This window comes from Nicotiana tabacum, chromosome 10 (genome assembly GCF_000715075.1).
Source record: "Nicotiana tabacum cultivar K326 chromosome 10, ASM71507v2, whole genome shotgun sequence".
Taxonomy (NCBI): domain Eukaryota; kingdom Viridiplantae; phylum Streptophyta; class Magnoliopsida; order Solanales; family Solanaceae; genus Nicotiana; species Nicotiana tabacum.
In genome coordinates this window covers 5,271,146-5,343,234 of record NC_134089.1, presented here as the reverse complement: position 1 = coordinate 5,343,234, position 72,089 = coordinate 5,271,146, and the positions used below count along the sequence as shown (strand labels likewise).

Sequence of the window (72,089 nt, the reverse complement as noted above, 5' to 3'; positions counted from 1 at the left end):
TACACGAATATATGAAATAAGAGACTCGCGGGGCATATCCAAATAATGAGCAAAATATGATGACACATATGAAAAAGTGGAACCAGGATCAAATAATACAGAGGCATCCTTGTGGCAAACAATACATGTGATCATAGCATCTGAAGCAATAGCATCTGGCTTGGCTGGGAGTGCATAGAAACGGGCCTGACCATGTCACGACCCGGATTTTCCGCCCTCGGGAGTCGTGATGGCGCCTACTAATGTGAGCTAGGCAAGTCGACTGTTTGAACAAATTACCTTTTTTAACCATTTTATATTCTTTAACAATTATAAATCAATAATGTGTAGACAACGGAAATTACAATAAGCGGAAGAAATGTAGTAAACTATCTGAAATATGTATATAACACAATTATTTGAGCCTCGACCACCCAGAACTAGTGTCACAATTTCTCAGACGATCTGATAATACTACATATAAAGTCTGAAAGATAAAAGATAGATTGTTTCTGATTTAAGGAAATGAAACAGGAATAAAAGGGATAGAGGGAGATGTCAGGGCCTGCGGACGCCTGCAGGATTACCTTGGATCTTCGCGTGGACTGAAGACAGCCACCCAACTTACGGTCCAAAAATTGGTGCTCCGAGATCTGCACACAATGCAGAATGTAGTATCAGCACAACCGACCCCATGTGCTGGTAAGTGCCTAGCCTAACCTCGGCAAAGTAGTGACGATGCTAGGACCAGACTACCAAGTAAACCTGTGCAATTCAACTATATACAACGGAAAAGAAGAACAGTAATATACAGTCAAGTATGGGAGGGGTACATGCTGTGGGGGAGCTATCAATTAGAATAGAAAGACAATAGGTAATTGAAAGAAACAACATATCTCAGATATCAACAAAGAATCGGAAATCAATAAGTGCACGGCATCACCCTTCGTGCTTTTACCCTCGTCCTCACCAAAGCAATAAAGTAATGAAAATGCGCACGGTATCACCCTTCGTGCTTTTACTCTCGTCCTCACCATATAGTCAATATAATCGGCACGGAATGGTACATCGTGCAACACGGCATCACCTTTCGTGCTTTACACTCTTTCTTCACAAATTATGCACGGCCGCACCCTTCGTCCTTTAACACTCTCTCACCAAAATAGTACACGGCATCACCCTTCGTGCTTTAACACTCTTCCTCACCCAAATAACAATCACAAACAATAGGGCAAGGGAATAAATGAAATTATAATAAGAATCCCAGCAAGGGAACAACATCAAAATAAGCATCAACACCCCGACAAGGGAGATAACATCAAAAGCAACAATGTCCCGGCAAGGGAGATAAAATAATGATTCTCTTCTCTTTTTCACTTTTACTTCACAACTCACTTCACAACTTGTGCCAATGCTCTAAAGGTTCAATTACCACTTATACTTTCACATTTCATTATACAACTTGAGCCAACGCTCCTAAATGTTCAAATGTCCCAATTACTTCCACAAAGCTTTGCCTAACAATAGAAATCATCACCAAAGCATAAATAATACAACGAAGCCATAATAATCACAGTTTAAGACTCACGGACATGCTTAAAACCAATGTATAGATACTCGTCATCATGCCTATACGTCGTACTCAACAAATACCACATAGCAAAATAGGACTCGACTCTTAATCCCTCAAGCTAAGGTTAGACCAAACACTTACCTCGATGCCACAAACACAATTCAAGTCTTTACTATCGCTTTACCTCTTGATTCCACCACCAATTCGCTTATATCTAGCCACAAGTTACTTAATTACATTAATAAATGCTAAATGAATCAATTCTAATGCATAAAAATGAGTTTTCCAAAGTTTTACCCAAAAAGTCAAAAATTGCCCCCGGGCCCACATGGTCAAAACCTGAGGTTCGAACCAGAACTCGATTACCCATTCCCCCACGAACCCAAATATATAATTTATTTTGAAATTGGACCTCAAACCGAGGTCCAAATCCCTAATTTTTGAAAAACCTAGGTTCTACCCAAAACACCCAATTTCCCCATTGAAAATCATTGATTTTGAGTTGAAATCATGTGAAAAGATGTTAATGATTGAAGAAAACGAGTTAAAATTGACTTACAATCGATTTGGAAGAAGAGTTGTCTTTGAAAAATTGCCCAAGAGTGTTTTGGTTTTGAAAGAGTGTGAAAAATGAAAGATTTTCGGCTAAGTTATAAAATTGCAGGTTTCAGATGTCGCAATTGCGACTAGGGTTCGCAATTGCGAACCTAGACTTCTACTAAGTTCGCATTTGCAAAGTGACCCTTACATTTGCGAGGCCGAAATTGTGAAACAACGATCGCATTTGCGATAACAAGCCCAAAAGGGGTGTATCGTATTTGCGAAGGAAAATCTCGCATTTGCGAGGGAGGGCTGGCCTGGGCTGTTTCGCATTTGCGACTCAGCCTTCGCATTTGCGAACTCGCATTTGCAAATGCAAAGCCTGCAGGCCTGTAATGAAACAGCTGAAGCCTGCAATTTCCCAAGTCCAAAATCCACCTCGTGGTCTATCCAAAACTCACTCGAGCCCTCGGGGCTCCAAACCAAACATGCACACCAACCTAAAAATGTCATACGGACTCTCTCGTGCATTCAAATCACTAAAATAACATCAACAACTATGAATTTAGCATCAAAATCATGAAATCTCTTAAGAACTTCAAAGAAAAAATTTCAATTTTCTCAAATACGATCCGATTCACGTCATTTCAAGTTTGTTTCTTACCAAATTTCATAGACTTATCTTAAATCACATATATGACCTGTACTGGGCTCAGGAACCAAAATATGGGTCTGATACCATCAAGTTTTAAACACATTTCATTTTCAAAAACTCATAAGTATTCCAGAAAATAATTTTCTTTAAAAATTCATTTCTCGGGCTTGGGACCTTGGAATTCGATTCCGAGTATATGCCCAAGTCCCATATTTTCTTACGGACCCTCTGGGACCATCAAATCATGGGTCCGGGTCCAGATCTGTTTACCCAAAATGTTGGCCGAAGTCAACTTAATTCATTTTAAAGTCAAAATTCACCATCTTTCACAGATTTTCACATATTGGCTTTCCGGTTATGTACCCGAACTGTACACGCAAATCGAGGTGAGATAGAAAGAGGTTTTTAAGGCATCAGAACGCAGAATTTATTTTTAAAACAAGTTCGTCCTCGACCACCTCTAAAACAACCGTTCGTCCTCGAACGGACAGAATAAGGAAGTACCTGAGTCAGGGAAAAGATGGGGATAACAGCTTCGCATATCGGACTCGAACTCCCAGGTCGATGCCTCAGCGGGCTGACCTCTCTACTAAACACGAACAGAAGGAAAACTCTTCGATCTCTACTGACGAACCTGCCAGTCTAGAATAGCTACCGGCTCCTCCTCATAAGACAAGTCCTTGTCCAACTGGACAGTGCTGAAATCTAACATGTGGGATGGATCACCGTGATATTTTCGAAGTACGGACACATGAAACACTGGATGCACAACTAATAAGCTTGGCGGCGATGCAAGTCTGTAAGCCACCTCTCCCACTCGATCAAGAATCCCAAACGGGCCAATGAACCTAGGGCTAAGCTTGCCCTTCTTCCCAAATCTCATCACGCCCTTCATAGGCAACACTCAAAGCAATACCCGTTCATTGACCATGAATGCCAAATCACGAACCTTGTGGTCAACATAACTCTTTTGCCTAGACTGAGCTATACGAAGCCTATCCTGAATAATCCTTACCTTGTCCAAGGCATCCTGTACTAGATCCGTACCCAACAACCTAGCCTCTCCCGGCTTAAACCATCCAACCGGCGACCGACACCACCTACCATACAAAGCCTCATAAGGAGCCATCTGGATACTCGACTGGTAGATGTTGTTGTAGGCAAACTCTGCTAAAGGAAAAAACTGATCCCATGAGCCTCCGAAGTCAATAACACAAGCTCGGAGCATATCCTCCAAAATCTGAATGGTCCGCTCGGACTGCCCATCCATCTGAGGATGAAATGTTGTGCTCAACTCAACCCGTGTGCCCAACTCTCACTGAACTGCTCTTTAGAAACGGGAGGTAAACTGCGTACCTCGGTCCGAAATAATAGACACGGGCACACCATGAAGACGAACTATCTCCCGGATATAGATCTCGGCTAACCTCTCAGAAGAATATGATACCGCCACATGAATGAAATGTGCTGACTTGATCAGCCTATGAACAATAACCCACACTGCATCGAACTTCCTCTAAGTCCGTGGGAGTCCAACAACGAAGTCCATAGTGATGCGCTCCCACTTCCACTCAGGAATCTCAATCTTCTGGAACAAGACACTGGGCCTCTGATGCTCGTACTTAACCTGCTGACAGTTCAAACACCGAGCCACATATGCAACGATATCCTTCTTCATTCTTCTCTACCAATAATGCTGCCACAAATCCTGATACATCTTAGCGGCGCTCGGATGAATAGAGTACCGGGAACTATGGGCCTCCTCTAAAATCAACTCTCGAAGCTCATCCACATTAGGCACACAAACTCGACCCTGCAACCTCAAAACTCCATCATCTCCTAAGGTGACCTACTTGGCACCTCTGTGCTGCACCGTGTCTCTGAGGACACACAAATGAGGATCATCATACTACCGATCTCGGATACGCTCCAATAAAGAAGAACGAGCGATTGTGCAAGCTAACACACGTCTAGGCTCAGAAACATCCAACCTCACGAACTGATTTGCCAATGCCTGAACATCTAAAGCAAGTGATCTCTCACCGACCGGAATATAAGCAAGACTGCCCATACTTATTGACTTCCTACTCAATGCATTAGCCACCACATTGACCTTTCCCGGATGGTACAAAATAGTGATATCATAATCTTTCAGAAACTCCAACCATCTCATCTGCCTCAAATTTAGCTCCTTTTGCTTGAACAAATACTGCAAACTCTTGTGATCCGTGAACACCTCACATGCCACGCCATACAGATAATGCCTCCAAATCTTCAACGCGTGAACAATGGCTGCCAACTCCAAATCATGAACTGGATAGTTCTTCTCATGAATCTTCAACTGCCGTGAAGCATAGGCAATGACCTTGCCATCCTGCATCAACACCGCACCAAGTCCAATAAGAGATGCATCACAATAAACTGTATAAGGCCCTGAACCTGTAGGCAAAACCAATACCGGTACCGTAGTTAGAGCTGTCTTGAGCTTCTGAAAGCTCGTATCACACTTGTCCGACCATCTGAACTGGGCACCCTTCTGGGTCAACCTGGGCATCGATACTGCGATAGATGAAAACCCCTCCACGAACCAACGATAATAGCCTGCCAATCCCATGAAACTCTAGATCTCTGTAGTTGATGCTGGTCTAGGCCAGTTCTTGACCGCCTCAATCTTCTTCGGATCAAACTGAATACCCTTTGCTGATACAACATGACCCAAGAATGCAACTGAACTCAACCAGAACTCACATTTCAAAAACTTAGCATACAACTGACTATCCCTCAAAGTCTGAAGAACCACTCTAAGATGTTGCTCGTGCTCCTCCTGGCTGTGGGAGTAGATCAAAATATCCTCAATGAAGACTATCACAAACGAATCCAAGTAAGGCCTGAACACTCGGTTCATCAAATCCATAAAAGCTACCGGGGCATTTGTCAACCCGAATGACATCACCAAGAACTCATAATGCCCGTAACGAGTGCGGAAAGCTATCTTAGGGACATCGGATTCCCTAATCCTCAACTGATGGTAGCCAGATATCAAGTCAATATTCGAAAATACCTTGGCACCCTGAAGCTGATCAAACAAATCATCAATCCTCGGCAATGGATACTTATTCTTAATTGTAACCTTATTCAACTGCCGGTAATCAATACACATTCTCATCGATCTTTCCTTCTTCTTAACAAACAACACCGGCACACCCCAAGGCGGAACACTAGGTCTAATGAAACCTTTTTCAAGAAAGTTTTACAATTGCTCCTTCAACTCTTTCAACTCAGGCGAGGCCATACGATACGGCGAGATAGAAATGGGCTGAGTGCCCGAAGCCAAATCAATGCAAAAGTCAATATGCTTGTCGGGTGGTATACCCAACAGGTCTAAAGGGAATACCTCAGGAAACTCACGAACAACAGGCATAGAATCAATAGAAGGAATCTCAGCACTAGAATCACGAACATAAGCCAAATAGGCCAAACACCCCTTCTCGACCATACGTCGAGCCTTCATATAAGAGATAACACTACAGGTAGAATGATCAAGAGTCCCTCTCCACTCTAAACGAGGTAAACCCGGCAAGGCTAAGGTCACAGTCTTGGCATGACAGTCCAAGATAGCATGGTAAGGTGATAACCAGTCTATCCCCAATATGACATCGAAATCAACCATGTCCAGAAGAAGCACATCTACATGAGTCCCAAGACCCCCAATCACAACTATACATGAACGATGGACTCGATCTACCACATAGAATCACCCACCAATGTAGACACATAAACAGGAGAACTCAAAGAACCACTAGGCATGACTAGTACGGTGCAAAATAAGATGACACATAGGAGTATGTAGACCCTGGATCAAATAGCACTGAAGCATCTCTACTACAAACCAGAACTATACCTGTGATAACTGCATCGGAAGCCTCAGCCTAGGGCCTGGCTGGAAGAGCATAACATCGGGGATGGGCCCCACCACCCTGAACTACCTCTCTGGGACGACCTGCTGCCGGCTGGCCTCCACCTCTAGTGGTCTGAGCTCCACCTCTAATACCTTTACCTCCACCTTTAGCACCTCTAACCCCACCTCTAGCTGGATGGGCGGGCTGTTGAACACTCGGTGCCTGAACTATGGCACGGGAACCCTGATGTTGAGAGCTGCTTGGTGCTTGAGGGCAAAACCTAGCAATGTGACCCATATCACAACAAGTATAACAAGCCCTCGGCTGCTAAGACTGCTGACCCTAACGACCTGAATGACCACCCCGAAAACTCTGAAGTGGCGGTGTACTAATAGGAGCTGGTGGTGCACTATAGATTTGCTGATTAGAATACTGCATCTGAGGACCACGACCACCTGAAGCACCGTAAGAAACCTGAAGTTCTGACTGAAAAGGCCTAGGATGATGGCCTTTACCATACGAATCCCTGCCTCCAGATGAGGTACCGTTGAATCTGCCTGAATGACAAGGCCTCTTGTCATACCCCTGACCATCTCCCTGCGATAGAACCATCTCAACTCTCTTGGCCACATTGGCCACCTCCTGGAAAGAAATCTCACTCCCTGTCTCCTTGGCCATCTGAAGTCGAATCAGTTGAATACGTCCCTCAATGAACCTCCTCACCCTTTCTCTCTCGGTGGGAAGTATGATAAAATCATGACGAGCCAAGTCGATGAATCTGGTCTCATACTGAGTAACAATCATAGAACCCTATTTGAGACGCTCAAACTGCCTCCGATAGGCCTCTCTCTGAGTGATGGGGAGAAACTTCTCCAGAAATAGCTGAGTAAACTGCTCACAAGTCAAAGCTGGTGATCCGGCTGGTCTAGCCAAGTAATAATCTCTCCACCAAGTCTTGGCAGATCCAGACATACAAAAAGTGGCCAAATCGACCCCATTGATCTCCACTATCCCCATGTTCCTGAGAACCTCATGACAATTGTCTAGATAATCCTGGGGATCCTCAGAAGATGCACCGTTGAAAGTAGTAGTGAAGAGCTTGGTGAACCTGTCCAACCTCCAAAAAGCATCGGCAGACATAGATGCTCCATCACCAGTCTGAGCTACAACACCCGGCTGAATTGCTCTAACTGGCTGAACTGCTGGAGTCTGAAACTAGGGAGCTACCTGCTCCAGAGTGCGAGTAGCAGGATTCTGAGCTCCTCCTCCAACTTGAGAGACGGCAGGGCTACGGGAAGCAAGCCTTCCCGGGTGACGCTCTCCATAAGGCCTACTAGGCGGACCAGAGCATCCTGGAGTACTAGGGTAGCAATGAACCCCTCTGGGACCTGAGTTGGGCCCACCGGAACTGCCGGGGCCGGAACCTCATCATCAAAGTCAACCTGAGGCTCCGCCGCTAGTGCTGCTGCTCTGGGCTGAGCTTTGCCCCTACCTCGGCCTCTAGCACGACCTCGGCCTCTAACACGGCCTCGGCCTCGGCCTCGCCCTCTGCCCCTCGTGGGAGCTACTGCTAGGGGCTTGGGCTACTGGTCAGTGAATGAGGAAGTGTGTGTTCTCGCCATCTGTGAAAGAATATAGTAGAAATTCAATTAGCATTGAGAAACCAAACCGCACGACAGGAAGAAAGAAATGTGAAGTTTTTCCAAACTCTGTAGCCTCTAGGGGATAAATACAGATGTCTCCGTATCGATCCCTCATACTCTACTAATCTTATCTGTGAACTGTGAGACCCATGTAACCTAAACCACTGATACCAACTTGTCACGACCTGGATTTTCCGCCCTCGGGAGTCGTGATGGCGCCTACTAATGTGAGCTAGGCAAGCCGACTGTTTGAACAAATTACCTTTTTTACCCATTTTATATCCTTAAAAATTATAAAGCAATAACATGTAGATAGTGGAAATTACAATAAGCGGAAGAAATACAGTAAACTATCTGAAATATGTATCTAATACAACTGTTTGAGCCTCGACCACCCAGAACTGGTGTCACAGTTTCACAGACGATCTAAGAATACTACATACAAAGTCTGAAAGATAAAAGATACACTGTTCTGATTTAAGGAAATGAAACAGGAATAAAAAGGGATAGAGGGAGACGCTAGGGCCTGCAGATGCCAGCAGGACTACCTTGGATCTCCGCGTGGACTGAAGGCAACCACCCAATATACGGTCCAAAAACTACTGCTCCGGGATCTGCACACAGTACAGAGTGTAGTATCAGCACAACTGACCCTATATGCTGGTAAGTGCCTAGCCTAACCTCGGCGAAGTAGTGACGAGGCTAGGACCAGACTACCAAGTAAACTTGTGCAATTCAACTATATACAGCGAAAAAGAAGAACAGTAATGTACAGTCAAGTATGGGAGGGGTACATGCTGCGGGGGAGATATCAATTAGAATAGAAATACAACAGGTAATTGAAAGAAACAACATATCTCAGATATCAACAAAGAATCATAAATCAATAAGTGCACGACATCACCTTCGAGCTTTTACTCTCGTCCTTACCAAAGCAATCAAGCAATGAAAATGTGCACGACATCATCCTTCGTGCTTTTACTCTCGTCCTCACCATATAGTCAATATAATCAGCACGGAATGGTACATCGTGCGGCATGGCATCACCCTTCGTTCTTTACACTCTTTCTTCACAAATCATACACGGCCTCACCCTTCGTCCTTTAACACTCTCTCACCAAAATAGTATACGGCATCACCCTTCGTGCTTTAACACTCTTCCTGACCTAAACAACAATCACAAACAATAGGGCAATGGAATAAATGAAATTATGATAAGAATACCGGCAAGGGAACAACATCAAAAGAAGCATCAACACCCCGACAAGGGAGATAACATCAAAAGCAACAATGTCCCGGCAAGGGAGATAAAATAATGATTCTCTTCTCTTTTCCACTTTTACTTCACAACTCACTTCACAACTTGAGCCAATGCTCTAAAGGTTCAATTACCACCTATACTTTCACAATTCATTATACAACTTGAGCCAACGCTCCTAAATGTTCAAATGTACCAATTACTTTCACAAAGTTGTGCCCAATAATAGAAATCATCACCAAAGCATGAATAATACAACAAAGCCATAATAATCACAATGTAAGACTCACGGGCATGTTTGACACCAACATATAGATACTCATCACCATGCCTATACGTCGTACTCAACAAATACCACATAGCAAATAGGACTCGACTCCTAATCCCTCAAGCTAAGGTTAGACCAAACAGTTACCTCGATGCCACGAACACAATTCAAGTCTTTGCTATCGCTTTACCTCTTGATTCCACCACCAATTAGCTCGTATCTAGCCACAAGTTACTTAATTACATTAATAAATGCTAAATGAATCAACTCTAAGGCATGAAAATGAGTTTTCCAAAGTTTTACCCAAAAAATCAAAAATCGCCCCCGGGCCCACATGGTCAAAACCTGAGGTTCGAACCAAAACCCGATTACCCATTCCCCTACGAACCCAACTATATAATTTGTTTTGAAATCGGACCTCAAATCGAGGTCCAAATCCCCAATATTTGAAAAACCTAGGTTCTACCCAAAACACTTAATTTCCCCCATGAAAATCATTGATTTTGAGTTGAAATCATGTGAAAAGATGTTAATGATTGAAGAAAACGAGTTAAAATTGACTTACAATCGATTTGGAAGAAGAGTTGTCTTTGAAAAATCGCCCAAGAGTGTTTTGGTTTTGAAAGAGTGTGAAAAATGAAAGATTTTCGGCTAAGTTATAAAATTGCAGATTGCAGATGTCGCAATTGCGACCAGGGTTCACAATTGCGAACCTAAACTTCTGCTAAGTTCGCATTTGCAAAGTGACCCTCGCATTTGCGAGGCCGGAATTGCGAACCAACGATCGCATTTGCGATAACAGGCCCAAAAAGGGTGTATCACATTTGCGAAGGAAAATCTCGCATTTCTTGAGTCCAAAATGCGAAGCCTGCAGGCCTGCAATGAAAAAGTTGAAGCCTGCAATTTCTCGAGTCCAAAATCCACCCCGTGGTCTATCCAAAACTCACCCGAGCCCTCGGGGCTCCAAACCAAACATGCACACTAACCTAAAATCATTATACAGACTCGCTCGTGCATTCAAATCACTAAAATAACATCAACAACTATGAATTTAGCATCAAAATCATGAAATTTTCTAAGAACTTCAAATAAAAATTCCAATTTGCTCAAATACGATCTGATTCATGTCATTTCAAGTCCGTTTCTTACCAAATTTCACAGACTTATCTTAATCATATAAGACCTGTACCAGGCTCCGAACCCAAAATACGGGCCTGATACCATCAAGTTTTAAACATATTTCATTTTCAAAAACTCATAAGTATTCCACAAAATAATTTTCTTCAAAAATTCATTTCTCGGGCTTGGGACCTCGGAATTCGATTACGGGAATACGCCCAAGTCTTATATTTTTCTACGGACCCTCCGGAACCGTCAAATCACGGGTCCGGATCCGTTTACCCAAAATATTGACCGAAGTCAACTTAATTCATTTTAAAGTCAAAATTCACCATTTTTCACAGATTTTCACATTGGCTTTCCGGCTACGCGCCCAGACTGCGCACGTAAATCGAGGTAAGACAGAAAGAGGTTTTTAAGGCCTCAGAACGTAGAATTTATTTTTAAAATAAGTGATGACCTAAGGCGACTAACCTCCACCCCTAGCTGACTGGGTGGGTGGCGAAGTAACTGGTGGTAAAGTCGATGGCTGACTCCTCTAGTGAGGTGGACCCCCATGACGATGAGAACACTGCCTCCATATATGCCCTAACTCCCCACACTCATAACAACCCCCTGGGCTAGTGACGGGGACTGAAGGGAACTCCTAGCATCGGGATGACTAGTAGAAGAACCTGCCATAGAGGAGTCCTAAACTGATGGAGCACAAGACGAACTCTGAGTTGGGAGGGCATTAAGTGATGAATGGCCCTGATGAGAACTGTGAGAACCATGGCCCGATGATGCACTACGGTGAACTGGGCGAGTTGACTAAGCATGTCTGAATGGACGGCCTCTACCGTGCTAAAACTGACCCCCATGAGGAGCACCCCTAAAACTGCCGAATCTACGAGGCCTCTTGGCCTCCCTCTCTACTCGCTCTTGACAGTGAATCGACTCTATGTCTCGTGCAATGTCAACAACCTCCTCAAAAGAAGCACCAGACATCCTCTCTCCAATCATAAGAATTCATAACTGATATGAGAGGCCATCAACGAACCTCCTGATCCTGTCCCTGTTTGTGGGAACCAACTAGATAGCATGACGAGCTAACTCAAAGAACCTCATCTCATACTGCATCACAGTCATATCATCCTGATGCAACTGCTCGAACTGCCTGCGTAGCTCCTCTCTACGGGACTGCGGCACATACTTTTTCCAAAAAGAGATCGGAGAACTGCTTCCAGGTAAGGGGCGTTGCACCAATAGGCCAACGCCTCTTATAAGCCTCCCACCAAGTAAAGGCATCTCCCGAGAATTGAAAGGTAGTGAACGAGACTCCACTGGTCTCCAGAATACCCGTTGTACGAAGAATCCTCTAACACTTGTCCAAGAAACCTTGGGTATCATCGCCCTCAGCACCACTAAAAGTCGGAGGCTGGAGTCTACCAAACCTCTCCAATCTATGCTGCTCGTCCTCAGGTATGACTGGTACCACATAGTCCTGAGTAGGTGCAACCAGCTGAGCGGGTGGTTCCTCTGGTGTCTGTAGTTCCTGAACAACCTGCTCGGGTGTACGAGCGGTAGGAGTCTGAGTGCCTCCCCCGGCCTGGGAAGTAGCTATTGTAGTAAAAACATCGACCACATGAGCAAGACTAGTGCACACAGTCAGAATCTGAGCTAAGGTCTCCTGAAGACCTGGAATAACAATAGGCACAACCGGTGCCTGGACTGGTCCCACTGAAATATCTACAACTGGGACTTGATCATGAATTGGGGCGGCTGGTGGATCTGTAGGTGCTTCCCTAGCTGTTGTGCGGGCTATACCCCTGCCCCTACCACAGCCTCGACCGCGACCTCGGCTTTTCGCGGCCCCAACGGGTGGTACTGGAAGTCGTGCGTCCTGACCGGTAGCACGTGTCCTCACCATCTGTGAGAAAATAGAATAACAGAAGTTTAGTTACCAGAATTAACAAATTCGCACGATAAGAATTCAAGAATGTGACGCTTTCCTAAAGGTTTCTACAGCCTCTCGAAGATAAGTACAGACGTCTCCGTACCGATCCATAAGACTCTACTAAACCCGCTCATGAAACGTGAGACCTATGTAACCTAGGCTCTGATACCAACTTGTCACGACCCAAAACTATCCTTGTCATGATGGCGCATATCGTGACACTAGGCAAGCCGATTTTTTACCAAAAACAACGCGATATTCCATTTTCAAAGATAAATTCATGCTAATTACTAATAAAACTTCATAAAGAACATATGAATAACAAAAGTGCAGAAAGAAAAACCCGACATCGGGGTGTCACTAATCATGAGCATCTACTAAAAATTGTCCGATAATACTAAGACTAATACAGTCTGGAAAACAACTACAAAAAAAAACATCTATATGAGGATGGGAGGGAGAAGAGCAAGGATGCGATCACCATGCAACTACCTTGATAACTCCAATAGATTCGCGACAGATGAAATCAACACTTGCTAGCACGTCCAGTAACCCATGGATCTGCTCGAATGTATGTATCTTATATAAAAGTGTATAATAATATATAAAAATGTATAACACGTCACTAGCTATGGAAACGAACTTTTTCTACGATTTTAGTTACAATTCTTGTTCCAAATCAATATAATTAAATCTCCATCGGATAACTTTCAAAAATTGTACATGAACTCCTTAGATTATTTTTATTAAGTCAAAATAATGCTAATTCCAAAAGTTTCACTAATATCATATTTGAAATTTAAATCCATTTCTTCAAGCTTGCTCAATAATGGTGAATTACCTTTCAAATATAATTTTCACTACCCAAATCTTTTAAAACTAGTTCTTTAACCACGATTTAGCTCCATCCACGGTAACAAAATTGAGCTTCTCATATGACAAATAAGAGGCGATTGTGTTGAAGAAGATAAATAGGGAGAAATGGCCTAGTTTTTAAATCATATAGGCCAATGGGGAAATTTTCTATTTAGTGCCTTACACAAATGACATTAGTTGTATGAGACATCTTTTTATCTTACAAAATTGTGGATCTGTATCTTACACTTTTGGGTACACAAAATTCGATAAAGGCCAAAAAACACGCTCATTTTTATTAAACTGCGCCAAGTAGACAGTAAAAATATTTTCGACATTGTAAAAATATATACCCGAGAAACAAATAAAATTACAAAAATAACTTAATTTTAAACTGATAATTTCTAAATGATAATAGATTCATGGTAAGAACCTAAAGGTTGAACTTGTCAAATATCAATTTTAGATCGACCACTACGTAATAGCGCACCTATTCTCTTGAAGTTCCGGATCCTTGCTTAATTGGAACAACAACAATGACAACATACCCAATGTAATCTCACAAGTGGGGCTATAGAAATGATAGCGTATACACAACTGTACCCTACCTTGTATGAGGCAAAGAGATTGTTTCTGATAAACCTTCGACCCAAGAAAAACATTTTCGAAACATATTTAAAAATGCAAGAGTAAAAAGTTATGATTAAAATAGTAAAGAAAAGAAAAGTATTGACCACAAAAATAATAAAGATATCTAAAGTAAAAGAAACAACAATAATAATAAAATTAAAGAATAAGATAATAATAGACTAGCAATAATAATACAAATGATAAAGATCATTGCTTAATTGTGAAAGAAGCTATTGTTTAGTTGATTTATTCTATAAAAAATGATTAAATAGTCTGCACTTATACTATTTTTCCCAGACTCCATGAAATTTTACTGGATCGTCGTTATTGTTCTAAAAGATCCCCGCTATAATCCATGTGATTATCTCATCAACTCATTAAAGTGGCACTTAAAATCAATATTAATGGTATTTTTTTCAATTAGCATATGATGTATAAAGCATAAAAATAAGCAAAAAGAATATCCCATAAAAATACTCTTTTAACAAAATGTACACTCCTAACTTTTAGAAGACACATGGAATAATGCCACTAAAAAGATCACAAGTGAAACCCCACAAGATTGAAAAAGACAGCTAATCACTTGTACATGAAATACATTAGTAGCCTTTCGTTCCTCATCTTTTCGAAGATTCATATAGTACTCCTTTTTTTTTATAGCCCCGCACGTGGGCCCTTTGGCTCAAGATCGAGTACACACCTCTTTTTTGGAAAATATCAAAACATTGAAAATTAAAATAATTAAAAAAAAATCTTTTTTGATCTTTTATCCGGTGTCTATATTTGTATTGAAAAGGAGAGTATTGGAGTAAAGGTAAAATTATGTCTACGCGACTTATAAGTCACAAGTTCCAGCTCTGAAACCAACCACTAATACTTGCATTAGGTTAAGTTACACGCATAGCATCCTTCCGATGCTTCCCTTCCTCGGCCCCTACGTAAATCCGAAATTTTGTATGCACCAAATTACCTTGCCCGTCTGTCTTTGTAGCGGGCCAGCCCGATAAAATTCAAATTCGTACTGGAAAAATCATATATTATGAAATAATATGCTCCGTAATAAAAGAAATTTTATATTCAGATTACGAATTCAAGAACTTTAGTTAAGAATTAAAAAAGTGTAATAATCAAAATAAATTGAATTCAGGTCGGCGTTGAATTGACGATGGAGAGTGTCTTGTGTGGAGCCCTTCACTCAATCCCCATGCAACTTATCTCAATACACTTGTGCACTTATATTTGGACGTTTTCCCAAATGGGTCTATGCAACTCATTATCTAAAAGAAAATATTACTGCTGTTGTGGCAATACTTAATTCGATGTTTTCACAAAACTAATGAGCACATAATAGGTGATTTTTTCAATAAATTGTAATCTGATATAAATAATGAGTGAGAGTAGATTTTTCTGTGAGTTTTTTTCACCTCACATAAAAAGTTATAGTGCTTAAAAGGTCATAAATAATATTGATAAATTTTAAGGACAAAGACCATTTTTAGTCCGCGGACAAAATTTTTATACCCGATAACTATAAAAGTGTATAAAATTTATATAATATATATTCGAGTACGAGTTAAATATAAAAATTAGAGTCCCATTTAGAAGACGTATAAAATCTGGTTTCACTAAAATATAAAACCTCCGCCACTCAACTCAGTAGCTGTTTCTCTCTCTGTAATCACGCTTCTCTTGGCGCCTTGAACTCAGCACAGTTTTGACAGTTAGTTATTATCAGATCTGTAGTATTGCACCTCATGAAATAAAGATAGTACTTCGTAGATTCGCAAAACCCTAAGGAAAACAATGGTGTACACAATCTCTGGTGTTCGTTTTCCTACTGTTCCATCGCTTCACAAATCCCCTGCTTTCACTTCCAATGCTGATCGGCGGAATCCTAGCGTTTCTGTCTTCTCGAAAAAGCACTATGTTTCACGTACTACCTTCCTCTGTGTCTGTGTGTATGTGTGTATTTGTGTTTCCTCTCTGTGTGTATGTGTGTTTGTGTTTGTGTTTCTTTGGTTTGTTGTAATTGGTGAATTTTTCGTGGTTGACATTACCGAAGGTAGTAACTTTTTGAAGTTTGGGTCAGTTATAATTGACTCTGGCTTGGGTTTAAAAGGACCTCCTATTTTTTTATTGTGAGATCTTTTCTGCTCCTACATATAAGCTGTAAGAATCAATGCTTAGGTTTTCCTTCTCTTCTCTGTGTGCGTGTGTGTTTTTTCTTTGGTTTATTGTAATTGGGTATTCTCTAAAGTTTTAAAGTATATACTCTCAAAAAGTAAAAAATATTTATGAATTTTCATGGTTGACATTACTGAAGGTAGTAACTTTTTGAAGTTTGGGTCAGTTATAACTGACTTTGGCTTGGGTGTAAAAAGACCTTCTATTTCTATATGGCGAGATCTTTTTTTGTTCCTAAATATAAGTTGTAAAAATCAATGCTTAGATTTTCCTTTTCTCTTCAATTGGATGATCAGTTTCTTTTTTATTTTTCCTTACGTGATTTGTTGATTGAGTGGTGAAAGCTGAGGTTTTTGTCTGAAGAAATGGGGCTGTTGTACCTTTCTAGACAATTTTGCTGGTGAAAAAGTTTAGTTAATATTGATTCTTTCTTTTGTTTCTCTAATTGGGTGTTCTTGAAGTCTGTTAAGTATTTTCTCTAAGAAAACAAATTAATGAATTCATGAAAAATTTTGATTTGACATTTTTAAAGGTAATACTAAATCTTTTGAAGTGTCGGTTTTGGGTTTAAAAGGACCTTCTGTATGTTGCTTTTCTGGAGGGATCTTTATTCCTCCAAAAAGTAAGTTGTAAGAATGATCAGTGGTTATACTTCTTTTCCCCTTTTTGTGTGATCAGATATTTTTTAATTTTGTTTTTTAGTTGATTTGTTGATTGAATAGTGAAAGTTGAGGTTTTGTCTGGAAAATAGGGCTTCTAAGCTACTTAGCGATGTCATTGCTGTTCTACTTTTTGTAGACTCTACTATAGAAGTTTCTTGATTTACCATGAGAATATTGTCACACTGAAGAATGAGATCCTTTTAACATTAGTTTAAGCTAGATGGGCCTGTTTGATTCCGAGACTAAACGTGTAGTTGAAATAGTTTGGTAAAATTGTGCTTGGAGAAAAAAACGTTTTTTATTGCTTCTGCAGCATCACTTCTAATCACACAAATCTTTGCTCTCTTCAACCTTGATTAATTGACATTTAAGTAGCATAGTGGAGATATAACACTAATCTGATATATGTATGTAGGGAAGATCTTTGCTGAAAAGTCTTCTTACGAGCCCGAATCCCGATCTTCTACAGTTGCAGCATCAGGGAAAGTCCTTGTTCCTGGCAGCCAGAGTGGTAGCTCCTCATCCTCAACTGAACAATTGGAGGTTGCTGATACAGTTCCAGAAAATTCCCTGGTATGCTACATTAATCTCCAACCGCATGAAAGGAGAGTTTTTATCTTTTTTTTTTGTGGGGGGGGGGGGGGGGGGGGGTGGAGGTGGCAGATTTTCTTGCGGAAAACACTTCTAAATAGATATCGTCCTGAGTCTGCTTAAATGAAATTGTTATTGCATTTTGTTCCCATGAGAACAGTGTCGTAAAAAAGTGTTACCAGTCTTCTCTATATTTCCGCATTCTAGATGCCAGATGCATGGCTTCTAGCTACAGTTGATGCATCGTTGCTAACTCATGCGACAAATTTGTGTGCACTCTTAGTTCAGAGGGAGGCATGATTATGCTTTGGTGCCCTTAGGTTCTCCCAATAAATAATAGTAGAAAGTTATCTACCCCTATTACCTGCAAATTTGAGGTTTTAGGCATCATATAAGCAAAGAGTGCCTCTAGAACCATGGTTAATAATATCACTTTTGTGGAGTAAAAAAAATGATATATAGCAGCTCAGCCTACCACTCTTAAAGCCCGTTGTACAATCAGTTTGGGATTTTGGTAGAGAGATCCTTTCCATAATATTGGAATGACTAAGGCTTCTTGAACAGTCTTGTTTAGATAATTGCAAGAGACACATGCTTATCTCAGGTTACGGAAAAATATTTTTGGGTTCCAAATCTTTATTCCAATAGGTGACCTATTTTGTCTCACGCAAGTATCAATTGAGGGAGCAAACTTTGAACAAGATAAAGACACAAAAGGAGAGACTGTTTCCTTTGTCAAATCCAACTGAAGGTATAAAAGTCTGTATCACAACAGTATGTGAGGAATGTGGTTACTTTGACAGTATCATGTTGAGAGTGTCTCTAAAGAGGGTATTTCTTTTGAGTGTGATAATCTTGAAGACTTGTGATAAAAGAGTAGTAAGTGTATGTTATTCTCTATGATATTGATATTATTTTTTCTCTGAGAATCGGAAGTTTCAATGTCTACCATTATTTTCCCCCTTTTTTTTTTTACTGTGGGTGTCTTTTGTTCAACAAATGGCATCAAAACACTCTGTTGTGTTATCCCTATCGGTATATTGCATGTCCCTACAAGTGGTACTAGGACTAGGGAATAGTTTGGTTCCGTGTAAGCATGGGCAGCATTCACAGGAATAATACAAATTATCCTCATAATACTATTCATACATACAAGTTTTATATGTAGAGGCATTGTTCACATTCCATACATGAGCTGATGAGCGCTATCCACAGTAAATGTCCTAAAATTGATAGAAGGTAATTAGACCCGTCATACTTGTACAACCAGTATAGATGTCTTTTGGACAAGGGAGCACTATTCGACGAATACTAGTGCAGGGCGTGCGTAGCCGCACTGCATCTTCAGAGGAGGATGTGAAACTAGTTTTGCCGCGGGAATTACCATTTGGTAACAGGAGAAATGCATTTTACTATAAAGTGGGGACTAAGGCATCGTGTAGCAGATACCAGAGGATACAGAATATTTGAATATAGAGCACCATTAATGGGAAGCTCAAGTAAAATGGAGAGGCACGGTTTTAAAGTGCCAAGGCACAACTTTTGAGGAGGTTTGTTTGTGGAGGAGCGACTTCCAGAAGACAATAGGGAATGCCACCAGAGCTTGCCTAGAAACACAGCCCTAGAGAAGCTTGGGTGGGAATGTCCGACTTGTTTAACGCAATTGCAGAGAAATTTGTCGATGGAAAAAATCTTGCTTGCATCCTCTCTGTAACTACATAGGATGAGATCTCATTGCTTTTTTTGATCATTAAAGCTCTGAGGCGGGAATGTTCGACTTGTAATCTCACTGCTAGTTGCTAGATAAACATAGAAAATGTGGCGGTCTGGCCTTTCTGTCACAGACTTTTAATTCTACTCTTTACTAGTGATTCCTCAACTTAACCGTCATGTAAGACCTACAACAGCACTAACCTTCATGTAAGACCTTTATAGAACTCGTCCCAAATCTTTCAGACAATTCTGCGTTTTATAGAAATTAAAGCAATAGTCTAACAGGATAAAAAGAAAAATATTTTGGGGCTATGAATTAACTCTCTCTCCGAATAGCCTAACATGCATCCAAATATTTCCGAATGTTTCCCACACCTTTCAGTGAATTCAGAAGTTCAGTGTCATCTCTCATCTGTATCTAGTGCCTCAACAATATCATCATGTTATTTACTTATTAAAACAAAATCATGTTATTAAGCACCCCCCCCCCCAAAAGAAAATTCATTTTTTAAATTCTGAAGAGAGTCATTTTCTCTTTTCATTACTGGAACACTGTTTTGATCTATTAATTGTTTTGATGGTGGGCCTTTATCTCTATATAATTCTCATACATAAAGCAATTTGGAATCTCCTTTTCAAATCAATTTGGAGGCAACCTCTTGTTTATTAGGAGATAGATAAAGCTATTCATTGGATGCTTGATTGATAAAATTTCCAGCTTGTGTACCTCTAGAATTGATCTTTGACTCATTTGATATCTTTAGTTTCGTACTCCACTATGATGGAAGAAGACGCTTGGGTCTCGGTGGCTAGACGTGTGAGTTTTTGAATCTTGGTGGCATCTTTTGCACATAAGTTAAAAGCTTCACTCGTAAGATGATGAAAACCCTAGAACATTGTCAGCAGTGAGACTTTTCTATCTTCAACAGTAATCTTGCTCCAACCACCGACTATAGATCCTTAGAGCATGTCTCTTTACTATATAATTTTAATCTTGTTAAATTGAATGTACAAATCTTTTTGGAATAATAGAACCACTGACAATGCATATTGTGACTTTGCATCATAATTGTTCTATTACATTTTCTATTTTAGGCATCAACTGATGTAGATAGTTCAGAAATGGAACATGCTAGCCAGATTAAAGCTGAGAACGGTGACGTCGAGCCAGCAAGTGGTCTTAAAGGAAATTTTGAAGAGCTGGATTTTGTGTCATCACTACAACTAGAAGAAGGTGGTAAACTGAAGGAGTCCAAAACATTAGATACTTCTGAAGAGACGATCATCGATGAATCTGCTAGAGTTAGAAAGAGGGGCATTCCTCCACCTGGACTTGGTCGGAAAATTTACGAAATAGACCCCCTTTTGACAAACCATCGTCAACACCTTGATTACAGGTAAAAATGTTTTCATTTGTTGAGTAATTTGCCTATTTTAGAGGCAGCATTCGTTGATTGGGAGATTGAGAGATGATATTATATCGTCTATAGGCTGTTTTTTTTTTTTCTGTGATGATCTGGTTGATGATATTTAGGTTTTATTATAGACTTCAATATGCTGCTGCTTAGCAGTCCTGCTGTGTGTGTATATATATGAAATCTTTCTGAACATTCTTCAGCAACTTAGTTGCAAATTATCTGCCAGGACATAGGATCTGCGGATTTATCTTTGAGGGTAATATGGCTCTGTTATGCATCTTGTCAAAACCTTAATTTCTTCCATTGCGTAGATTGACATCTATACAATTGAACAAATCAGCCCAATGATTCCTTGTGTTTTTTCATAGGCAGACCCCATAAGATGAGCACTCACTGGTTGAAACACCACTGAGTTGACTAACCATACTTTCCGCTAACCACTACTCCAGCATTCCTTCTTGTTGAGACTTGAGAAGTTTACCTGCATAGCCATTTGCATACCATTTGTATAAGAGCTTCAGGCTTCTTCATGTTTCTTACTCCTAGATCACCGTCCTCCTTTCACTTCTACACTTAGCCCACCTAAGTAGCTGGTACTTTTTGGCTTCTGCATTTCTTTCCCATAGGAATGCCTTCTGAGCTTGTCACACGTTTAGGACACAGGAAGGTAGTGGTGTTGTTGGAAGAAGACTATCTAGGACTCAATTAATAAATACTAGTCTGCCACGCATTGAAAGATAGTGCCTATTCCAGTTTGACAGCCTCCTCTCCACCTTGTCTAACTCCATTCCCCTGCTGTGTCTATATATTTGGCCCTGAGAGAACTCCCTGGTAAATGGTGGGTAGTTCACCGATTCTGCGTTTGATCAGGTCAGCCAGTGAGTGTATGCTGTGAACTTTATTGACTGGGAAGAGAAATTTTTGTTCATTATTGATCCTTAGGCCAGGAACTGCCTCAAAGGCATCACGAATGACTCTTAGGTGCATCAGTTGCCTCTCCACAGCATCACAGAGCATTATGGTATTATCAGCATAAATATGGGGGTAATGGAGGCAATTCGAAGGTTTACTGGCTCCACATTAAATCCCTTAATCCATCCCCTGTCTGCAGCCACTTTCAGCATATTTTTAAGTCCCTTAATCCTTTGGCCATGGACAAAACGGGAGATAGGTGACCACCACTTGCGTGAACAAAGAGGGAGATGATCACCTTGTCCCAAGTCTCATTGACAGGGGAAGAAGCCTTCTGGGGAACCATTGACCAGTTAAGATGCACAGTTTGGTCCATCTGACCCATTTTTTTAATGCTTGGTTTAGGCATTGCCAGCCACTGTTTTTGTTTCTACCCAATTAAGATGCTTTATAATATTTTAGTCATTGTTTGAAACATAATTTTTTTTTTCAATCTGAATGCTCTTAGTATTTTCTGTTTTGTCATTGTCATCGATGCTTGTTTTCAATGGCCGTGGTCCTATGTTAGGTTTGCTTGTTCTTCTGCCTAGGTTTGAGTATTTGCTTTGTAAATTCTTCGTTTTTGTCTCCCAAGTCTAATTCTTGAAGGACGCAATAGGCCCATAGCTCAGCAACATGCTAGTTTAATTTCTAGTAGCAGTCTACCATGCTCTGTATTGGTTGGACTGTTCGTCAGCAGTTCTGTTTTATTCTTCAACTTTCCAATTTTACTAACTCTGAGAGCCGATTGCTCACATGCACTTCCAAAATTTTTGTTCTTTCTCAATGAATTGTTCTCTTTGTTGGATGTTCTTGCTCTCGAGGCATTATTTGCCTTTGGTTATGCAATTATGGTTATGCTCTTGGTGTATCTATATGCCTCAGCATTTATGTGCTTCGTTCTTCCCCAAGTGGCAGTGCTATCTTTCTCTGAATTTCCTGCGCCTGGACATGGCCAGCTAAAATCTAAAGAATTCTTTTCTATGCTGTCCCCTTTTAGGTTTTCAGAGTACAAGAAAATGAGGGAGGCAATTGACAAGTATGAGGGTGGTTTGGAAGCTTTTTCTCGTGGTTACGAAAAAATGGGTTTCACTCGTAGGTAATAACTGCTTTCTATCTTATTTAATTTTCTTTCTGAAGGTATTCGAGACCGGCCTTGTGCAAAACCTTGTCAATTTCATGCCATAATGTTATTCGTTGACGCTAACTTGGTACTTCTTTGACCCACAATCGTACCTATAGAGGAGTGAAAAGGTGATTATAGGTTTTAATATCTGCAGATAAAAGAAAGAGAAACAGATTACATTTTGTATTTGAAGACATGTATATAGCAGCGGTTAATTCTTGACATGCTCAGCCCTTTACAAAAATAGCTATCATCTAGTTTCTAGCAATCTAGGCATGGTATATATTGGAATTGGAATTATTTGTCTCAGACAGCAGCAGTGATTCTGGGAAAGTGACATTCCGAAGTTAATGTTTACGAAAAGGAACCATCTGGAGCTAGTGTTACACCTAATTGTTGGAAGAGAATCTATGTACTTCATTGATATTGTTTTTCCCTTTATTGTAGATGTTTTTACTTTCTGTTTTTCTTTTCCTTGGAGTATATGTAAGTTATATCAGATCTGTAAGCCTGACCTTAACTGTAGATGCTCCTTCTTTCCCTTAGTAAGTTTGCTCTACTGAGAGGGGCTGAAGTACCAGTCACTGATTGCCTGTGAACTTTGTTGCCAGTGCTACAGGTATCACTTATCGGGAGTGGGCTCCTGGTGCCAAGGTCAGTGTTTCCTTTCTTGTTTTTTAGGATTCTCTATGATAAAAAGGACCGCAAAATTGATAACCACTTCTTTTTAAAGTAAAAGGTGAGAGAAATTAAGAGAAAGTAGAAAGGAGAAGATTTATGTTTTAATTCTCAAGAAAGATGTTTAAGGACTTCTGACCTAAAGATGTTTCTTGTCTGATAGTTTAGAATATTGTAATTGCTCCACAGTTTCTGTCATTTGCACAGATTATGGCCTTCACCCTGGATGGAGTTCTGACCTAAAAACGATGATAAAGAGTCCTTTGGCTTAACTTATTAAAGTTAGGCTTTGTTTCTTGATAGCATTACTCGCTACCTCTTCAAGCTTGATCTAGGCCTCGACTTGGTGAGCCATTTTTTTCCCCCATCTACTTGGTGAGCCATTAACCTAGTCTGTAAGACTTATTCTGGTCCAATGTGATGGTCACTTGGAGGATGGAGTGACAATGGACATATATTAAGTCATCTTTTCAGAATAAAGATCAAGAACTGAGAAACTATTTTAGAATACTCCAGGTTGCAAACTTCTGTATCCCAAAATAATTAGTGAATCATCTTTCTTCTGCCACTGCCCACTAGCAAGTAAAAGATCTATTTTGGCATGTAAGAATTAGCTCCCAGGATTCCTAGGACTACACTGACTCAAGATCTGCCAACTACGTACAAATTTGTCTTGAGGAACACGACCATGATATATTTTGACCTGGCTTGTCTTATGCCAGTATGGGTACCTATAACAAACAGCAAACCAAGTGTTTCTCTTTTGGTTAGAGTGTGCTTTTATCAGCATAAAATGCTGTTTCTTGATTTTTACCAAGTCCGATGAGTTCAGTACGCTGATTTTACATTAAGGAGCCTTCTAAAAGAAAGGAGAATCCCTTCAGCAACACGATATTGCTGGATGTATGGCAGAACATTTTTCTGCCAAAGCTGCAAATTCTGACGTTTTGTGTAAACTGATTACTAAAGAAATAAGGTTCAAGTGCAGTATACGGTGAAATGAGAGATCATTAATGTGAAATAAAGAGTAAAGTCATTGGTGATCTCCTTATATGCCCATCAGTTTTTATACCAACTTCTGCATTTTGTTTAAGATATGATAATATCGTTTTGTGAAAGTCTAAATTGCATGTATATCCTATCCTTTCCCTTGCAGTGGGCTGCCCTCATTGGAGATTTCAACAATTGGAACCCAAATGCTGACGTCATGACTCGGGTATATCCCTTACAGTACATATCCAAGTGGTTCTGTTGCCATTTTTGTTTGAGAGCCTTGTGTTCTTTACATTTGATTGTCTTTGCTACTCATTTCACAGTTTCTAACAAATTTCTCGTATTCTTATTTCTGTTTACCTTTTCTATTACCCCTTTGTTGATCGAGTTATATTGGCACGTGATCCCCTTTTCAAATTTGCATGTTACAAGGGAGTCTTTGCAAGAAAATATGGATTTCTTAAGATTTCAAAGTAACTGTTTCTTGACTTCTTTCTGGTAAGGCTCATATTTCGTTAGTTCCTTGATAGTAAGTCTGAAAATGACGACACACTTTAAATTGGTATTTGGTGAGAATAGTGCTTTCTATGTCTGGTTACTTATCAAAAAAAGAAAAGAAGTCTAATTATTCCGTCAGATGTTCCATTGATCTGATAAAATGAATTCAAGATCTGGTGTTGTTCTTGAGATTTTTCCGAGTCTTTCAGAATTCTGCTTTACTTCTACGAGCATGCAACAAAATTCCTTCTTTTTCAGTTCATTGCACAAAAGGGATCAACTGGATAATAGACAATGTACAGGTCAAAGAGGAGCTATACAAAAATTATTGCTCTCTGCCGAAGACATCCTATCACCTATACAAGTTGCATCTTTTGAGTACTCCTGAAGTACTCTAAGAGAACATCATACGTTCTGTTTGGAACAAAAGAAAGTCCCACTTGTACTTGTCAAAAAAAGGAAAAAGTTCCACTTGCTCAAGAGATCTTCTATTCTCTTCTTTCCGAATTGACAGAACCATCACTTGAGGAATTTCTGTCCAAGCATTGTCTTTATTCCTTCTTTCATTTATTTTCCAGTTTCCCAAAAATTCTTCAGGCATTATCCAACTACTTCCCTGAATTTTTATGGATCATATTCCACAGATATTATACAAGTTTCCACTGCTATAGTAGACGAGTCGCATCTTCACTAGCTTCCATTGTCTTTCTCTTCTCTTTTCTCCTTTTTGCCCCTTGGGGCGGTGGTGGTGGGAGCAGGTGGGTGTTACAGAGAGTTTCAGTGTTACGGTTATCTTCTGTAATTAATATGTTAACAATGAAGGATATGTAGAAGGATCATCTATTTGCATTCACTTTTATATAATATCTAATTGTACGAGTAGTGAAGAAGTATAGAGACAATATCACAAGAGTAATCTGCATAGTACTGCTGTTTTGATCTAGGATGATGGTGGTTAACATGTTGATTGAAGCTCTTAGTATTCTCTTACCATCTTATAAAGACATGTTATGCTTTGCATGTTACAATGTTAAGCTCTATGCAGTGATGGAATGTTGCATAAAACTAATTCATGATCTATAAGCAGAACGAATTTGGTGTCTGGGAAATTTTTTTGCCAAATAATGTGGATGGCTCTCCTGCAATTCCTCATGGGTCCAGAGTGAAGGTATGTTCATTTTCTACAGTGCTCTGATTGACTTTTGGGTATTTTATCCATTGGCTGTCGATACTACTGTTTTCCACCTTTCAGTTAAAATACTTGTGTCAAAGAATGTTCAAGATTCTTTTTAGTTATATAGGTCTATTCACTTCTAAGCCTGATAAGTGCTGGCTGCAAACTCTTTCAAGGAGATATGTTTTAACAAAGTTTATAGTGTCTCTTGTCTCCCCTCTTGCTCTCTCTTTCAGCACACAGACACCCCAACCCACCTCTTCCAAAAAGAAACAATATAAATATTCATCCATGAATGAGCTTTCAAAAGTTGTTTCCCTGATTCAATTTCTTAATTATTCAATTCAAGATTAGTAACAATGAATATCATTATTTGATTTTCTAAGTTTGATCTAATGTTCTAGGTCAGAGTATTTAATTGTAATTCATCATCTCCATAATGTATATAACATATATTTTCACTGTGCTTGTTTCATAATATAATCATAGTTTATCGTCTATGTCTGATCCTTGTGGTTCTATGCCACTATTTACTAATATTACTCTAATATACTGAAAATGTAGATACGTATGGACACTCCATCAGGTGTTAAGGATTCCATTCCTGCTTGGATCAAGTTCTCTGTACAGCCTCCTGGTGAAATTCCATACAATGGAATATACTATGATCCACCCGAAGAGGTTACACTCTTTTCTCTGTTGTTGCTAATTGCCCAGTATATGGACTTGTATTTGGTTCATCATACAAAGGAATGTGGTAAAGACATGATTAAATAAATTAAGGTGTCTATCTCGAACAACTTTAGCTTTTAGATGAGTTTTTCACACACTCCCACATGGTAGCAGAGTAGGTAGAGGTCCTGGGTTTGAGTCTCACCGCCACTCATTATCAGGAAAAATTTCCTCGTACTTGGCACATGAAAAAGAATTAGACCCACACATGAAGGGGCATGTTGAAGACATAATTAAATAAATTAAAGATGCCCTTTATAATAGCTTAAGCTTTTAAATGAGATGGTCACACTCAATGGAATGGAAAATCTTTATTAGTTTGAACTCATATGTGAAAACCCATACTGGAAAATTCACATGTGGCTGCATTTAAGTTTGGCATTATTCTTTTGTTTGGATAGTAATTGAAATGGCTAAATGGGTTTTACTGGAAATAAATAAAGATTGCTACTAAAAAAAAAATAGAAATACTAGATGATCGAATTACTTAAGGAGTATGCTATCCCCTTTTATAATGTTCTTTTTTTTTAAATTATAAGTAATATGATATTTTATAAATACTTGCATTAAGCCAGTGCAACAAGTGTAGCTACAATTGTGCAAATCCTCTATTGTGTCTAGCATTGCATTTAATCATGTGCAACGACCAGTTTGCACCAAAACGCTACAGTAGATAAGGTTTTACAATCGAGCTGTATTAGAAACATATAAATTATTTGAATATGGAACTTTATTGAGCATCAATTATCTGAGTTTAAGAGAAGAAGGCTCTAAACCATGGTTAACAGGTGCATAAGGGAAAAAAATAAGCTCCAGAAGTCTTCATGGCTTTTTGCTAGTTTTTCCAATTGAGATACACTAGGATTTGCAACCTGTTAATAGCAAATTTTGTCCGCTGAAAACTTTCTTATTTCTTTACAACCAAATGCACCTTAATAAGCATTTTATACTGTAGCCATATGCTTTCCCCTTCCACCCCCAAAATAGCGAGCCTAAATGAAAGGGAATCGTAGACAAAATGTGACACGAGCCACACAACATACTCATGCCTCAAGCCCAAAAATGAGGGTCCAACACTTGTTCACGTGTTCACGCTGAACAACTATATGCTTAACGGCTTAACTATTTCCTCAGCTTCCTTACAAAACACATTTCAAGCTATAGCTTCAAGGTGCAATATTTGGACCTAGAGAAATACTAGACCAGCTTTGCTGTCAGAACTCAGAATCCTTTCATATAAAGAGATTCTTTCCGAGAAATCATTGAGCGATTAGAGTGATCTCTTTCCTAAGATTAGCTTGATCTCATATTTATTTAGCAATAAACTAAGTGATAAGTTGGCGGAATAGTCACTTAGTACTGGTGGGAGATATACCCGGTGGAATAGTCGTCATAAAAAAAGAAAAAAGAATATGTTGATAAGTTAGGGATTTGTGTGGCATAGAGTTTCAATGAAAAAGCTACAAAATATGCTGACATGTTAATGTATGGATTTGAGCTAGTCCCTTGCAAGCATACATTAATAGTCTTCTACGAACTCTTCTTTTTCATGTTCTCCGGTATATTTGTCCAGTTGATTTGTTGATTAGCTTATTTAGTAGTGTCTTGCACAGCAGTCTGTGAGCTAGAAGTTGTCCTTTTCTTTCCTACGTAGGTGCTTGTATTCCCTTGCTAATTTCTGCATCCTCACAAACTCTATTTTGTTTCTGTCATTTGTTTTCATGTTATGATTCGTTTTCAATTCCTTGTAGGAGAAGTATGTATTCCAACATCCACGGCCAAAGAAACCAAAGTCACTGAGAATATACGAATCTCATATCGGAATGAGTAGTCCGGTGTGCATCCCTCCTCTTTCATGTAATTTTATAATTTATGAATCTGATTTTTGTTATTTCATTTCATGTTGGACCTGTCATGACTACCGTATATGTGAACATTTAGTCATCAGAGTTGCTATTTCTCTAAAGTGGCTGTTGAAATTCGAACTGAAGTGATTGCTGGTTGATTAAGGTTTTGCCGTGTGGTGTTCTGGATGTTAACTTTATGAACCAGAGGTTAATTCTTTTCTTGCTGTTCTAGAAATGACATCTGAAGGCCCCTTTTCACATGTCGATATTGTTCTTTACCAAGTAATCATCTTCCACATAAAAGCACGGCAGGATAGGCAGACTGAGAATTTGTCAAGTGCGAACACTTGTGTATTTTTGGCTCTTTTACTTTACTATTACTATTCTCTGTTTATATGACCTAGTTTTCGAGAACTATAGAAGAAAAAAAGTACCAGATACCTTTTTACTGTGCCAAGATTTTTTGAGTGTTTCCAGCTGTTTATATGGATTTCTTCATTTTTGTGATACTTTTGTATATGGATGGTATGATAGCAAGAACTGATTCCCCGTGCATATATATCGTAGCTGTAAAATGTGATGCATCAGAGATGTGAATATTTGGGCCCTTTGTCTTTATCAAAAAAGAAATAAGATAAAATATTTACCCCTTTTTCTATTCCATTTTCTCCCAAGCTACTAGGACCGTAGTTAAATGCTATATTCATTTTCAAGAAGCTTTTAGTTATTTCTTATCTCAGTCTCCTTAAGTTTTGCTATTTGTCTGAACTATTGAGTTTATGTTGTTATTCTCTGACCCTACAGATGATTTGTGATGCAGGAGCCTAAAATTAACTCATACGTGAATTTTAGAGATGAAGTTCTTCCTCGCATAAAAAAACTTGGATACAACGCTGTGCAAATTATGGCTATTCAAGAGCATTCTTATTATGCTAGTTTTGGGTAATTCTAGTTTTTATGTTTGCATTTGTTTCCCTGGTTACTCTATATCTTCAGCAAGTCGTCTCAGTTTCTCATCTAGTCAACTGGTGTCAGTAACTGTTTTAACTGACTACTTTAGTATTTCTAATGCAACTCGTTATCCTTCTTTGTCTCAGTTATCATGTCACAAATTTTTTTGCACCAAGCAGCCGTTTTGGGACGCCTGATGACCTTAAGTCTTTGATTGATAAAGCTCATGAGCTAGGAATTGTTGTTCTCATGGACATTGTTCACAGGTATTGCAACTGTGTTTAGTGAATCTATGGATCAAGTCTTTTTGTCATTTCATGTTTTTGATTGTTGACATATAGTTTTCCTTGTGAAGAACTAGTCAATCTGATGGTGGGGATGTTGGACACTTACCATAAAAATGCCTAAAAATTTGCCTTTTGGAATTGATGAATTATAAAATGCTGTAGCTTCTAATTATGTGGATTAGTTTTCCTGTCTACATATGATGAACGTTGCTGCACTCATAAGGATAACCAAGGAGAGGTGTGGAGATATTCTCCTTATTTTTCTGTAGGTGGGGAAATATTCATTAAGAAACATTAATCGCACATAATCTTTTCTGCCAGATGCATTATGCTACTCGATGCCTAAAAAACATTGTTTCGCTCCATGTTGAGGTCTGTTTTCTGTTCTTGTGGTTAAGATGCAAGTGCATAGCTTTCAGATTAGGCTTTATTTTTTATTCCCATGGATCCATCATTAATTTTTCTCTTCCGTGGGTGCATTTCCTATAGTCTAATTCATAAATGAAAGAAATGGTGCTTAATTCTTACATCTGGTCGTAATAAGAGTTATTCTTTTTTTATTGGCACTTATTTTCTATTGACAAGCTTTACTTTGCCCTTAACTCACTGTAACCGTGCAACTTTTTTGCAGCCATGCATCAAATAATACTTTAGATGGGCTGAACATGTTTGATGGAACTGATAGTTGTTATTTTCACTCTGGATCTCGTGGTTATCATTGGATGTGGGATTCCCGCCTCTTTAACTATGGACACTGGGAGGTACTTTCTTCCTTTCAAATATGAGTCAACCAGAACCTTGTGCCTCGTGTCCATGGGTGTGACAGAAACTATGTTTCTTGTTATAGGTACTTAGGTATCTTCTCTCAAATGCGAGATGGTGGTTGGATGAGTTCAAATTTGATGGATTTAGATTTGATGGTGTGACATCAATGATGTATACTCACCACGGATTATCGGTAAAGTTGATCCAACATAATTTTTATACTCAATTTTGTGATCATAAGTGACAGCTTTTAGACAACAAGGTGCCTGGTAACTACCAAATTATGGGGAAAAAAACCTAGTTGACCTTTGTATCATTCTATGGAGTGCGCAGCAGTTATTTAGTACTCTAGTAAGCAACTCATAAAGTAATTAGGCATCTAATTGCAACAATTCCTTTTTTAGTACCATGGCCATTTATTAGCCAAGGCATTGTGATTTTAATAGTGTCTAGAAGAATTCGTACCTTCTCTTCATTTTATTTAGTATTACCCTGGTATTACCATTGTATAAAATCGGCTTCATTATTTGTTCCTCTTCTTTCCTTGAATAAGCTAAATGCCTGCAAGTCATGTTAATTCTCTGCCTGAATGTCTAAGATAAATCTGTCCAATCAAATGGAAAAATAATTTAGCGAATGTCTTGCACCCAATGGTGTGGTCCAATGGTCAATGAAGTGGAGAAGAACGACGAGGTCTCAAGTTCAAATCTCAGCGGAGACAAAAAACACTAGGTGATTTCTTCTCATCTGCCCAAGCCTTAGTGAGCCGAGTTATCTGGTACTTGTGCTGGTGGTAGGTGGCAGTTACCGATGGAATTAGCTAAGGCGCATGCAAGTTGGCCCGGACGCAAAAAGGAAAAAAAATAGTTTAGCGAAAATCTGTTGGTGGTTTTCACTTAAGAGGGCAAGTGACCTCTTAAGGAGCTGAAGTACAATTTTTGTAGTTTACATCGAGTAGTTAATTTCCATTATTTTTGCCCTCTCTTTGGGTTGAGCAAACTTTGAATTGCTTTTACTTGTAAAAAGTTCTTGAAAGAGATGAATTATATATGGATTAAAGGTGTCTATGCGAATGAGATTACTATAAAACAGACAGGCTGAAGAGTTGCATGATTTCCAAATTTGCAAAAGTATGGAAGAACATGTTAGTCAACAATTTCGAATCGATCAATTCAATATGCTTTCATCCAAAATTAGTTGAAGTCGACTATATGAATCAGCTGTATCTGTTCCATCCTATTCAGGTTAATATTTAAAGGATTAATCAGAGTTGAACTACTTTTATGCTAACCTCAACCTAATGTGATCCCCCTCATCCAAGCTTGAGACTGACTATACTTCGCAAGGCTCACATAGGTGGAGTTGGTAAATACTTTTCCAATATCTACAGAATATAATGAAAAATTAAGGTTTATGAGATTCTCTTTTTAGCTTCAGGAACTCTATAGTAGTTATACGCACAGCTAATGTCATACTATTTGGAAATATCAGTTTCCTTCTTTCTGCTTCATGTGTTTTACCAAGGTGGTCTCTCCAGTATTCTGCTAAACTACTTACCTGATGCATTTTAATTTCTATAGGTGGCATTCACTGGGAACTACAATGAATATTTTGGATTCGCGACTGATGTGGATGCTGTGGTGTATTTGATGCTTGTCAATGATCTTATTCACGGGCTTTTCCCAGATGCGATTACCATTGGTGAAGATGTAAGTACTTGTCATATTGACCTTATGGTGACTGGAATGCTCTGAGATCGTGTGTAAAATCAAAATAGTCCTCAGTATGCTGAATTTCTGATGGTAGGATCTTCAAGCTGGAGGATACCATCTGCTAGCACCACCTATAAAGTTTGTATGAAAAGTTTCAATAATATTAAAAAAACAGCTTAGAGAATCAATTTGGTTATGACGTCAGGGGATATAAGTTTTTGTTCTAAGAGGAGTCTGGTTCAATTTTCAGAAAACTACTGCTTAGAAAAGTTTATTTTTTAATGTCTCCGAACTGCTTCTCCAAATTCTCGACTTCCTGAACCCTGTTCAAAGAGAAATCTGAAGTTTCAGTGTTCCCCATCTCTAATATAGGTATAAAATTCCCTTAATGAACGCAAGTGGAAACCCAGTATAGAAAGTTTAAGGAAATTTCTTGTTCATTTTCCAGTGACAACAAGTCTATTCTGCTGATTATGCTGACTGGAGTCTTTTCTGATCTCCAGAATAAAATTAAAAGAGAAAGGTCTTTGCTCCTAATTTTTCTCCAATGGACTTCTACCTTATTATTATCCCCTCATGTCAGATCATCCTCTCCTTATCTCCTCTGTGGCCATCTTAACTTTCCCCCATCAGAGGGTTCAATTCTTGAGCATCACCTGTGGCAATATCTCAAATTAAATACTGTTGGAAACTTGGAATGATGCTAACTGTCTTACCTTCCCTGATTATTTTATCTTGAGATGGATCAGTTTCATTCTTCAGACAATGGGGTAATAGTTTTGTTACATATGTTTGATGCCCTTTATTTCCTGCTAATGTTGGTCAAGCCTTATTTTGCCCTTGTCGACTTTAATGTATAACTAAAGATAAAAAAACTATCTGAAAATTTGTTGCTCTTAAAAACATTTTCTGTTTTAATTTCTAATTTGAAGATAGCTCTGCAAAAGCCAACGTGAAGTCTCTGCTTTTCATATGCTCGTATTTCTTATCTGAGGATCTATTCTTTCCTTTAAATGGCTTACTGGGTATGATGGATGTATTTGTACGGCCTGTTGTAAAAGTCCAACATAATGTATGCGACTTATGTGGGATTGATACCTTGGACAATCAGTGTTAAGATCGGGTTAGTAGGCCGAGGATAAAATTTCAATGGTCTAGGTAGCATATTCTCCAAAAGTAGTTCCTTTATAAGTTAGTGGTCTGGCTATTCCTTTTAAGGTCAAGCCCCTTATGTTAAGTTGACTAAAAAGCGAGTATGATCTTCATGAAAATGGAAGGATGCACCATGTGGTAGTAGCAACTCTTACTACAGCCTTAAAAAATGCATTATATAAATTCTTTTTTCCTCATTGTTTCCTATAGAGTGGATGTGGATGTTCATTTTGTCTTTCGGAAGACCAATAGGTAGCACTTAGTTTTGAACTTCTTATCCTCGTTGTTGTTGTCTTTCTTTGGTTCCATATTACAGCCAATCCTCTTTCTAGGTTTCTTTGAAAAATTTTTTCTCTTGATAACACTCACTTCATTGTTAATTCTATTTCACATTCTTAATTCCTGATTATCATATATGGAACTTAATTATGGGCCTGCTCTGTTATATGTCTTTATTTTCTCCTTCTTCTAAGTGTATAACTCCATTAGGTTCTCCCTAGCCTTTTTTTTTTGCAAGGGTACAAAACCTTTGACCGGCTAAATTGTGTGTGCTACCTCATCGAAATGCTTTATTTGTCTTTAACAATAACAATGGCCTATTACTTCATCAAAAAAAATTGGAAAAAAAATAAATGACAGTGGCCTATTAGACTTTCAAGAGCCCAGTAAGGTGATTCCATTAATAGTGCGTGTTGCATGGGAGTACTTGTTTGTGATGATATTGTACTTTATTTATAACGAAGTAACTTATCAAATATAAAATAGTTATGGTTGGAAGTATTTGATTAATCTGAGCAATATGTCTGGTTACTAACTCTGAATGGATTATTGTTTATCAGACGTAAATTTTATATTCGCAAAGAAGGGAAGATATCGGCAAATGTGTTGCTATGGTAACTGTTTAGTGTGTTTGGGGCATCGGGTGATGCAGGGATTTTGAAGGACAAGTATTTCTTCTCAAAAGAGTTTATAGTATAAGTAGTGTCCTTTTAAGGAGTTGGGTGACTTTTCCGACCTGCTTGGTTTTCTTCTTTATATGGAGGACTCTGTGTGCTTGTCCTTGGTACTACTGTATGATTTTCAAAGGTTCCTCTTTTATGAAACAGATATTTATGCTAATTGCAAATTTTGCAAGGTGAAGAGAAAGGACATTTTACTCTATATGGGCTGCGACTCTTCTGATCATCCTCTTAATGCTCTACTCTTTTTGCTGCTAATTTCAGGTTAGTGGAATGCCGACATTTTGTATTCCCGTTCAAGATGGGGGTGTTGGCTTTGACTATCGGCTGCATATGGCAATTGCTGATAAATGGATTGAGTTGCTCAAGTATGCTGTTTCTAAAGCTTCATATGCTTATCCCTGAAATTATATATATATTTTGATGAAGTAAATTGATTTGATAAATGTATGGGAAAGATACTGAATACAAGAAGTATTTCAAAAATAGAGAACATAAAATTAGTGTGTAGATGCTGTCAATTTGAAGTTCACAATAGATGAGGCGACTCAAGCACAAGCACTGAAACATTTTAATGTGGTCTACACTGAACAAGTGCATATCTTGTTTGCTGTTGGTACATTTTTCTTTCCTTTTTCGAGAGCCCCTTTTGAGGGATAGTAACTGGTCTAGAGAAAAGTAGTTACATGTTCTCTTTAGGTTTTACTGGATCCCTCTGTTAACTCGTGAAGTTTTCTCATCAATGCTGCAAGATAAGATTCTTAGTAAGCAGTAATCTGAATCACTCAAAGAGCCAATAGGATGCTTTCCAGGTGAAAACCATCTGCACTAGCTTCTTTTGCCTTTTTATTTGTTTTCAATGTGCAGCAGTTCTGATGGTGATGGTACAATAATCAGGATACATGGACTCGTGCAATCAAGCCAGCCTATCTCCTTTTAATCACTAGCCAAAACCCATTTTTGATTACAATTTCTTGGTTTGCATTTCAAATTTATTCTAATCTAGAAGCATCCGAACCATTTTCTAGGGTGAGGCATAAGTTCAACAAAGGGAGAGTAGTGGGGGAAGCTTGTTTACCTTGTATATGTAGAAGGCAATGTTAGCCTTGTGTAGGGGAAAGAAATGGAAAAACAAGTATATGATTGCATCCATGGTTGGACTGTTTGCCTAAGAAAAATAATGGTGCCATCTCGTAGAAAGTGTTTCACTGTTTTGGTAATTTCTCAATGTCTGATTGATGTAGTGTTTGGTTATGTGAACTAGTATTGATTTCGAACTATCTCCTCAAGTGAGGCAAAGATGCATGTGCTCTTGTTCTGAGACAACTCAGAAAGATTATTCTGCGACTGTCCAACTATAAGCAAATGATCTCAGTGTTGATGCTATTACGCTGGGTTGCAATGCGTGTCTACTACTTGTTTGACTATATGCTTTCTCTATCCAGAATACAAAACACTCGCTTGCTCTCAGGATATGCTCCTTAATATTTTGTATTTTGACTTCAGTTAATTTCCAGCAGTTCATATTTTTCTCTATGTGCAAGTCGCTGATCTAGAAAACTCTTTTTTTTTTCTAACACTGTTTGTTACAGGAAAAGGGATGAGGATTGGAGAGTGGGTGATATTGTTCATACACTGACAAATAGAAGATGGTCGGAAAAGTGTGTTTCATATGCGGAAAGTCATGATCAAGCTCTAGTTGGTGATAAAACTATAGCATTCTGGTTGATGGACAAGGTTATATATACTTTTTCTGTCTTTTCTCAGCAATCAAATTGAAACTTAAGATTGGGCATGCCACTTGAAGGAGAACTTTAGTTTTGCATTATTAACTCATCCATTTATTTGAGGGAGAAGTCTGCATTCTTTCACCCACCAGTTTTATTAGAACGACCTTACCCCAAGCTTGGAAAGGTAGAGAGGCTGTTCCACCAGTTCTATTAGATATTCTATAATTTCACAAAACTATCAGCTTCATTTCTGAAGTAAATTTTCTCTGAAGGATGTATTCATACATGAATCTACTACTTTCTCCCTTTTAAAAAAGCACCGTCATGTTCTGTATAAGCTGGATATTTTCTGTGTATTTTGATGATTACCCTTTTTATCTCTTTAATAGTAATGAGTGAGCATGAGTATCCCCTGTCCTTTAAGCATTACAACAGAATGGAGTTGTTAACACGCAATTATGTCAACTATGAGTCTATATAACGCCCCAAAATTACGTCTTCAAGGGCTAGAGCTGTGTTTTTCTTGATTTAGTTTATCAAGTTCTCATGTAATGCCCCCCCCCCCCCCCCAAATGCAATATTCTTTTCAGGATATGTATGATTTTATGGCTCTGGATAGACCGTCAACACCATTAATAGATCGTGGGATTGCGTTGCACAAGATGATCAGGCTTATAACTATGGGATTAGGAGGAGAAGGATACCTAAATTTCATGGGAAATGAATTTGGCCACCCTGGTATAGATTGCTAACATTTTTGTTCCTTGGCTTTAATTCTTTGCTAGGCTGCTTTTGATCTTGTACTATTTTCTTTCCTGGTATTCTTTATTGAACATTAATACATTCACTTATATTTTCCAGAGTGGATTGATTTCCCTAGGGCTGAACAACACCTCCCTGATGGACAAGTGATTCCCGGAAACAATTTCAGTTATGATAAATGCAGACGGAGATTTGATCTGGTTAGCCCTTGCATTATTTCTTATCCAGGTTGTATGCTTTACCATTCTAGCTTCTTGGTGCATTGATGTGGCGCTGATGCAAATACTCCCTCTGTTCCCAAAGGGAATGATGGGGTTTAGAGTACGAGGATCAAAATATTTAATTTTCGGGGTGAATTTGGATGTTTATTTCTTAATTATTTTGAAATATCGACATATTTACTAATTATATAAACATACCGTAAATCATATTTTCTTACAAATGCATGGTCAAAGAAAACACTCCTTGGTTCCCTATATAGTAACAATGTCGTACTAAATGGAATGGAATGGAGAGATTAATGTTTTGAGGTTGTCTTTACGCTGAGCAAGGGTGAATAATCAAATTACTTAATAGAGCTGCTAGCTAAAAATTTTGTGGGATAAAGAGAGTATAACCAAAAGATAATTCACTTAGATAGACAATAACTCAACATAAATAATGTTGTCTATGCTTATAGTGAATGGACATGTTACATTTATCAATTGAAACTCTGACTTGGTTGCTTTGTGAACTATGATGACCTCTTTTATCTCCTTAAAGGTAAGTCAGGTCTTGTGTACAGTTTACAGAATCATCCTTTTCTGACACGCAAACTGTGGCTTTTATGAGTTCTGTCATTAGTGTAAATATACATTGACATTTATGTTTCATGTAGAGTAAAAAATTTTCCCCAAATACTTCATACTCTTGTCGTTTTGCATGGACATAACAAAAAAAAGAGATAGGATAAGGGTCATTCCATTGTCTAGCTAACACGTAAAAGAAAAGATCACAAAAAGTGGGATCACATACAGGATTCCCATCAGCTTTTTCTATTTTGGTAAAAGAGAAGGATAAGGACCAATATACTTCTACTAACTTTTTCTTGGCATTATTCCAAGTTCCTATTTAGCTTTTTTTCAGTCTTAATTTGTGAGTGCTTATCCTTGCTGGATATTCAGGGAGATGCCGATTATTTAAGATACCATGGGTTGCAAGAATTTGACCAGGCCATGCAGCATCTTGAAGAGAGATATGAGGTATGTGTTTATATTGTGCCGCTTTCTCAGTTTTGTGCTTCTTGATTTCCCATACCAGTAGTTTTTCATTTGTTTGAGGAACTTCATTAAGCTCTTGTAAAACATAGTCTCAGATCTATGTGATAGCATAATCATGTAGTGTCTTTTACTATCTGGCTAAATACAGTTTGCTGAAAATTCTTGTCCATAACCAGTAATCATTTATCATCCTTTGAACAACCAGGCGAAACTGGGATCCAGTCATTTACTTTGCTGATTCATGAGAATTAGTTTCTGGTTATGGTAGTCTTATAGATATATCATGGGAAAATGTAGTTAAAGTTTCAAACTTGTAGCAAATTTTTGAAAGAGATAAAAAGTACCCTATTTACCAAAGACTTAACCAGCAATAAATAGTTATTAGGTTAAACAGTCACTCCAAAATTCGAAGGTTATAAAATTCCTAATCCTTAATTGTAGCTTGGATTATTGAGCTAATAGTTCTTTTTGGTGTTTGGTGGTGGAAATTGGTGTGAGGAGATGAAGTAGGCAATTCTTTGTTCGCTGTCTTCTGGGAGAAACAATTTGTGGTCTTTCAGTTCTGAAGGTCTGATGAGAGAAAAGCATAAAGAGTAGTTTGCTTTTGTAGCACACAAGGACAAGCAGTTGGAAGCTAATGAACCAAACAAAATAACATGAGTTAACTGCCAAGATTTGTGGTGAATTTTTTTTTTTTTTTAAATAAAGATCTGTAATCAGCTGTCTTTTCATCTCACACTGGTGGAACAGTCAGAACTCAGAACATAAACAAGACGAAAAGAGAAGATGATGGTAAGAGAAACATAAAGGCTAGCCAAAGGTTGGTCTCACATCATCACGTTTCTTGTGCTGCGTGATCCAGTGCAATTATTGTGTCTTTAGAGAAACTCTAAGACCTACTAACAGTTAAAATATAATTAGGAAAGGATAAGAAAATCAATATAAAGTGAATCATCCCTTTGTTCATGTGCATGAGGATAGTATGACTTTTATTCATTCAAGGAAGTGCCACAAAATCACTGAACTGAAGCATCTCATACTCAATCAGTGTTGTGTCTTTTACTTAGATACAAGTAGGGTACAGTCTTGGGGTGATGGTTCTGTGCTCTCTGTAAATGGTGAACTACTTTGTTGCCTCTACACGGATATATAAATCCTAAACTACCCAAAGAACCATGTCAATACAGCAAGTGCTTGTCAGTTAATGAGCATCTAATTTCTTTTAAGATGTATTTACAAAAAAATCTATGTATAGACTAGTTTTGGCATAAGAAATTAAGGCCATTTGGTTTAGAAGTAAGTTATGCATGGATTAGTAATGCATGGATAGTAATCTAGGTACTGTTTATGTGGTGATTAATAATGAAAGGATTGTTGTACGGGTGATTAATAATGAATGCATTGTTATGCGTGGTTAATACTTAAGAAAATGTTATACAGGAATTAATTACTCTAAAAGGGCATTTATGCCTTTAAATAGTTTAATCTCTGCATTATTATTACAGCAACAACAAACCCAGTGTAATCCCACAAGTGGGGTCTGGGGAGGGTAGTATGTACGCAGACCTTAACTCTACCTTCAAGAAGGCAGAGAGGTTGTTTCCGAAAGACCATCGACTAAGGAAAGACTGCATTATTAATACACGTATTCTTATTCCACATTCTATCTCTTATAAAATAATACATAGATTCCTGGGCATTATTTAGTATCACCAACCAAACATTATATTATCTTATGCGGAATTTTATAATGAGATTAATTATATACCTCAACCAAACATCATATTATCTTATGCAAGATTTTATGCTGGGATTAATGCTTACTATACTCAAACCAAATGACCCCTATAGGTTATGCGAAATTTGTTGAATGGACATGTCATGCTTCCTCGATCTGACAGATACAGGAAGCTTTTTACTTTAGTTTCACTATTAGAACTTGGCTAGTAAATTTCACCACTCTCACTTTGGTAGTCCTTTTAAAAAGAATAGAATTTCACTTATCTTTCTGTACCAAGTTAATTAACACAGGTAACCCCCCCCCCCCCCCCCCCCCCACACACATAACAGTCTTCACAGGGAAGCCTTGGGGGGTTTGACTACGTATTGTGGATTCATTGCAAATAGGTTTTGTGATTCCATTATGGGAGTTTACCGCTTTTCTGGAAACTAGGTAATAAAGAAGAATGTAAAAAATGGAAATTGCAACTAACTCAACCACAAAAACTAGCTCATGAGGTGAAGATTATTCAAGGACATATAAGGAGACAGCAACCCAATCTATCAACCAATGTGGACAAACATATTGACAGACAAGCACAAGATTTGACAAATAACTCAACATCCATCAAACACAAGAAGAAGAATACAAATAAATTAAAATACATGGGTTTCATCACAATCTTAGAATGAAAAATTTAGCCCGTGTATAGGAATATCTATGCACTTCTCAATTATAATGATGGAATTAAGAAGAACCAGAAGAAACTTGGTTGGAGACCTTTCTTGCCTTGAATTTCTGTTGCCTTTGCCCAGATTGTCAAAATTCCTTATAGATGGCATGGAGTAGCATAACTGTAAATATGAAAATGCGATTCAGCACTGAGGCTCTAGCCTCTACTGAATTTTCTAGCATGCTCCAGGGAACCTAGGCACTACACTCTCAGATCCTTTTGCATATTTCAGTTAACACCTTCGATGTTTGCTCGCAGTCTTCTGTCTTCTTCTTATCTTGCTCAATTTGTGACTCTCTTGGCCTTCCAGCTCCCCCCTCCCCCTTCTTGCGTGAACATCCTTCGAAACCTTGAAGGATATTGTCATAGTGCAGTCAAATCACCAAGAAACCACAATTAAAGTGTCAAATAAATGCTTAACTATGCATTATCATTTGTGACATGCAATACTATCACAGATAGACACATTTTTATCTCCAATTCCCGCAATTAGGCAAACATAGCGAAAACTATCATTAAAACAATAAGAATATGAGCATTATATCCTTCCATAGGCCCATCACCTAGTTTCAAAACAAAGGTTTAGAGATACCTTGGCTGTACCAGTATAGTTTGCACTTTGTTTGTATGGAAATCCAGCTCACAGTGCATTTATGTATTTCTTTCACCATTTATCAAGTGCAGGTTGCTCATGGATCTTTCGAAAGAACAAATAGAATGATGATTATCTTAACAATCTTCTCTAGAGTTTTGAAACTTCTCGTTAACTCTCTCAACCTTGGTATTGTCTATTAAATCTTACTGCGCCCTTAGAGCATGTTGAGTCCAATGTTTCTTCTTTTGCTGACGGTTCCAGGCTTCCAGTGTCATTTTCAGACATCCTAGTCCCCTAAGGCTCAATCATCTTTTTCTTTTAAAATGTTCCTGCTCATATCTGTTGTCCCTAGGTTGTCAAAACATCTTTCAGCCGACTTTAAAACTTGATAATGACATGTGTTGCAAATTCTAATGGAAAATCATGGAAAAAGAGAACATATGGAACAGTCAAGTTATTTTTAGGCTGCTCTTGGCAGTCTTCTTTAGAAAACAAGCATGATAATAGTATGTCGTGTAGCTTTATTCTCTTCAGTGGTCGTGCGTATTTACTTTATTGGTTCATAATGTGTTCATTTTTTATACTTCTGTGTAATGGACGAAATTTTATCTACTCTTTCTGGCAGTTTATGACATCAGAACACCAGTACATATCACGAAAGGATGAAGGAGATAGGATGATTGTATTTGAAAGAGGTGACCTTGTTTTCGTCTTTAATTTTCACTGGACAAATAGTTATTCGGACTATCGCATAGGCTGCCTGAAGCCTGGAAAATACAAGGTATGCTGAGTTGAAACTTGTCTTCTTCGATAGTATATTTACTCATTCTTTCCTTTCAAATGGAGGCCATCAGTTTTGTATAAGTAATGCAACCGATTTATTTGACAATTGTAATGCATAATCAAAAAAGTTTCTTTTCACTAATGTATCGTCATTGTTCCCCGTCGTGATCCCAATGGTTCATATTTCTTTCCTCTTCACTGGTAAACATATTTGACAGTAAACTGATGTGGGTGATCTGAGCGAAAGCTCTTTTAGACTTCAGTTCTTTTCAGTACTGTAGATAAATATGAAATGCAAAATCTGAATGCTGGTATTCTTTGACCATTAGTTTAGCTCTTCCCATACCTTTGCTTGCATTAGCCAATTTGTTAGATGATCAAGTGATTATTCAAGAATTGACACCTCAAGGTATTCACTTTCAAGTGGTAGAACGATATGAGGTTTTGTTAGATAGTTGATTTTATAGATGCAAATGTGAGGATGTGTTAGATTCAATTCAAAAAAGGTACTTTATTGGAAACTAAGAATTTCTTGAAGAAACTCTCTAGTGGCGAACTCATGCTCTAATTTGGAGTTGGTCCATTTCCTGTATTTGATAAAGAGTAGGACATCCTGGTATCCCACAATTGAGGTATCTTTTGGAAATCCTTAAAATAGGTGATTTCTAAGAATTTAAAGATTCCGGAATGCTGTCTTAATTTCTTCTATCGCCTTCTTGATGCGGTCTATGAATTCAATTGATTTTCTTTTGACGCGATTTAACTCAAATGGTGCACTTCCAGGTTGTCTTGGACTCAGATGATCCACTTTTTGGTGGCTTTGGAAGAATAGATCACAATGCCGAATATTTCACCTTCGTAAGTTAAAATCTCCCTCCATTATTAATCTCAGCCTGTGTTATTTAATTTTCTTTCAGAATGAAATTTCTATAAAAAATTCAATTTTGTCTATGCAGGAAGGGTGGTATGATGACCGTCCTAGTTCCTTTATGGTGTATGCACCTAGCAGAACGGCAGTGGTCTATGCACTAGTAGACAAAGACCAAGAAGTAGCTGTTGAAGAATGAATGGACTTGTTGAAAGATGTGAACACCACCCACCCGGTTATCCAGATAAGCTTCTTGACAAGTCGGGCGCTATTGCATCAGTCCTGGCGGAGTTTCATGTGACAAAGGTTTGCAGTTCTTTCCCCTACTAGCAGAGCAATCTGCGCAGAGCTGAAGTGCTGAAGAAGCATGTAAAATCGAAACTTATGTCAAACTGCTGGACTGGCTTCAGCAGGTTTTGCTTAGGAGTTCATATTGCATTCTGTAAATTATCATCTAGCTGAGCCAGTGAGAGGTAGCAGTAAGATCTCTTTACATGTACAGCCAACTTGATATCAACTATATGACCTAATATACAATAAGTATAAAATGGAAACAGAGCTGATCTAATGATATTTCATTGGGCTCAAAATTGGTGGCTTAAAAGGTGTTATTTTCTTTTTTGAAGAATTAACCTAGTGTCTTCCACCCAACTGCTTAAAACTAAAAATAGCCGGCGACCGTAAAATATATGTATAATCTATGTATAATATGTGCATAACCTATGTATACCGGATAGAAAAAGTAAATAGTGAATCTGGTCGGCTCTTTGTTTAAAGATCCCTTTTTCCCCCTTCCAAGTTTTGCTATCAACTTGCTGGCTCCAATGTTATTGTCGGATGTTGAATTTGACAAAATGTTTGTCCCACATCGGTGGGAAAACAAAAGTTGGGGGGATTTTCCCCCTATAAAAGAAGGCTTAATGTTTAGGATTTAAATACACCTCTCATTTGCCTTCTCATCTGTTTAAGGCATTTGTATCTTCTCTCTTTAGTATTATTTCACTTGTATTTTTGGAGTGGAATAAAATATTGGTTGTGTCCGAGGAGTAGGCAAAATTAGCCGAACCTCGTAAATTCTGGTGTTCTCTTTATTGTTGCTTTATTGTCTTATTTATTTATTATTTGGTGGTTGTCATAATTTTTGGTATAGTAGTTGTGACTTATTCACACTATATACATTTGGCTTCCGCAACAATTGGTATCAGAGCCAAGGTACTGTCTTAGTATGCTCTGTGGTTGCAGCATAGTCTGATCTTCCACATCAGAAAAGATTTATCTTGGTAACTGTGTCAAGATTCTGTCTTAGTATGCTCTGTGGTTGCAGCTTAGTCTGATCTTCCACACCAGAAAGGAAATAATCTTGATTTGTGTCGTCAGCTATTAAATAATATTTGTGTCAAAGATGGGAGACAATAAACAAGAAGAATCTACATCAAGTGTCAACAATACGTCATCATTGGCATCTTCGCTTATGACAAGAATTGTGTCAAATGCGAAATTTGCGGTAGAAATATTTGACGGGTCCGGACATTTTGGGATGTGGCAAGGCGAGGTTCTAGATGTCCTTTTTCAACAAGGGCTAGATCTTGCTATTGAAGAAAAGAGACCAGATGCTATTGGAGAAGAAGATTGGAGAATTATCAATCGTGTTGCTTGCGGTACCATTCGATCCTACCTTGCTAGAGAGCAGAAATATCCATACACAAAGGAAACTTCTGCAAGTAGATTATGGAAAGCACTGGAGGATAAATTTTTGAAGAAAAACAGTCAAAATAAATTGTACATGAAGAAGAGACTGTTTCACTTCACCTATGTTCCTGGTACCACGATGAATGAACATATCACCAGTTTCAATAAGTTGGTCACAGATTTGCAAAATATGGATACAACTTATGATGATGGTGACTTGGCCTTGATGTTGTTGGCGTCACTTCCTGATGAGTACGAGCACCTTAAAACTACTCTACTCCATGGAAATGACGAAGTTTCTCTCAGAGAAGTTTGTTCGGCTTTGTACAGCTATGAACAAAGAAAGCAAGAAAAACAGAAGGGCGGAGAAGGAGAAGCACTATTTGTGAGGGGTCGTCCACAAAATCAAACGAGGACAAAGAAGGGAAGATCCAAGTCAAAATCCAGACCCAGCAAAGATGAATGTGCCTTTTGTCGAGAAAAAGGGCACTGGAAGAAAGACTGTCCGAAGTTGAAGAATAAGGCCAAATATAATAATGGAAAGGCCATTATGGATTCAAATGTAGCTGATTGTGATGATTCAGACTTCTCATTAGTTACAACAGAGTCATCAACATCATCAGACATATGGTTGATGGACTCGGCTTGTAGCCATCATATGTGTCCCAACAGGGACTGGTTTGTGGAATTTCAAGAAGGAGAATATGGAGTCATCCACACAGCGGATAACAGCTCTCTTACCTCATATGGCATTGGTTCAATACGATTAAGGAACCATGATGGAATGATCAGAACATTAACAGATGTTCGATATGTACCGGATTTGAAGAAGAATCTCATCTCTGTGGGAGCCCTAGAATCAAAAGGGTTCAAAATCACTGCAGAAAATGGAGTGATGAGAGTATGCTCCGATGCACTAGTGGTAATGAAGGCTAATCGGAAGAATAATAATATGTACCGCTATCATGGCAGTACAGTTATTGGGACAGCGACAGTGACATCCAGTGACGACAAAGAGGCAGAAGCAACCAAGCTATGGCACATGCGCTTGGGACATGCTGGAGGAAAATCCTTGAAAACTCTATCAGATCAAGGATTGTTAAAAGGAGTAAAGGCTTGCAATTTGGAGTTTTGTGAGCATTGTGTCAAAGGGAAACAGACAAGGGTTAAATTTGGTACAGCGATCCATAATACTAAAGGCATTTTGGATTATGTACACTCTGATGTTTGGGGTCCTTCCAAAACACCTTCATTGGGTGGGAAGCACTATTTTGTAACCTTTGTTGATGATTTTTCCCGAAGAGTATGGGTGTATACAATAAAGAGCAAAGATGAAGTGTTGGGAATTTTTCTCAAATGGAAGACGATGGTGGAGAATCAGACAGGCAGGAGGATCAAGTGTATTCGCACAGACAATGGAGGTGAATACAAAAATGATCATTTCAATAAGGTATGTGAAAATGATGGCATCATCCGACACTTCACTGTTAGACATACACCACAACAAAATGGAGTGGCAGAACGTATGAACCGGACCTTGCTGGAGAAGGTACGGTGTATGTTGTCCAATGCTGGCTTGGGCAAAGAATTTTGGGCTGAGGCAATTACATATGCATGTCACCTCATTAATCGCTTACCATCTGCTGCTATTAATGGCAAGACACCATTTGAAAAATGGTATGGAAAACCTGCTATAGATTATAACTCTTTGCACGTGTTTGGCTCAACTACATATTATCATGTGACGGAGTCAAAATTGGATCCAAGGGCAAAGAAGGCTATTTTTATGGGAATTACTTCTGGAGTCAAAGGATATCGCTTATGGTGTCCTATGACAAAGAAAGTAATATTCAGCAGGGATGTTACCTTTGATGAATCTGCTATGGTAAATAAGGTAACAGAAGATACCAAACAAAATGAAGGTGCTTCTAAGCAGGTGGAGTTTGAGGGAAAATTTATTTTTCCTACACAAGAAGCAGAGGAGGAAACAAATGAAGATTATCCTCTAGAAGGAGAGCCAGTAGAGGAGATTCCAACTCAGGAACCTCAACAACAACTTGAATCAATAGCAACCAGCAGGACAAAAAGAACAATAACGAAACTTGTTCGTCTCATAGAGACGGTTGCTTGTGCAACCTCAATTGTAGCTGATGATGTTCCTACTACTTATAAAGACGTTGTCCAAAGTTCAGAAGAAGATAAGTGGAGGATTGCCATGAATGATGAAATACAGTCCCTTCATCAGAATCATACATGGAGATTGGCCAATCTCCCGAAGGGAAAGAAAGCAATTGGGTGCAAATGGGTATTTGCAAAGAAGGAAGGATTTCCTAACCAAGTAGATGTTCGCTACAAAGCAAGATTGGTGGCCAAAGGATATGCTCAAAAGGAGGGAATTGATTACAATGAAGTGTTTTCTCCAGTTGTAAAACATTCCTCCATTAGAATTATGTTGGCTTTGGTAGCACAATTGGATTTGGAACTAGTTCAGATGGATGTAAAAACTGCGTTTTTACATGGAAACTTGGAGGAGGAAATCTACATGACTCAGCCAGAAGGATTCAAAGTTGCTGGAAAAGAAAATATGGTGTGCAAACTTGAAAAATCGTTGTACGGATTGAAACAATCTTCTAGACAATGATACAAGCGATTTGACTAGTTTATGTTGCGGCAAGGGTACAAGAGAAGCAAATACGATCATTGTGTGTATTTGCACAAGCTTAAAGATGGTTCCTTTGTATATCTTCTCATATATGTTGATGATATGTTGATAGCTTCCAAGAATTTGGAAGAAATTGATAAGTTGAAGATTCAACTGAAGAAGGAGTTCGAGATGAAGGATTTGGGTGAGGCAAAGAAAATTCTTGGCATGGAGATAATTAGAGATAGACGTTCAAAGAAACTCTGTTTATCTCAAAAGGAATATTTGAAGAGAGTACTTCAACGTTTTGGCATAGATGACAAGACTAAGCCAGTTAGTACTCCACTTACTTCCCATTTTAAGCTAAGTACTACTATGTCGCCAATGGATGAAGTTGAACGAAAGTATATGTCAAAGGTACCATACGCAAATGCTGTTGGTAGCTTGATGTATGCAATGGTTTGCACAAGGCCTGACATTTCACAAGCTGTTGGAGTTATTAGCAGATATATGCACAATCCAGGGAAGGAGCATTGGCAAGCTGTGAAGTGGATTCTACGGTATATTCATAATACTGTAGATGTCGGGTTAGTTTTTGAGCAGGAAGACAATCAGTCTGTAGTTGGATATTGTGACTCAGATTTTGCGGGTGATCTGGACAAACGAAGATCAACTACTGGTTATGTGTTTACTTTTGCAAAGGCACCAGTTAGTTGGAAGTCTACTTTGCAGTCAACAGTTGCTTTGTCTACAACAGAGGCAGAGTACATGGCTATTACAGAGGCTGTGAAAGAGGCAATTTGGCTTCAAGGATTGCTAAAGGATCTTGGTGTTGAACAAAAAGGTATCACAATTTTTTGTGATAGTCAAAGTGTTATTCAATTAGCGAAGAACCAAGTTTATCATGCAAGGACGAAGCACATTGATGTTCGGTATTATTTTGTACGAGAAATCATAGAAGAAGGTGGAGTCACAGTGAAGAAAATTCATACTACGGAGAATCCTGCTGATATGCTGACAAAGGTGGTGACTGCGATCAAGTTTCAACATTGTTTGGATTTGATCAACATTGTTGAACACTGAAGATTGAAGATGAAGACACAACCAAATTTGTTATTGAGAGAAAATTGAAGATGTGGAATTTTGCCAAGGTGGAGATTTGTTGAATTTGACAAAATGTTTGTCCCACATCGGTGGGAAAACAAAAGTTGGGGGGATTTTCCCCCTATAAAAGAAGGCTTAATGTTTAGGATTTAAATACACCTTTCATTTGCCTTCTCATCTGTTTAAGGCATTTGTATCTTCTCTCTTTAGTATTATTTCACTTGTATTTTTGGAGTGGAATAAAATATTGGTTGTGTCCGAGGAGTAGGCAAAATTAGCCGAACCTCGTAAATTCTGGTGTTCTCTTTATTGTTGCTTTATTGTCTTATTTATTTATTATTTGGTGGTTGTCATAATTTTTGGTATAGTAGTTGTGACTTATTCACACTATATACATTTGGCTTCCGCAACATCGGAAACTTTAAAATTCTGGCAGATTGTTGTTGAGTAGAAAACCCAAGTCTTAAATGCCCCACCAAAGCTCCAATAAGTATGTACATGGGAATTCATCATACATTGTGTCAAAAAATACAAATGGTCCAATGGGAGCAAGAACTTTCAGGAACATTTGGAATTATCCGTTTCGGAGTAGAAGAGTCGTTTTCAAGTAGTGTTCGATCGATTACGTATTAATCAATATTCGATTGATTGGTCTGACAAAAAAATTTTGTCTAAGCCACTGAAAGATTTGCTGTGGTTGGTTTGAGCCTAAATTTTGTTGATTTTGCACATTACCAATTTACCATCTAAGATTATCAAAGTTAGTCAACTCCCTCGCTTTTTTGCCATTGCTCGCTTAATGATAAACTGGCGCGTTCGCTAGCGAACTGTAGATACAAATAGGCATAAATTTTAAGGTCACCACAGAAAAAGATTGGATCTTTTGCACATTCTTTTAATGATGTCTTTGGACAAAGCAACTTTCCATCAAACTTAGCGTGTCATTTTCTCGTTACTCAAAGTCGTTCAAGGGATAGGACTCGAGGTTAATACGGGGGACTTTAGTCTGCTTTAAAAGAAATACTTGGAAGATATGATTGCTTAATTGATGAGACTAACTTTGCTTGCAGCAATTTGGAAGAAAGAGACAAGCTCAAGTGAAACACCTAATCGTCATTGAGAATAGTATAATTACTGGATAAAGCACATACAAGAACTTCCTAATATGATCGTAACACTTAGCTATTACGGAATCAACGTGCACAAAAAAGGACAGTCCAATGTACAAGACATCCCGTATTCATGCAGGGTTTGGAAAAGGGCTGCACTCCAAGGGATAATGTAGAACAACCTACATTAATTAAAGCATTAGTAGCTGTTTTTACGGCTCGAACCCGTGACTTATAGGTCACATGGAGATAAATTTACCGTTGCTCCAACACTCCCCTTCAAGTAAAAGAAATAAGCAAAGCAAAGCAAAGCATTCATGATTTCACCTACAGAAACCAAAATAATACAAACTCCACATTGCATGCACCAGCTTTGTTAGGTGCCCCAATGCAGAAGAGTAGAACAAGCCAAAAGAAGTTTACAAGAGTACAAAAATACCATTGTCATGAAAAATCAACAGTGCACTTGCTTACTCAAGTGCTAACATAACTAGCCTCCGATGCACTGCCCCGCGGCAACCGATGCAAAACGCTCGTTGGCGACGAGTTGGACGTCGATGACCTTAAAGCCTCGGCTAGTGGTCCGCCCATCGATGTCACTTGGTTCGTTCCCCACGGGGATCGTTCAACATTACTGACTCCAACACCAGAGTTATGTCTATCTCCGGTTGAGAGCTTTAACGAGAAGTCGGACGAGGGGTTTCCGGGCATTGAAATGGAGAGGTTGGTAGCAGAAGACACAGAGCTACCATTGCTTCTTGCATTGTTACCTTCTTGAAGTTGTCTAGGCCAATCATCAAAGAAGCAGCGAAGGATTTGGCCACTGGATTTACCATCCCCAGTAACATCATTTTGGGCTTCCAATGGGCCCTTTTGCTCCTTAATGCATTCTGAGGGCCTACAAAACATCATGTTAGCCCAGCCCAAATCAAGCAAAAGACAAAATAAATAAAAGTTCTAAGTTATGTTTATTGTAGCTAGGGGTAAGGTCTGCGTATATATTATCCTCTCAAGACCACCCTTTCTCCCAAGTATTATGGAGTAAGATTTCCTAATACCTCTCACAACTAGTTCTTGAAGATTGACCAAACCAACATTGTCAACATTTTTCCACTGATCATAATGAATTTATTTAAGTGTCTGTAGACTCTAGAGTTTTCCGCTCTCAAAAATAATAGCTTGCAAAATATATATTTTATTAATGTATAATATACATATAATATACATCTTTTATACATATATTTTGCATATTTGGCTAGCAAATGTAATTATTATTGGCCGACCAGCCAAATGTGTAACTAGCCCAAAAAACATCAGTACATAAGGGGGGCCTATATATGTGCAGAGACACAGAACAAGTGGATGGGGTGAGTCCTACTCAATATGCACAACCAAAAAAGTAGTCCTGTGCCAAAGCAAACTTCAGAAAAAAATCAAGAAGGTGGGGTTTGGGGTCCAATATGAAACTGAAAGTGGACCAAACAATCTTAAATGAGATTCTAAAAATCCAAGAAAAATTCAGTAAATGGACCCCTCCATGAGTTAGAAAGAAACAATAGGAAAATGTGATAATGGAATTTAAAGTAGATAAAGTCATTTGATCAAGGTATTAATTTATATATTCTTCCTTTTAGGAGACAAGTATCAAATCAACCATTGTAAATATGAGATGTTTCTTTAGAGGTGGTAGGGAAAAAGGAGAGGATGGGGAAGAAAGGAATAATATAGATATTTAGTGGGCGTTTGGACACAAGAATTGTAACATTTCCGGAAAAAATGAAAAAAAATTTAAATAAAAATGGTATTTGAAAATTAGAGTTGTGTTTGGACATGAATACATCTTCGAGCTGTGTTTGAATTTTTATGAGAAATTTGAAGTGAAAATTTTGAAAAACGGCTTTTTGGAACTTTTCAAATTTTCGGTAAATTTCGAAATTCAACTTCAAAGTGAAGTTCAAAATTTCATGGCCAAACACTGATTTTGAAGGAAAAAAAAAAGCAATATATTTCCGGAAAAAAAAAAATTATGGCCAAACGGACCCTGACCCTTTACAAAACAAGTTGAGTTCAATGCTGTAATCGTACTTTTGCTTAATAAAATTGAAAAAAAAAAAGCACAAAATTCCAAAGAAATAACACAAGGTAACAATCACAACATATTCAAAAAATTCAAGTTATATATACCGACAATCCGAATCTTCCAACACTATTCGTATAATTAACATGTATTAGCAAATTGTTTACTTTTTCTCCAATAATGTTTATTATAAGCAATAATTACATGTTATTACAACTTAACTTCATGTGTAAAAATATTATACGTGTGCATATAACTTAAATTCAATGGTAAAAAGTGTATACCTTTGATTGAGGTGAAGAACATCAATGGAAGGTGAAGTTCCAGATAGAGTAAAATGAGGTGCACCACTAGCATGGCCACTATTGACTTTAAGGACTTCACCGCCGTCATTGTTGGCGGTGTTAACACCGCCAGATGGGGCGGCGGTTGTGGGGATTTCCACAGGCTTTCTTGAACGGTTGCGGCCACGGTGCACGTGGCGTTCACAGTATTTATGGCCACTAACAACATCTCTCGAACATCTCCATTTCTTCCCATCAGTTCTCCTACATCTCCCTGGCTCTGGATCCATGCCTGTTCTTCCCCAATATCCTGATTGTACCACTTCATATAAAAAAAAATATTTGTTAGTAACCTACAGAGGAAGTTTTCTAGACCGTACACTCAAATCTTTCTATAACAATCCTATTTATTCGATATTTTTTGGTTGTTATGATAAAGTGTTGTTATAGAGTACATATATTATAACATAACATGAAAGTCGGTTCGAAAAAAAATTAATTTTTATAGTGAATGGCTATTATATAAGGATGTTATAAAGAGGTCTGACTGTATTTGTTATAAACAGTTGTATGTTATTACAGGCAACTTAAGCTAATGGTGTATATAACAACAACAACAACAACAGCATACCCAGAGATGGTGTATATAAAAATATTGCAGAGCAATTGAGCTCATTGACTGTGAAATATTGACCAACAAAAAAAAATTCATCATGCATTACTCATTTCTCAAAGTTTTTAAAAAGGGCCGCCTGATGCATTAAACTCCGGCTATACGCGGGGTGCAAGGAAGAGCCAAACCAGGTCTATCATACGCAGCCTTACTTTCCACTGCAAGAGACTATTTCACAGTTCGAATCCCTGACCTCCATGGTATCAACTTTACTAGTCACGCCGAGGCTCCCAGTCATAACAACAACAACAACAACAACCCGGTGAAATCCCCCAAGTGAGGTCTAGGGAGGGTAATGTGTACGGAGAACTTACCCCTATTCCGAAGGAGTGGAGAAGTTGTTTCCGACAAACCGTCGGCACAAGAAAGAGGACAAAGTTTACTACTACTACTAATAATAATAATAATCAAGAAAATAGGGAAAACATCAACATACAGATCTTTCTACATACAAACTATATATGAATAATTAGTATGTAGTAGTATAGTCTATTTTGACATTAAATTGAAAAGAAAAAGGGAGATAATTACTTACAAGCTTGTTGATAGTGGTGATATTGTTGAAAAGATTGAGGCAAGTAATTATAAGGAGAAGAATTAATGAGACTTTTCTTAACAAGATGAAGTAATTCAAGAGGAACAGGTGCACCAGCTAACATATGTCTGTAAATCAAAGCCTGCAATTCAAGTTCTTGCCACTGTGCCAAACTGAAATAACTACTTCCCATTCCTAAGAATCAAGCAAATAAAAAAAATATTATAGATATATTACCTTAACAATAAAAATATTCAAGACTTTTAACTTGCACAAAAAAAAACAGAAATAAAGGAGCATTAATAGGCGTTTGGACATTAAAAAAAAAATCTGAAAAAGTACTACAGAAATATTTTAGAGTTAAAGTTAAAAAAAAGGTATTTGATACTGTATTTGGACCTGCATTTCACCTGACAAAATATAAGCACTTATGTGAGTGGGAAAAAAAATTGAAAAAATATTTATTGGTTTTTGAAAAATCTCCAAAAATTTCATGGACAAACATGGTTCTTAAAAAAAGAAAAACATCTATGGACAAACAGGTCCTTTGTAGGCGTTTGGACATAAAAAAAAAATGTAATTTTCTTTAAAAAATAATATTTAGATTTTAGTAGAAAATTATGTTTATACATAAATTTCACTTAAAAAAATGAGGGGTAATAAATTTTCACTTGAAAAAGTAACATGAAACGAAAAAAATTCAAAAAATTATTCCAATGTATAACTAAATAATATTCTTGAAAATGAGTTTAGGAAAAAAAAAATGGACAAATTAAAGGGGTTGTTAGTATTTTACTTACTTGTAAATTTGGTGGGAGTGAAAGTTGAATCTGAAGAAAGAGAATATGCTGACAATTTAGTAGGTTCAGATATAAATAAAGGAAGAGCAGAATCAGAAGCAGAATGTGAAAAAGAAGAGTCAAGATCAAGAACAAGTCTTGGTAATTTAGCAGAAGGTATTTGTGTTTGTATTTCTTCTTCTGACTCATTCTGCTGTTGTTGTTGTTGGTTTTTCCATTGCTTCATGTTGAAGTCCATTTTTGGGACAGTTTTTTTCTTGGCTTTGATATTAAGTTTGGTTTTTTGATAGCATAAAAAAAGAAGTTTTTTTGTTGTAAAGAGTTTTGTGGACAGTTTTATAAGTATATCTTTTGCAGGAAGAGATCAGTGAGATAGTTGAAAAAAGCCTGCAAATTAAAGTAAGTGATGAAAAAGAAAAGAAATGGAAAAGGAAAAGGAAAAGGAAAGTCCTTTAGCTAAGCTCAGTTTAGAGCACTTACAGATAAAAGACACTCAGACAAGACAGTTGAGAGAAAAAGCAAAGTATAATATTTTATAAAGATTTTAACTTATACTCCCTCTTGTCCGTAATAAATGATCAATTTACTTTGGGCACACCCATTAAGAAAATATTAAATTCTAGATAAAAATTAATTAGTGTGACTAAACTACTATTTATTAAATGTTGTACCATAGTTATAGTAGCACTTACTTCTCTTCTCAAGTGTGAGGAGTAAATGACGTTTTAGGGATACTTCTCTTCTCAAGTGTGAGGAGTAAATGACGTTTTAGGAATACGTACATAAAGGTAATTTTGGAAAAATAAATTAACTTTTTTGTTGATTATATAAACGGACACTTATTTTTGTCCAAAATAAAAAAGCAAATTGGTTACTTATTGTGGACTGGAGGGAGTATAAATTAGGGGGTGTTTGGTTGGGAAATAACTTATCCCATGATTAATTATCCGGGGATTAGTTATCTGGAGAATAGTTATCTCACATTTCCATGAGGATAAAAGAACACTACAATCCCGGGATAACTAATCTCGGGGTTAGTTATACCACGATTTTATCCTAATCAAACATGGGATAAACTCATCTCAAATTTATTTTCGGGATTAATTATCCCTTATCTCTTGTACCAAACAAGTTCTAGTAGTGTTATGAAGTTTATATATTATTAGTTTCGTTTCAATTTAAGTGTCTTATTTTTTTTAGTCTATTTTTTTTAAAAAAAATGTCTAACCTATATTTACTATTTAGTAACTCTTTAACTCCAATTTTCCATATTGTATATTTATTAAGACCACAAGAATCAAGAATATTTTGATACATTAGATTAGTTTTAGACGACAAGATTTAAAAGTCTTCTTTACTTTTTAAAACTTTAGCTCAGTCAAATTAAGACACATAAATTAAAACTGAGGGAATAGCATACACACAGACTAGAGTTAATAGGCGATTAATAAGGTCATGGCCTAGGCTCAGAGCCGGAGCCAGAATTTATAACTTATGGGTTCAAAATCAGGGGTGGATCCAGCTTAGTTGGTGTGGGTTCCCGTGAACCCAATAGCTTTTACACATGCCCTGTACGTATATTAAAAAAACCACTAACAGCTTGTTTGGATAGTTGTTACATATTGTTTCATAAATATATTGTATCGTATTGTGTTATATGGTACCATATTGTTTGATGAATACAATATTTGTATAAACTGTATCATTTTCTATCGTTTTATGATATCACGCATCAACAATATGAAGAATAAACTTGCAACATTATAAAAAATTATAAAAAGACATGGAAAAGGATAAAATAAGATTATATATTAATAATGAAGGACGAGAGAAAAAATAAGGTAACGTCGCGACCACACCAAATTGGTCATTACATAAAGTGGCATTTTTCGTCATTACATAGCGACAGATATAATGATACAATACAATAAAATTTAAGTAACATCAAAACAAATATTTTATTTAAAGTAACAATACGATACGATAGGTAACAACCATCCAAACAAGTTGTAAATATCATAAATATTTGATTGTGAAACCAGTTACATATTGTATATTTACTTGAAGACGTTGTAGGAATCATAAACTACTTCAAAATTGAATTTGCATCTGTTCAAAATTATAATTTTTCTAAATTAGAAAATCGTTTAACTTCTTACTTTATCCTTAGTGACAAGTTTTATAACTATATAAATATTATAATATATTTAAGATTATAAATTTCAGAAGTCTTAGGCCATCTCCAACCTTACCCCCATTTTCCGTAATGGGAGTAATTTTTGGGGGTAATTTAGCTCCAACCCTCCCCCATTTTTGTCCCCAAAATGGGGGATGAATAGTGTTCTCTCAAATATAGGGGATACACTATTCATCTCCCTCATTGCTATTGATCAATTTTTTTTATTATTTTATTATTTAATCTTTTAATTTATCTCTTTATATATACCTAATTATGTTTACGTAATGTCTTTATAATATTAATTTTACATCTTAACTTTGGTGTATAATTTTGATAAATTAATTTTCGTGCATTTATTATTTTTATGTAACATTGTAAGTTAATTTATTATAAGTTATAATTGTACAAAAAATATATAATTATCTTAAAAAATGAATGGTGCAAATATAAAATATTAGATGTTGCTAAAATTGAAAGGTGATTTGGAAGGTCCAACTCCAACAGTAGAAATGGCAGTAGATGAAAATCAACGATTTCAAGAATTTTTAGCTCTACATAGAAGAATTAAGGACAAAGATGCTCATTTTGTACTTTGTAATTCATTAATAGATCATTTATGAAAGAATACTAGAGGTTGAAGTTGAATATTTATGTAGTATTTCGAATGAATTTTTTTCGTTATGTAATATGTATTTAATTAATCTTGTATCGCAATGATTTCACTTTTATTTGAATTATTAGTTAATCTATAATAATTGCTTGCAAATTATATTATTCAAAATTTTATGAAATTGTTTTAATGTAAATTACAAATTAATAAAAATAAAAGATGGAATTTGTTTAATGAAAATTAAAAAATAAAATTAAAATAAAAGATAATAATATAATATAGAAGAGAGAGAAGAATATAAAAAAGTTTGGGGGAATGATTGGAGTAAGTTGTTCCCAAAATGGGGAAATCCATTTTGGAGTAAAGATTTGAAGTGAAGGGTTGAAGATGGCCTTTCTGTAGGTGTAAGCAGTGGGAAGGGAACCAAAAGGAAAGAAAGAGATAAAGCTGCAGTTAATGTGGCTTAAATGCAATTCCATTTGGGGGCTCAAAAAACTTAAATAACTTTTTCTTCATTTTATTCTGCTAAAATTTAAGAAACTGAACATCCCTGAGAATGTGATAAAAGGAGAAAATATTGTAAACATGAAGCTGACAATTGCAAGTTCTATTTCAGTAAAAAACCAGAGTTTGTCTAATTTTCATTAGTTGTACCATGTTTGTTACTACAAAGTTTAGGTCAAAGGTGGATTTATATGGTCAATTCTGTAAGTGTAATTGAATCCATTGATTTTGACTCTAACTTGTGATTATTCCATTGATCATTTGACTCTAACTTGTGATGATTCCATTGGTGATTTCCAGAAAACTTTTATATTTAAGATATGACACCTTTTTATTACACTTGAATAACAAGATAGTCACATTAAAACTTCTCTTCAACCTCATAATATTATGCAGTAGAGGCATTCTTTAAAATGGTTATTGTTTAAAAACCTGTCTTTGGGCTAAGACGCATCAAAGAACAATGATCAGAGACGGAATTAGAATTTTAATTTTATGTATTCCAAATTTAAGTACTTTTAAGTTATTAGATGTTAAATTAATACTAAATTATACTCTCTGTGTCCCAACTTATATGAAGGTATTCGACTTTTGAGAGTCAAACGAAGTGTTCTTTGACCGCAATTTTTCATATGCTTTTTAAATGTTTCGATCATTAATTATTGTAACTTATAGTACTTTATTACTTAGTTTTCAAATATGTATATATATATATATATATTATGTTTCAAAATAAATTTGAAAATTATGTGCAAATATCTCATCATAATTAAGAAATTTGAATCTCGAAAAATGGAACATATTACATAAATTGAGACATAGGGATATATATCCAATAATTTTCTTACAATAAATATATAATTTGAACTAAAATTACTGAATTCGACCGAATACGTAAGTTATACTCTAGCTCCACCTATAATCATGGTCAAGGAACTTTCAAAGGAAAATAAAAAGAAAGAAATTATTATGTAGTAATTTCTACTTAGCTATAGTCTCAACTTTCTTTACAAGCTTTGGCAAGCTTATATTACAATTAGAAGTTGAAAAAAGAAGTTTTATTTATGTTGGGGTATTTTGGCTCAATGTGAAAGTCCTTATGGTAACACATGAGCTCCTTTTTCCATGCACTTTCCAAATATGTTTTTTCTTTAGAAATGAAACAAGATTAGTATATTGTTTTGTTTAATTATTAAATTACAAACACCAAGATATTCCCTGTTAAATGTTTTCTCTAGGTGTTATTTACCAGAGATAAGATGATAAGACCTAGGGCAGATAAAACAATTATTTCTCTCCACATGCATGGCATGATAATAGCAAGTGTAACAATAATCAAACCTAAAACTTTTGTGGTCAAATGTCTTCCTTTTCCTTTCTGATAACTTATTGTGATAATAATCATCAAGAATAAAGTATCATCACACATGAAACAAAATTGAGATCCCGTAGTTAGTTTCTTGATTTAATTTGAAGGGAATTCGGAGAAACATTAAAATTATCTTTGTGTGACCTATAGATAAAGGAACTCAATATTATTGGTGGCTTAAAGCTAAATCTTGACGAGGGGTTTTATTTTTTATTTTATTTTTTTGTAAAAAAAAAAGAAGAAAATAATCTTATATATTTTTTATTTAAGTCTATTTTCCTTACTTTTTTAAGACCCAAAATTATTAATATTTTATTTATAATTGAGTTATTGTAATAATATTCTTTTTCGCTTAATAATATAGCTAATACATTTTAATGTCTCCTGAGACATTGTTGATCCTAGGTAAGATTGTATTACATTAAAATTTAATAAACTTCTTCCCGCAAATGCAATTGATATAGGAACATTATTCGATAAGGAATATACATATTTAAAAAAGAATCAAGTCTTACTTTTTGAAGTCTTGTTAGTTGATTGAGTATATCGATTAGGGATTATTTCTACTTATAGTATTTCCTTGAATACTTTTAAGTCGAAGAATAAGTCTAAATTATCCATCAGAGTGACTTTTCTCAGATTCTTTTCACCTAGTGATCTCAAAAAATTTCACTAAATAAAAATTATAGATACTTTTCACGTTTCAGATTATTCAAATCTCTATGCTTGACATCAGTAACAAATCAAAGTTTTTTTTCTATTAAAATATTATAGTTTTTCTACTTCAAAATATTAATTTTTTTTAAATATTAATTCTTAAAAAGTATTACCAGTAAAAAATGGGGCCCCTAAACTTCAGGGGCCTAAAGCAATTGCTTGGTATGCCTTACTCGTGAGCCGCATTGCCTATAGATTATGGGTTCGAACTGTGAAAATAACCACTAAAATTTGCTTTAGGGTTTATTGTTTTCATCATACCCTAAAAGTGCGGCCTTTTCGCAGGCTCTTCATGAATATGAAATAGTTTGTGCAACGAGCTGCCTCTTTTAATTTCTTGTTTGAAATGTCTTAAATATTTATCTAACTTTACCACTTTTAAGTGATACACGTTATCATGCATTTATTAATTTATTTACTGTTTAAAAATGGTCAAATGTTGAATGCCTGCATCTAATTATGACTTGTTTCTTTCTTGCCTAGTAAAAGGTTGTTAACTATTTTCAATTGATCTAAGTTATTTTGGAACTTCATTAATCTTGATTTAATGATCCATCTACTATGTAAAAATTCATAGGAGTAATAACTTAATAGTATCTTAGCCAAGTATTTATTAGTAGTGCTTTTCGACCAAACACAACATCTGTTTATTTCAATTTTATTAATTCTATCAAAATATAACTATTTGTTGATAGAATCAACTCCAATATACTTTATATTTATTAGTTACTTTGAATTCGCTAAGCCAAAATAGGCTCTTGAATTGCTTTCGGTTTTTTAATATTTGGTTTGATGTGTTCCGAGTTGTTTGAACCATTTCACACTAACATTTGTTTCCACTTATTCCTCTTAAAGTACAATGCCTTCACTCTAAGGAGTCGTTTGACAGGAAGTATTAGAAAAAATAATACAAGCATTAGTTTTATGCATTACTAATAACTTGTTTGGTGTATATTTTTAACCTATGTATAATTAATACACTTGTATTAACTATATATCATACTTGATATTATCCTATGTATAAGTAATGCATAGAAAACTATGGCATTGGTAATACCAAGGCTATTAATGCATGCATTAGTATAGTTAAAGACAAAAGTATCCTTAAAGTCTCTTAAAGCTAGAGAATATGGAGGACATTTTTGTAAACAACTATTTTTCTTAAAAATTATGCAATGCATTGTAATTTTAATACACTACATCAAACAGTAGATAAGAAATAATATCTGCATAACTAATGCTTGCATTACTAACCCATGCATTACTAATACACCTTATTCCGCATTATTCTTATACACCCTACCAAACGAGAGGTTTGCAATTAATGAATTAAAGCTCATCTAGAAAACATTTGAGGGGTCATCGGATCCCGTAAACCTCGGTTATATATATATATATATATATATATATATATATATATATATATATATATATATATATATATATATATATATATATCTTAAGATGTATATATAGTATATCTTGGCACCCTGAATACTAAAAGCCTTTAGGTAGCATCGGGTAAACAGAATAACAATGTTCTGTCACGTTAAAATCTTGGGTTCGCCTCAGATTGGAACTAAATTTTGTTCGAGGACTAGACTTAATCCTTGTAACAAAACAACAAGTTTAGCCACGTACGAGAAGTTCGGCAAAACTCTTGTATATGTATGTGTATACATCTTAAATACGAATATATAAATAACTTGACATTCTGAATATTAAAAGCCTTTAAAAAGCATTAGTTAAGCAAATTAATGATGCCCCATCGTGTTAAAATCCTGAGTTTGCCACTAATTGGAACCAAATTTTGTTCAAGGACTAGACTTATAGCCTGTTTGGCCAAGCTGGAGAAATCAACTTATTTTGAGAAGTGTTTTTTCCAAAGTGCTTTTGAAAAAAGTACTTTTGGAGATAAGCAATTTGTGGTTGGCTAATCACTCTGAAAAACACTTTTGAGCAATAATTTGTGTTTGATCATACTTTTCAGAAAGTGCTTTTAAGTATCAAATTACGAATAAGGACATGAATAAATTTACTTAATAGTTAATATTATAGTAAATAAATAATTTCAATTTTTTGTTATTACATACAATAATTAAATCTTTTTATTTTATTTAAGTAAAATATGAAAATAAAATTTAAAAGTTCTTAATTCTTTTAATATAAGTTAAATATATTAAAAATCATTCAACAAATATAAAACATTCACCCCTAAAGTCACTGTATATTAGAAAGTTATCCTAAAAATAATAAGAAATATTTACACATTAATATCCTAAGTATTAAGTTTAACAGTTATTTTGGTATATACTATATTTTGTTAAGGGTATTTTTGGTAATAAGAAAAGTCAAAACTGCTTCTGCTCCTGCTTTTGGGAAGGACAAATTTTTTTTGTTTTTCTGGTTCTTTCCAAAAGCACTTTTTCCACCAAAAAAAAGTTAGCCAAATATCTCAAGTTAGGAAAAAAAAAGTACTTTTAGGATAAAAAATACTTTTGACCGAGAGAAACTTGACCAAACATGTTATTAATCATCGTAACAAAGCAAGAAATTTGTAGGATAATTACTTTGGGTGGTCTAGTAATTGGAAATTTTGAATATAGATCCTTGACAAGAGGGGTTGCTCTGATGGTAAGCAACCTCCACTTCCAACTAAGAGGTTGTGAGTTCGAGTCTCCGCAAGAGCTAGGTGGGAAGTTCTTGGAGGGAAGAATGCCGGATTTCTATTTGGAAACAGCCTCTGGGTTGTTGTTGTTGTTGAATATAGATCCTTGGCTTGGACCAAATGTGCACGATCACAAATATGAAGTATGATAAAAACCAATCCACCTCACTTGTTTCGTCTTTATCTCAAAAGATATTTTTGTTGTTATAAATATTTTATTATCTTTAAAATATGTTAAATAATTAAAGAAAAAGGTAGGGGGTGGGTCACATGTCAGTAAGGGAAGGAGACTACTCTAAATATGTCAGACAAAATTTCAGACATTTGTGTCAGATATTTGCCAGCTTCTAATGTGGGTCCCCCACTTCCCTCTTGACCTTTTGTTCTTTTCTCTCTTTTTGTTTTTTATTTTTATTTTATTTTCTTTATTCGGTTTAATTAATATTATAGTGGAGGAAGAGGAACACAGGTACGCCACTAGTATCTTAGATTAATCACGTGCCTACACGTGAACTATTTTTCCGAGGTCTTACCACTTTTTTCATACTTGTTAACTAAAAGGACGGAGCTAGAGTGTCGAGAGTGGGTCCGGTCGAACCTAATAGATTTGGTTCGAATCATGTATTTGTCTTAATAAATTCATTGAGTATGTATGAATTATTAATTTAAAATTTGTAACTTAAGGTGATTAAAATTTTGAATTCATAAATTTGAAATCGTAGCTCCGCCTCTGATTAATTATGTTTGGTACGTAAAGTCTAAGCTCTAAAATTTGATGTTCAATTGCTTTGCTTCTAAGAAACTTGTACGTTTAGCTTATGTTGTTGTATTACCTCAATCCCTGACCAAGTTATTATAACTATAATCTAAAACTTATACTCCATGTTCTTGCATTTCTAAACTCAAACATAAGAGAGCGATAAAGCCGAGATGGAGATAGAGTGTGCGAAGGAGAATCTTAGATCGACGGTAAAGTTATTTTTGTTAAACAACAATAAATACTTGTATTAGAGTAGGTTATCTATCTCACACCCGGCCCCTTAGGGCCCGACCCTTACTTGGACCTTGCTTGAATACGGAATACTTTGTGCACGAAGGTTAAGTTCTTTGAAGTTGAGATTGTGGATTTTAATAAATGCATTATACTAATTACCTTCGCATTTTATGTAAAAGAATTGTTAATAGATGTGCGTTCATAATATTTCCTTCGCTCCAAGCCCTTCGTCTCAGATTACATGGGGTGAATTTTCTCTAAAACTAAAGCCATTGGAGAAAAGATTAAAATGGGAGAAAAAGAGGACTTTTTTAAAAAAAGGAGGAAAATACGAAATAGCAACATTATTGATGAGTTACTATCTATTCCTCGAATAACTTGGATTGAAAATGCTTCTCCTGAGGAATATAAACTCCAGTTTTGTCATCATAATTAGAAGCGAATATAGAAAATTCACTAAATACGTAAAAAAATAACATATGCGAACTCAATAAATCGAATGGGTTATGGTAAAATTCTGAACCTATAATTTTCAAATCTTAAATTCGCTTCTGATTATAGTAAGAGAAAAAAGCAAATAAGATGGGATTTCTTTTAAAAAAAAAAAAAAAAAGAGGACAAACAAGAAAAAGAGGAGGAGGAGGCATGGGCGAAGCTACATTCCCTTAATTGACCATTCTTCGCCGAAAAATTACACAGTATATATAGGTAAAATATTAGGTTTTAAAGGTATATAATATATATTGAACACCCTTTGTCAAGAATTTTTTTTCCACTTAATTCAAATTTGAACACCTTTGAAAAAATTCCTGACTCCGCCACTAAGGAGGGGATGGTATTGGATTGAGAAACTCCATTTCAACCAATTTCACACACCAAAGCTAGAAATATCCTAAAAAAGTTCCAACTTATCAACCTTTAGCCATTAATTATAGACTTATCAAAACTAGCCAAATATATATAAAATTGAAAATTCAAGAAAATAAAGCCCTTTCTCTTCAAGAATCACACACAAAGATCTCCTTCCATATATTTTAAGCGCGATTAGCAATATTAGATGCAAGACGGAAAGAAAATTTCATGAATGACGTAGCAAACACGGTGATGTAATACAAAAAATATATATTTAAGATTCTAAAAATCTAAGAAAAAAAGGACATTTTTCAATGGATATGGTTGAAATTCATTGAATACATATAGATGAGTCAATATACAAATTTTGAGGAAGATTGGAGGTGATTTGGACTGATTTGGTATCAAATTCACAGTTAAAATCTAGTTCAAAAAATTCTTCTGCCACACATGTATCAAACATGTATCACGCATGTATCTCACACGCAGATATACATGGATATACATTTGAAACAAATATGATACATATGTGATACACCAATTATTATTTTCATATTCATTTTCTACTTCGAATTTTCAATTCAAACCACCTCAAAACTCCACCAAATCATCTTAAAATTGAGATTCAAGCTCCTTAAAATGTATCTAATCTATTCTAATAACACACAGTCAAAAGAAAGCAAAAATGTAACATCTTTTGGCTATAAATAGCTAATTGATTAATATTGGTAATATTTGGCTAATATTAGTAATATTTTATGAATGAGCCAATTTTTATAATAAGCTACTTATAAATGGACATAGCTGGTATTTTTCTTAATCAGAATCAGATAGGACGAAGTGCAGCAATAACTACTTTTAAGTCCGCTATTTAAAATATATTCACATTTTACAATGTATTTAAAGATTAACTAATTCATCGAAACTTCAGGACTAAGTATCCTAATTTCTGAACTATTAATTTAAAATTCAGGACATAAGATTCGTACTTCTGAACATAATTTTCGAACTTTAGGACACGATGTCCTGAAGTTTGAACTTTGAGGTTTAAATTCTAGGACGTTGTGCCCTAAAGTTTGAGCGAAATTAGCTAATTTTTAAATACATTATAAACTGTGAATATATTTTAAACAACATATTTAAAAATGACTATCCGGTGTCATTTCCATATTAGTTTATCATAAGGCCCATCATATCTTTTGATTTCTAGGAATGCGATATGTTTTGCATATGGGTTATTGCTTTTGGAATGGGCCCATTGAACACTCCAAATATGACATGGCTAATGACATGGCTAAAGCATGGTCATATTGAAATACGAGGACGATTTTCAGGAAGTTACACCCAATGATCTTGAAAATAGATAGTTTTCAATTTTTGACTGTCGCTTGTCTCGTGGGCAAATGTTTACGGTCAAAAATTAAAGGAATTTTTACCTCCTATAGCAAAGGTTAATACCTTATTTATTTTAAATAAATATTATTTTAAAAAATTATATTTTATAGATACCTTTTAAGGTTTATAGCAAAATATTTAATTTTGGTTACTTCCTAGCCCTAAGCCACTAAATACGCTAATCAGTTATAATATTTTCTTTCTCTCTCTACTTTGATACATCCCCTTCTCTTCCCTATCCCATTAAAATTTCCGATACTCTTACTCTTCTCTGTCTACTTTGAGAGGAGTTTTCTCTCTCTTTTATATCGATTCCATTTCAGAATACTTAGAAAGTTTGGCCATACACGCACACACACAGTTGAATCAATTTCCTCAAAGAAAACAATTATGTCGTTAACTTCAGATCCTTCAAAAGATTCTAGACCTACTTATTGTCGTAAACAAAAGTCTCTCGGTCTTCTATGTTCCAATTTTTTGAGCTTATACAACCGAGAAGGTATTGAAACCATAGGGCTTGATGCTGCTGCACGAAGATTAGGGGTGGAAAGACGGCGGATCTATGATATCGTGAATACCGTCCCTGCCAATTGAAAAAATTGAGATATGGATGTCGTAGGATGATTTTCTGTTAATATATGTCAATGTATTTTCATGTATTTCATTATATAAACTGTTTTTTTCATTGTAATTTAATGTATCTCGTTGTATTTTCATGTATTTCATTGTATTCGCTATCTTTTTTTCTCATTGTATTTCAATGTATCCCGCTGTATTCTATGTATTTCATTGTATTCACTGTCTCTCTATATGACATGAATGTATTCATAAGTTTTTTTTAATTAATATAATTTATGTATTCATATGTATTATATAATTTCTCTGAAGATTGCTATGTTTTTGGGGTATTTTTCGGTTGACAATCTTTTTTATAACTGAAAATACAAAATTTGTGTGTTATAATTGAGTTATATTAGGAGTCTATTATGTTAATTGATTCACTTTCCCTTTTAAAAATAGTGTCATCCCCTATTTCACGCCGTAAATACAGTCGAATATAATAATCTGTCCAGCCGTAATCCCATGTTTCACTCCATGAATACAGTCGAATACACTCGAATACAACAACTAATTAGCTGGACTTCCCTGATTCACGCCTATTTTTGCTAATGTATTCATGAATACAATAGCTTAAATACATCAAATACATCTTATAACCACATAAAAGGTATCTATAATCCGTAATATAGCAAATGGTATCTATAAATGACTAATTACTACTAAAAGATAGTGCTTTATGAAAATTTCCCAAAATTAAAAGTGTTATTCATAGGGCAATCGATGGGCAACACTTGTTAAATTTAAAGTTCTGCTTATGGGGGAAACGGGGTCAAAAAATCAAAATCACTCACTTTCAAGGCTATTCTCGCAAATCACCTGACGATTTTCTAGTTCTGGGCATTTCACTATGGATCATCAGATTAACATAGGCCCACATGCCTTTTGGTAACTTTGAAATGGGATATATTTTGAGGATGGGCTTCTGCTTCTGGCCCATATAAAATAGGCCCATGGAGCACTCCAACACTCCAAATATGACACGGCTAATGCATGGTCATATTGAAAATATATTTTTGCTTATTCACCTTAAGTTAATTTTGGAAAAAGAAAAACTCACACCGAGTTAAATTACAGCCGAAGGAATAAAATTAAGGATTAGTTACCTCCTATAGCAAAGGTTGATACCTTATTTATTTTAAATAAATATCCTTTTAAAAAATTATATTCCATAGCTACATTTTAATTTTTATAGCCAAATATTTATTTATGGTCACCTCCTACCCTTAAGTCATAAAATAAGCTTTGTAATATTTTTCTTTCTCATATCTCCTCAAATTTCTCCTACCCCCTACCCCATATCTATTCTCCCTCTCTCTCTCTCTACTTCCTGATGTCTTCTCCTCCGCCGAAACAAGGCTGAAGATGAAAGCACTGGACTTCGGCTTCTGTTGCTTCTACTTTTGATAAGCGGCGGAGAACACGACTTCTCCTCCGAAGATGGAAAAGAACCCGTCGATGGAGGTTGCCTATTAGAGCGGCTTCTAAGTTTCTTCTTCTCCCCTTCATCACATGCTTTGTTTTTAATCCGGTAATTACGTGCTAATCGTCGGCAACCGGAGGCAATGGTGATGGCGAGCGAGGACTGGATACTGATGTTGCTCCAACGAGATGACATTAGGATTGTTCTTGAACAAAGACGACAGAGTTGGGGGCTGCGCAACTTGAATTTTCTATTAATATATTTTAATGTATTTCAATGTATCTCGTTGTATTTCATTGTATTCATTGTCTTCCTTTTCATTATATTTCAATGTATCCCGCTGTATTCTATATATTTGATTGTCTTTTTTTCATTTTATTTTAATGTATCCCGTTGTATTCTATGTATTTCATTGTATTTACTATCTCACTATTTTCCATGAATGTATTCATATGTTTTTTTTTTAATTAATATAATTTATGTATTCAGATGTATTATATAATTTCTCTGAAGTTTGCTATGTTTTTGGGGTGATTCGGTTGAGAATCTTTTTTATAACTGGAAATACAAAATTTGTGTGTTATAATTGAGTTTGTTGAGTTATATTAGGAGTCTATTATGTTAATTGATTCACTTTCCGTTTAAGAACAGTGTAATCCCCTGTTTCATGCCGTGAATACAGTCGAATACAATAATCTGTCCAGCTGTAATCCTATGTTTCACGCCATGAATACAGTCGAATACACTCGAATACAAAAATCTGTTTAGCTGTAATCCCCTGTTTCACGCCTAGAAATGCTACTATTTTCATGAATCGGTAACTTAAATACATCGAATACACTCTAAAAAAATCTGAAAACATAGTTATAGGAAGTAATATAGTAAATGGTAGCTAGAACTAGCTAATAACCACTAAAACATAGTGGTTTATGAAAGTTTCTCTAAAATTAATCGTCTCCTGGTTAAAACGGCATCAGCCTATATTTCTTACCAATTGAACGTGCATGTATTGGGTGAGTTTATTAAAGCGTTTAATTAATAGAATTTTAGTTGATGTTAAAATCCTATATATTAAGAATTTAATATGGAATGATTACAGTTATATAAATAATTTAAATAAGATAAAATCTTAATTGATTTTGAACTCCTAAATATTAGGACTTCATAATTTAAATCGGAAACTAAGTCCTAAATATTAGAAAAATAATTTGAATTACTATTTTGTCCAATGCGAAATTTATTTTTAAAGAGTAAAAAAGGCAAACAACATTTCGGTAAGGACCTTCGTGCTTTTAATATAGTATATAGATAGATATGGATATAGATTAAACCCTACCATTCCTGAAATGTAAGCAATACCAAAGATTTTAGTAGTAGCAATTATGGTGAAATTGCTGATTTCATGGAGTAAGGCTCGAACCAATGAGACACTAGTGCAATTCCTATTTTACCCTTTTGTTTAGCCTGTGCGTGTCATAAAAAAGTGAGAGAAAAAATAAGAGGGTATTCGGCTAAGCTTATAAGTCGGTCAAACTGGCTTATAAGCACTTTTTGACTTATCTACGCGTTTGGTAAAATTAAAAGTGCTTATAAGTTAAGTGCTTATAAGGCCAAAAATAAGCAAATAGCCATAAGTTGGTATCCCCCAACTTATCAAATTTCAGCTTATAAGCACTTTAGGTTTGACCAAAATATTTACTATTCTATCCCTAAAATAATTTTTTTTAAACAAAACTCTTCGTATACCCAGTTCTTCAGCCGCTTATTATTAATTTCAGCACTTTTATCCAAACACGTAACTGTTTATTTTTTAAATCAGTTTCAGCACTTAAAAGTGCTTTCCAGCAGCTAATAATTATCAGCTACTCTAAATCAGCTAAGTCAAACGGTCTCTAAGATAATTCCGTAGCAACTATGATCATGAAATGTATGTGAATTTTTATTTAATTGCAGCATAAAAGATTTCCCACTTATCACATGAGATTATATTAATTCAAATTAAGAGCAAAGCAATTTGTAAAGATGAATGATTAATAGCGTAGCCATCCGATGAGTCATAATTTGAAGTTTATGAGTTCGTGTTTAACGACAACTAAATGACTCATTTATCGTTACCCAATACTTAACTCTATCTCCAAAATATTTGAAACATATTTCCACGAAGTCTAGGTATTCACCCCTGACAATATAGATCAGATAAAATCAAATCAAATGAGATGGACTGGCATTTTAATTTGTCTTTAACAAGTAAACAAACATATAAGAAGTATAAGCTTTCGATCCGTTTAGCCATAAAACTTGGGTTTTTTTCTCTCCAATTTTTATTTGAAAATGTTGTTTGTAAGTGGAATATGATTATTTTTTGAACCAAAAAAATTCAAGTTCTCAAAAACTATTGTTTTTTCTTTCAAAAACTGGTTTAGGATAGTTTTTAGATGAAATTTTTTCTTCCACTCACAAAGCTTCAACTTTTTTTTTTTTTCAAGTAAAATACATGCCCAAACACAACTTCAACTTCCAAAAACTATTTTTCAACACAACTTCAAAAATTCTATTTTTTTTTTAATTTCAAATAAATCTACGTTCAAACGATAGCTAAATAATTTAAGATTCACTTGCACAATTTTGGGCTGAGAAAACCAAGATAGTCATCTTCTAGGGCTTGAGGTACATCCTAGTGGAAAAGTGTTACCATAGGTTTTATACCTACAATGCAAATGTTACTTCTATCCATTATATATATAGGTGTAATTCTAAATTTAAAATAGCTACTCCTATATTCGATTTGGTTCGATTTTTTTATTAAAATCAAAACCAAACCAAATTTGATCGGTTTTTAAATTTCAAAACCAAAACCAAATCAAACCAAAAAGTATCGGTTTTTTTGGTCGGTTTGGTTTGGTTTTCGGTTTGGTTTGATTTCTCAGGATTTTTTGAAGAAAACCGTGCGGCCTTGGCCCAAAACGAATAATATCACATCATGTTAAGAATTTCATATATATATATATATATATATATATATATATATATATATATATATATATATATATATATATATATATATATATATATATATATATATATATATATATATATATATATATATATATATATATATATATATATATATATATATATATATATATATATATATATATATATATATATATATATATATATATATATATATATATATATATATATATATATATATATATATATATATATATATATATATATATATATATATATATATATATATATATATATATATATATATATATATATATATATATATATATATATATATATATATATATATATATATATATATATATATATATATATATATATATATATATATATATATATATATATATATATATATATATATATATATATATATATATATATATTTTAAATATAATGATTATTGATCTTAATATGAAGGTGTGGAGGTCGGGCATTAGAGTTGTAGATTAGGGGTAGTCGAGCGTTTCTCCTTGCTGCACCGGCTAGCCTAATAGTGTTTTGTCTAGGACTGCTAGCGGTTTTGTTGTGTTTCACATTTTTGTTGTCTTTTACATTTTGGCCTTTCCATTTATTTGTTGTACTTTACGAATCTATTGTCTCTGAGTCGAGGGTCTCTCGAAAATAGCCTCTCTATCCCTTCTGGGTAGGGTAAGGTGTGCGTACATTCTACCCTCCCCATACCCCACCAGTGAGATTCTACTAAATTGTTGTTGTTGTTGTTGTTAATTACTGATCTTAATAATTTAATTACTCAATAAAGTAAGACACTCTACCCTGCAGAAGTCTGATAATTTTCTATACATATGCGATATTTCTCTATTATCAATTTGTACACGAATATATTTTTATTTTAGTATTCCTATATGACATATATAGCTAGACTATTTATATATGGTTCCTTATTTAGTTATATAAGTACGCCTACATAAGTATTCACTATCTTTTAATGATTACTCCATCGTCCATTGGTTTATATGTGTAAGGTAATTTGCATAAAAGTTGAGATATTTAGGTTAGTGTTCAATTATATATGTTTATTCTACGTTTGTGTTTAATTGAAACGGTGAAATCTGAGTAGACTTTTAAGTTTTAAATATTAGGATTTTGTACATAGTGTAAATAAGGATGGATTTGGTAAATAAAACTTAGTAGATTTTAAATAAAATTTAAAAAATAATTAAATGACCATTTTATCTAGTATGAACTCTATTTTTAAAGAGTAAAAAAGGCGAACGATATTTCACTAAGGGATAAATATAGATATTTTATAATCACAAGTCAAGACGAACACTAATAAAAATTTATTTTCTCCTAAATTATTTTGTGAAATCGACTAATCTTTAGTAGGTCTGCGTTCGAAAATCTTCTTTTACCTACAAAAAAGATGAACACGTATTATTTTTTCTTTCCTCGTGAGTTCTGAAAAAGAAAGCTAAAATAATTGAATTTTAAAGAGCTAACTATTAAAACTCCTTTCATAGTTCAAAATTCATATAAGGCAAGATATAGTTCAAATAAAAAAAGGTTTGATATATAAAGTTTAGAAGCCAACTCTACGTCTTCAAGAGTTTCCTTTGTTAATCCTGTATTGGGAAAAAACTGAGTCTAAATATTGAA

General features: G+C 36.0%; 2 protein-coding genes across 3 annotated transcripts; one reads left to right on the top strand and one right to left on the bottom strand.

Annotated features, from left to right (window-relative positions):
* Window positions 1-15,892: 15,892 nt before the first annotated feature.
* On the top strand, window positions 15,893-43,802 carry LOC107778845 (1,4-alpha-glucan-branching enzyme 2-2, chloroplastic/amyloplastic). 2 transcript variants are annotated; one of them, XM_075222513.1, is made up of 22 exons: window positions 15,893-16,288; window positions 17,617-17,774; window positions 20,601-20,902; window positions 22,875-22,973; window positions 23,612-23,654; window positions 24,835-24,894; window positions 26,257-26,337; window positions 26,908-27,024; window positions 28,827-28,910; window positions 29,743-29,864; window positions 30,020-30,139; window positions 30,792-30,921; window positions 31,008-31,118; window positions 32,506-32,634; window positions 35,013-35,116; window positions 36,341-36,485; window positions 37,069-37,216; window positions 37,340-37,440; window positions 38,404-38,481; window positions 42,173-42,328; window positions 43,114-43,188; window positions 43,287-43,802. In XM_075222513.1, exons 1-22 carry the CDS (start codon window positions 16,159-16,161, stop codon window positions 43,395-43,397), a joined length of 2,604 nt encoding a protein of 867 aa, XP_075078614.1. In that variant the 5' UTR covers window positions 15,893-16,158; the 3' UTR covers window positions 43,398-43,802. The 2 variants fall into 2 exon arrangements, with proteins under 2 accessions (XP_075078614.1, XP_075078615.1); XM_075222514.1 differs by having other exon boundaries at window positions 15,996-16,313.
* Window positions 43,803-50,034: 6,232 nt separating this feature from the next.
* Window positions 50,035-54,600, bottom strand: LOC107770693 (growth-regulating factor 3-like). Its single transcript, XM_016590029.2, has 4 exons — window positions 54,111-54,600; window positions 53,311-53,505; window positions 52,103-52,424; window positions 50,035-50,639 (listed from the first exon to the last, which is right to left on the bottom strand). Exons 1-4 carry the CDS (start codon window positions 54,346-54,348, stop codon window positions 50,216-50,218), a joined length of 1,179 nt encoding a protein of 392 aa, XP_016445515.1. The 5' UTR covers window positions 54,349-54,600; the 3' UTR covers window positions 50,035-50,215.
* Window positions 54,601-72,089: the final 17,489 nt, after the last annotated feature.

What these genes read in the sequence shown, in the direction of transcription:
- LOC107778845 (XM_075222513.1), top strand. Translation starts at nt 16,159, where the DNA reads ATGGTGTACACAATCTCTGGTGTTCGTTTTCCTACTGTTCCATCGCTT. An exon ending in TCTTATTATGCTAGTTTTGG is followed by an intron (nt 29,865 to 30,019) that starts GTAATTCTAGTT and finishes TCTTTGTCTCAG; the next exon opens with TTATCATGTCACAAATTTTT. An exon ending in ATACTCACCACGGATTATCG is followed by an intron (nt 31,119 to 32,505) that starts GTAAAGTTGATC and finishes TAATTTCTATAG; the next exon opens with GTGGCATTCACTGGGAACTA.
- LOC107770693 (XM_016590029.2), bottom strand. Translation starts at nt 54,348, where the DNA reads ATGGACTTCAACATGAAGCAATGGAAAAACCAACAACAACAACAGCAG. An exon ending in TCACCACTATCAACAAGCTT is followed by an intron (nt 52,425 to 53,310) that starts GTAAGTAATTAT and finishes TTTTATATGAAG; the next exon opens with TGGTACAATCAGGATATTGG. An exon ending in GTTCTTCACCTCAATCAAAG is followed by an intron (nt 50,640 to 52,102) that starts GTATACACTTTT and finishes GATGTTTTGTAG; the next exon opens with GCCCTCAGAATGCATTAAGG.